Below are 72,089 nucleotides of genomic sequence, written 5' to 3'. Positions count from 1 at the left end.
TTTAACAGTCTCGGAAGAGAACAGCGATTTACAATAGGTAGCGAGGCACTGGACGTGGTAAGGGAATACATCTACTTAGGGCAGGTAGTGATGGCGGATCCGGATCCTGAGACGGAAATAATCAGAAGAATAAGAATGGTCTGGGGTGCGTTTGGCAGGCATTCTCAGATCATGAACAGCAGGTTGCCATTATCCCTAAAGAGAAAAGTGTATAATAGCTGTGTCTTACCAGTACTCACCTACGGGGCAGAAGCCTGGAGGCTTACGAAAAGGGTTCTACTGAAATTGAGGACGACGCAACGAGCTATGGAAAGAAGCATGATGGGCGTAACGTTAAGGGATAAGAAAAGAGCAGATTGAGTGAGGGAACAAACGCGAGTTGAGGACATCTTAGTTGAAATCAAGAAAAAGAAATGGGCATGGGCAGGACATGTAAAGAAGAGGGAAGATAACCGATGGTCATTAAGGGTTACGGACTGGTTCCAAGGGAAGGGAAGCGTAGCAGGGGACGGCAGAAAGTTAGGTGCGCGGATGAGATTAAGAAGTTTGCAAGGACGACATGGCCACAATTAGTACATGACCGGGGTTATTGGAGAAGTATGGGAGAGGCCTTTGCCCTACAGTGGGCGCAAGCAGGCTGATGATGATGATGATGATGATGATGATGATGATGATGATGATGAGTGCAGTTGACAGTTGTGAAGGTTGTAACATGACGATTGACACAAGTTCATTCACAAACATTTTGAACAAGAAAGGTGACGTGTATCTTTACTACAATTTTACTACAGCTTCGTTTAAACAATTGAAAGTGCGTTAAAGAACGCCTACTACATTATTGATGAAATTATCTAAATAACCATTTCTTGTACATGCTGACATGAATACCGAGAGGGTCCAGTGCAGCTTATGGATAAGCAACTCCACTTATTGATAGGCTGTACCTCAATATGATGCAGTGACAAATTATGTGATACGTGCTTATCAATTCCAATTACGTTTTCAGCCATGTTTTTTCATTAACTATTTTGCTAACTGCAAATATATGCCTTTTATTTAAACCTTCACGTCAAAATATCAACTTCTAAGCGGCAGTCAGTGCTGTGCAGAAGCTTATTTCAGTATACTGAACAAATCCCGTTTTGATGTTCAAAATGTATGAATTTTTGAGCTTCATATAAACTTCTGAAATTTGCTTACTCCATTGAAAAAGAAAAGGTCGTAATGCTCTATCATGACGAAGACACATGTCCGAGCCGGCCTACGATTCGGGCGCCGCCCAGACGGAGGCGTCCGTGAAGGCGTGGGGGGACAGCGCAGCAGAGACAGAAACCTCTGTAGAGGCGCGAGTTTCCAGGAAGAATGATCGTTGATTCGCATTGAACACACTACTTATGGAGCTCGCAGTGGGAACGCCCGGCCGCCACAGCGACGGGCCCGGCGTTCTATTGGGACAGAACGCGTAACATTCCAAAAGTATTCACCACATGTTCAACTCGTATACGATGCGGTGCCAACGCTATTCAAGTCGTGTTCACCTCATTTTTTTAATATTTGCGCCGGCGCTGGGCTACGATGTCAGACCACTCGATGAGTGTTCGCTTTCGTTTTGCGAACCTGAAGCCCATCTCTTTCAGTAGCCTCCATAGGGTATTTTTGCTCATATCAGGCAACTCGGCGTGGCCGTTCACTTCGTTCAGGACACTGTCCACAGTTGGGATCTCTCGCTCAGCATACGTATGATGCAACTTCAGTCGAATGGCGTTGAGCGTAAAGCTGTCATATTGCCCACTGCGAGAGCTCGATAATATTAACTTGCGAGGTCATCTTTATTTTTGGTGACTTGATGCCACCGGAGATACATTCTTTTTTATATCGCGCAACTGTGCGAGAGCACATGCCTTACATCTCGCCTACAAGAGCGAACACTTCACGCACAGATTTCTCATGACAGCGATCCCTTATGCTTGAGTACGCATTGATGATTGGTTTTTCTGGATCTCATTAAGTGTCTTTTCTTCCCTCCCTGACCTTTTTTTTTTCTCTGTCCCTCCTTACTTTTTCTCACTTCTCTCATATTATTTCTGCCTGTTTCTCATTCGCCAGCTGCACTGATCAAGCCAACTGTGGCGAGGCCAACTGTGCCGTGCCACGTGGCCTTAACTGCATGCTTCATCTCCGTTACCTCCCTTTCCTTTGCTTCCCCTCTTCCCTGCGCTCCTGTTTCTTCTTGCACTCACCGGCCATTCCTGTTACCGCTTTCCGGCCTTGTAGCGCACCTTAACAAGTCTTGCACCCTCTGTGAGTTTGCACTTGGTGCCCGTGCTTCATGCGTGCCCAGGCCTGTTGCCCGCGATACTCGTCTCCTGCTGGTTCAACTGATCCTGCTGCCTAGAGACTGACCACGGAACCAAAACAGAACCAAGCGCGTGCACCATCTCTTTCCTCTTCTGATGAAGCTGGATGTTCCTCATCCTCATTTTTCTTCAACTGCGAGGCTTTTCTTTCGAGGAACCCGTATGGATTTCCTTTGTAGCAAGTGCTACGAACGGGTGGATGTCTGATTTTTCCTTTATTAATTACTTCTCTCCACCTTGCGCGTTTCTGCAGGACTATTACGTCATCCTGATCGCGTTGCAAGAACCATGCGGAATCAAGATGAATGCGGATCCCTGTCGTTCAGTAGCATTCTGTTTACCTGCGGGAGCTTCAAACCAGGTTCCTGAGCGCTGTTGTCGTATGCGTTTTAATTACCTTCCAACTTTGTCTTGAAACATATGCTTCAGCTCCGACCAGTTTTCTTTTTCACACATTTGGGCTTATGTTACTAAATTTCGTTTTTGTCGTCGGTACTGACGACCCCTTTTTATTTAATTTTTTGATTGGCCTTTAATGCCCGCTATACATTCACGGTGGTGCGGACTTACCCTTACATTTCCTTTTGCTTTCATTTTGCACCGAGGAAAAATACTAAGCTATTCGCATGAATGTTTGGATTCATCGTGAGATGGCTTCTTCTCGAGATTTTGAAGACAATGTCTTCCTTGGCGACCTACCACATTTCCGTATCGTGTATGTATGTTTAGATATTGTGTTTAGCCACTTTCGCAGACCAATCCTGAAGAAAGTGCAGGCAAATATGAGGGCCTCTAGCGCCACTGTGTATTTGCCGAGGGCATCGGTCCCTATGGCATGTGCCCCATGCGTATATGGCCCTGGGTATCTGGCCTTGGCGCACGGAGTAAGACATTTAGGAGGTGAAACTCCCGTCAAGCGCGAGCGAGCGCGGGCGACCAGATAAGGTCACAATTGTTGTATGCGCCTACGGGGCCACATACAGTGGCGGCGCCATGCGGCGCGTTGTAGCAGCCACAGCGAAAAAAAAAAAAAAAATGCAGCGCCCGGGCAGGCGGCTCCAGCGCGCTCTCAACGGCGGTAATTTCTTTCCAGGCCGCCAGGCGCCGCCAGCACGATAACGGCTCCGCGGGCTTGTGACCTTTTCTGGTCGCCGCAAACAGTGGAGTTTCCGCTCCTAAATATTTCTTGCTCCGTGCCTTGGGGTTACTTGAGTATGCGCAACTGGGGTCACTAGGTTTGTTATGATTATGATGATGATCAATATTATGTTGATGATGAAGATGATGATGATGTCTGCACAACTTGAGCAGGTGTAACAGGTGTAAGTATCACTGGGTTAGTAAGACTGAATTTATTCACTATAGATGTGGCCGTGGGTTCCCCCCTGTCAGGATGCTGGGTACTGGAGACGAAATATTCACTCGGAGCAGCTGCTGCTTCTCTGCCTGTCAGCATGCCAGTGGCTGTCTTTATGTTTATCTCCGTGTTCTGTCTTCTCGTAGGTGTTAAGTCTCAAACTCTATTCCAAACTTTCCTAGGGTCATTCTTTATTTTAGCAAATAACCGTTTATAGTACCTAATTTTTGCTTGCTTTAGTTCACCATTGACCTTATTTCTGTATTTTTTGTAATTAGTCAACAATTGCGCACTCCTGCAGTTTACAAACAAGTGACACATTTTGTTTTTTTCTTGTTATCATTTTTAGCAAAGGAGCATTTATCAAGAGTTCTCGTATTTTCTTGTTCCTCTGATTGCACAATTTTAACGGAAACGCTAGGTCGTAGCACGTAGTCATTTTTATGAAAGAACAATTCGTAGGCTGCATTTGGATCTTGTTTTTCAAATACACATGACCAGTCTGTTGATAGGATCAGAGCACGAAAATTTACTAATGCGCTTGCGGGGAAACTGCGAATGTGCGCTTTTTTTCCTCCTCCCCTCGTTTTTGCGCGTAAGGAATGAAACAAGATACAGGCAGATGATCACTTATCTCAGCGAATAACAGTCCCGCAAAGCAGTCAGTTGGGGGTACATCGGTTATGCATATATCAAGCAAGGTAGCCGTTTGGGCCGTTAGCCTCGTGGGTTCAGAGATTACGTTTGTGCACATGAACGAATTGATTAGACCAGCAAACAGTCTAGATGATATGTGATCCGACAACATATCGATATTTACGTCACCGATTATGATAAAGGGGGAGGACGAATGGCTCAGGAAATGTTGTGCCTGCTCTAGGAAATTAAAACAACGTCACTTCGTTTTCCAACGGTGGGCGATACATAACCACAACTGTGACATATTCTAAGCGTACCGTTACACATTCTTCATTGTTCGTTACAAGTGAAAATTCTGAGATTACCTCATGTACAAGGCATTGTTTACCATAGACAGCCACGCAACCTCCTCTGCATTTTGTTGTTACTAGCCCATGGTATGTGTAATTTTCACAGTACTAGGGGTTATCATTCACAGTAAGCCATGTTTCGCAATGCAATCAGATGTCAAAATTGCGGGCGATTGACGCAAATAGGCAATTCAGTTTGTCCTCTTTGTTTTTTATGCTCCGCACCTTTAGCTGAAATATTTTTTAGCAATTTAGCGGTATTAGACACTAATTTATGGAATGACTGAACATCATAATATGTGCAGTTCATACGGTGAAACTAACTGTAAAAAAAAGAAAAATGAGACGCACGCCATGGCGCTGACGTTGCCATCTTATCAATGTCTTTCATACTGGCAATTCGAACAGCTGGCGAATTTTCGTCCTTGCGTACGAACACCTTGCCGCCAGCCGTCCATACGAACCACCATCTCAATCCTTTCTTTCTACTGCGGCAACAAGAAGTCGTTTTCCATACCGTGTGAGGTGTTTGTTTACGAACACTTTGAGGACGATTGAAAGCCCAGTGCCATTGTATCCATTCTGCTTTTTTTAGCTTTGCTAAGGAAGGCATTCCTCTTGGTTCTGCGGAAAACCCAACAATGATATTTGCTTCATCATGCCGAGCAGTAGAGTGCCTACTGCTCGACATGATGAAGCAAATGGTGGCAGATGTCGATATCAGCCTCTGAGACCCCTACCTTAATCAGCTCACCAATTTGCCTCACAACGACTAGTGGTTCACCTTCAAGTGGAATGCCCTTTATCTCAATGTTATTTGAACGTTAATATTTTTCCACTTCCTCAATTCTGTATGATAACTTGGCATTTTCAGCGCGAAGATGCTGCTTTAGTTTTAGAACCGGCTGTATTTCTGTTTTCAGCTCAGTAACCTCTTGAAACTTATCTTTTATGCTCCTCAAGTCTGCCCTGAGCTCCCGCCTGAAATCTTCAACGGCCTTAGCCTCTTTCGACATTGCACAACAAAAGTGCACGTCAATGCACCAACAACGCGAGTAACAAGAATTAAACAAGTACAAGAAAGCTGATAGGTTCGGCAGCAGTACACAGTTTCGATGACTTATTGGCTAAATGAGGATATTCCTCTCACCTCCAAAAGCAGAGGCAAAATTTTGATGTGGCTCCGTAGTGCACTGCTGCCGAACTGTAACAGGTGCTCGCTCCGTTGACGGTTTTATGCTGTGGTTTGGCACTGGTACGACCCTTGCGCAGTCGCAGAAGGGTAGCTCCGGCCACGTGATTCCGATCACGGTAGTGGTGCAGACACACACGGCACTGCAGACGTCAGGAGGGGTGATAGCACGTTGGTCGACTCCGGTTTCAGGCTGCAAAAGCAGAGGCAAAATTTAGATGTGGCTCCGTATGCACTGATGCTGTCTAAAGTAAAAAACGTCTCTGCTGGGTATGATGATGTGAAACCAGTACCAATGAAATATATTGCTGATATAATTGCACCTGTCATTGTTCATATCATAAACAGAATGTTTGAAAGTGGTATATTTCCTGATTGTCTAAAAATAGCACGTGTATGCCCTACTTACAAAGGAGGTGACAAACATTTAATGACAAAATTTCCGGCCGATATCGGTCTTACCTGTTTTATCAAAGGTGTTCGAGAGTGCCCTGAATGTTAGACTACAAACATTTTTCAGTACATTTATTGTAATCAGTGACATGCAGTATGGATTCCAAAAAATAAATCTTGTGGAGCAGCTCTTCTTAATATCAAACATAAAATAATAAAAGATATTCAAAATAGAATGTACACATTAGGTTTATTTGTAGACTTAAGGAAAGTCTTTGATTCAGTATGCCACAGTTTATTAATTAGCAAATCGGAACAGGGCGGTGTACGAGGTATCGTATTGCAAGTTTTACGACATTACATAACCAAACGCTATCAATATGTCAGTATAAATAATGTTGTTTCATCTTACGCGGAAATCACAACGGGTGTTCCACAAGGATCAATACTTGGACCACTTCTGTTTATAATATATATTCATGATCTTTGTGACATCCACGAGTCTCCTGAATTAGTTATGTATGCAGATGACACTAACATATTCTTTAAAGCTGCTACTATAACAGAGCTCGAATTGAAAGTTAACAACTACCTGAAGCAACTCTCTCGCTGGTTACAACAGAATAAGCTACAAGTGAATTCCTCCAAAACAAAATATATGATATTTGCTCCTACTAATGAACCACGTAACTGCAATGCGGCTATTCTTTTTGAAGATAGGATGATAGAGCAGGTAAAAGGTCGCAAATTTCTGACAGTGTGGTTCCATGAAGATTTGGCCTGGAACATGCACATCGACAAACTTGCTATGGAACTAAGCAGAACTATTGGTTGCTTATGCAGACTGAGTACTCTGGTTTCTCCATAGTTGAAAAGTTCTTTATACGCGCCGTGCACGCCGACGGACGCGCCACTGGTGGCGGCCTTGCGCAGAACACGCGGGAGAGAAGCCTGGCGCACGCCGTAGTTTGTTGTGTCGTTGATCGTGCTTCTCTGTCTCATTCATGTTTTCAGAGCAAGAAAGGCAACACCATTCGCACGTGTGGGGTGGCCAAAGCTTCAGGGAATGTCGAAGAAGAATTGTTGCAGGGTGGGGGGCTCAAATACCGGTGAAAACAGGCCGGCGATACGGTTCTAATCATTCCCGGCAAAACCTCATCAGCGGGAGCAACGGTAGCAAAAATGGATCGTCGCTTCGAAGGGAAATTTCTTGTTCTCATCCTTTCCTTTGCCTCGTCGGTGTTTTTTTTTCACTCGATCATAGTTAGACGCGTGAGCAACGAAGTTTGTCTGCAGTGCAGCATGAGGTTTAAAGGCATTTCGCTAAAGTTCGAAATGCTGCTTGCCGCTTATATTGTTTTCCGCTTCTTTACCGCATTCCGCTAGCTAGGCAGTACAACTGCACGAGCGCATTGCGTTGTATGTTAAAACTACTGAAGTTTGCAAGAACTGAAATTGTTGGTTTCATGTGGCGCGGTAAATCCTCGCACCAGCTGTCGCGCACTTCATGTTTTTACATCCATATTATGCGTGGATTCGCACATGTTTAACTGTTGCTAGTTGCTCCATGCATAACTCTTGTCGATTCTTTTGAGCTGCGAAGTTTTCAGCCTGCCTTGTTTGTAAAGGGTATAAATCACGCTGTGTCTTACCGAAATGATACCAAGGAAGTGCTTCTTTAACAGCTTTATTCTTTTCGCCCGAGGGCATCTTAGATATTGTTTGCGTTTTTGAAAATGTGTTTAGAAAATAGGTAGTTCAGGGCAAGAATTGCTAATACCTGCTGCATATGGTATTTTTGTTCCACCTCTCGCTGAAAAGTTCGCGTCCCGTTTGGGAAGTCATCACACCTCGATGCTGCCTGAGCAAACTTAACACGCCGAGTGATTTGTTTGTTTCACAACGTAGTCCCTGCTTGCATGTGAGTTTTGCACTCAACTGAATTCTTTCTTATACTTACGCTGCAGACGACTAAACCGGGCCTTGCCGCCAGCGCTCATCTACTTTGACTGGCACTGCTCTGCCTTTAAATATATCATGTGGCACCTCTCTCTAGTAATATAAAAAAGTACTGAAAAGTTAGTCAGTCTTTAGCTTTGTACGTTTACAAGCAGCTTCCTTGGGGAATCTAAAATTGCACAAACTGCAGTGGGGACGGTAGTTCATCGGCGTATGCAGCAGAATTGCATCGGCGGTACAGCACTAACACGCGCTTTAATGAAGCCATGTGTTTGGTGACTTTGTTCGCTAGTGTACGCGTTTCCATCAATAAATTGGCAATTACTCTTCTTGAGGTGACTTCGACTGCACTTATTCGGCGATGCCACATGTATACATCGGCAGAAAAATCACAATGGCATATGCAGAGATTGCACCATGCGGATTTGTTTGATATAAGTCTGCACTAACGACGGGTGCTTATTATTTAGGTACAGAAGCAGCATTGCGCAAGGGTAGAATAAAAAAACCATCGAGAGATCGCATCACTCAACAAAATTTATCGGCTAGTGAACATGAGCTCCACGTCATGTAAATGGTTCATGGCGTTTGTCTGCGGAACACACCTTGCACGTATGTGGACCATGTTGTCCCAAACACCGGTAACATCGTGTTCATACCCGCTCGCACAGAGGTCAGCATCTTCCCTACAGCTGTCACCGCAGAAGAAGCAGCCTGGCACCCGAACAATGGAGAAATCGCAGCCGCGAACTTCAGCCATCCTTGCTGCAAAAGGTTGTCGTCTGCTACTGCTCCCGCGTGTACTGTTGGAAGCGTCCGCTAGGTGGCTTTCAGTGGCGCCTCTATAGGCGGTGCACGAGGCGTGTACTACGCGTTCTTTTATTCTAGATTAACCTACTGCATATTAAGTTGGGCCACTACTTCGCAAAAAAATTATAATAAGTTGATAGTGCTACAAAAAAGAGTCTTACGAGCATTCGAGGGCTATTATGGCCCTGCACAAAACTTTAGAACCACACCATTTTTTATGAAAAATTCTATGTTAAAGGCAAACCAGGTGTATTATTACAAGTTGCTGCAATACATTAAACAAAACAAATCACAGAAAATCTTGAATGTACCCACCAATCCGCATTACAGCCTTCGGCAACATAACATGAGAAGACCAAAAATAAGAACCAACTACGGAAAACAACTATCCAGTTACCAGGCACTTTCACTACTAAATCGCCTTCATGATTTTGATGATGAAATTATAGAATGTTCGAATAAGTCATACAAAAGATTTCTCATTCTGAACAATATTGAGTTTGTCTGATTAGAACCACAGTATATATTGCCAGTCTTCTGTTTCTCTTGTTTTCTGGTTGTAGTTGGCCTGAAACAAAATGCATCCTACTTTGAGTATCCTGTTGGTTTCTCATATTTCTTGTAGACATGTACTGTTTCACAAAATAATATTCTGTCTCGGGACTCTCCAGTTGATTTCAGTATGTCTGCATGATACATGTTGCTGCGAACGACCTGCGTGCGAATTGTTGTGGGGGCAGAAGCCTTTTTCAGGCCACATGGCCTTTAGCTTCTGCTTCCATTCTGTTGTAAACAGGTGAAAAAAACTCAGACATTCATTCATTATGATAATGTGATGATGATGATTATTATTATGATGATGATACTCACGATGACGATCATTGTGGTAACAGAGGACAAAAATTTTGAAGGCCACTCAACCTCTTGTTGACGTCGATCAAACGTTGTCACTCCATCGTAGCTCTCACAATAAAGAATACGGTTCAGACTGCACCACATCCTCAGCCCCAACTAGCCCAGGAAGCACTCTTCTTCCTTGACTTCCAGACGTTTCATACTCTTGCAATGTGTTTTTAATTATGTGCCTTGAGATTTGTTGCTTGTTTTTTCCCCTCTACGTATCAAACAGTGTGTGACTGCGTGGTCGTCGCTGTATATTTCGGGCGGTACCCTTCCGTATGAGTGTAATTTAAATGAAGTTAGACATCTCACATATTATAACAGGTGCCATATTCAGAATTACTTCTTCGCGGACACTCCTTTCAACTTCACCATCTACAATTAGCACATTTCAAGATGCGCCAATAATAAATAATCGAGGTATCGATTACTAATGTTTTATTCAAATGTGATTATGCATTAGGCTTCTCGTGAAAGTAATGTCCACCTCTTTAGACTGTCCAATTTGTTGATCGGAGTCGCTCTGCCTGCCACGGGCAGCCTTTATTGAACACATTTTCTTTTAAAAAAGAAAGCACCTCTTTGTCAAGTATCAGGTAAGGAGCTCATCGCCATGCACAGACGCAGGCATGTCTTTCGCCTAAGGCGACCACTAAAAGAACAAGAAGTGCTTGCAGTAGTAGTAGTAGTAGTAGTAGTAGTAGTAAAATTAGTTCTAATAATACATGTCGTTATAAGCAGTGGGAAACAAAGGAACATTCAGCCCACCGCGAACTAAAGAGTCTTTACGGGCTTAGGTTTCTCTTGGGCTGCTGCCTGTCACTTCATTTTCTGCCTGTCCTTAAGCGTAACCCAGTTGAAGCGATTTTCTTTCGAAAAACTAGCGAACGGCCGCGCGCGGCGGCCGCCAAGCAGCCGGCGGCTTTTCGCCATCGTTCAAGGCGAGCTAGTTATGTTAGCAGGCGGTCATGCTCTCGCCGGAAGCGGCGAATGAAGGCTGTCAGCACGGACCAATCAGGGCGTCGTCACGTCTGACTCCCTGCCACCGCATTTCACTCGGCTAGCCAGCCAGGTGATTCTAGAACGGACACAGCGACAAAAGGTGCGCGCATGGCCTACAATGATCGACTGATCACATCGGCCCAGGCGCTACCAATATTATGGAATTGTAGCCACCCTGAATACAAGAACTCTCAGAAAAAGATCGTCGTGTGGCATGAAGTTGACTGGGAGATTGGTAGTGACCCTGAAGGTAAGCCAACAATAATCACTACTTCTTGTTGACAGGTGCTCTTTGTTTACATCAGCGCGGCCTTTTATGATTCCTTGTTTCATCGGTTATTCGAAACAAAAGGACGCAAACAAGCATTTTTATAGTTTATTTTAGTTTTCTTGAGGCTGTCTGTCTCTCCCCCGCCCTCCTTTTTTGTTGTTTCTGACTTTTTTTGCTCCATACTAGATGGACCCGAGACCTTTCTCTCTTTTTCGCTTCTTGTTTTCTCAAAAGCAGCAACTTCAGCAGAAGCAGACGCCGCACGCGCCCCGTGGCGATGTCCGGACCGGTTCACAGCGCAGCTGGGCGTTTTCTGCGACTACTGAAAGGATGTGTTCGGGACCTTCTTGAGTAATGACTTCGAGTGCGAACTCACAACGGAAGTTTGCAGAACGCAGAACACTTGCCACATTACCTCGGCCAACAGCGCGGATACCATGGCTGAACCCGATCACAATCCCGATTGTCACTGCAGAGCGTGGCCAGCCCTAGGGATTTCTCCGTGTCCTCCAGTCCATGTTGTGATGAAAAATTACAGAAATTGTCTAATCGACATTAAACTTACGTGATAAGTCGTCTTATTCGCCGCCATTGCATAAATAATGGTCCAGTTGCAGATAGAAAACTATTTTTTTTTTCTCAATGCATTTGACTGGGAATAGAATCAGGCTGTTTCTAGCAACACTGAAATCGTGGCGACGGGGCGGCCGCCTGTTTTTCGCGGCACGTAGGTGCAGCGCGGCGGCGGCGCGCTTCCGCTCCGCCGCAGTGGAGAGGGCCGCATGAAGTTCGCCGTGAAAGTTCGCTCCGTGCGGGCCGGCCTTTACACCATACGTAATTGGGCAGCATTAATTTGGGCGAGTGAGAGTAATGAATAAATGGACGCATCGACCATTTGCTGCACTTATGGCAGTTAACCATGTAATAGGATGCTGACAATTACCGACCGAGAACAATCCTGCACAGCGTTCGTGGTCTTGCGAGTACTCGTGCATTTTGCATGACAAGACGGACAACCGCTGCTTGGTTATAAGCGTAGCAAAATTTTATTGCCGTCTGCGCCGTTCTTCGTCTTCACGTCACCACTCTCGAGGTGTTCTTCCTGTCTCTGCTTCTGGGCTCCATCACCTCCAATAAACCTCCTGAAAACCAGCTTTTCCAGCACTCCGGTGGGCCCGTCGCACGCTATGAACACCAGGTATGACAGCAGGAAGCACCAGACGAGCACGGCAAAGGATAGCGTGATCTGCAGAAGAAATCGTGGGACGACGATCGACACATTCAGTACACTGAAAATGAGAAGTGTAGGTCACCTTACTCAGAAGAGATGACCTACACAGTTCACTGGCAGTTTGTACACACAAAGCTGTATGAGGGTCACTATAAGTAACGATAACTGAATAGGTCGATCACCAGACACCCAGCAAACTTCGCACAGTTGCAACAGAAAGCTGAAAAGGAACGTTCTGTGTCTTCTTTTTAATATCTGTCGTGCGCAAATCATATGTAACGAAGTCACTTAGCTAAAGTTGGAAAATTAGTGGTCCTTACTGCATCAGTCAGCGCAACGATTATCCGCTGACTGCTGAAAGCGGGTAAGCGAAACAAGAGAGAGCAAGAGAAAGTTGGTAAAATTATCAACAGCTACAACTTTAAGGTTACACTGAAAAAAGGCTGTTAATTTAAAGAAAATTTAAACAAATTTTCTCTACCGCGAAAGACGTTTTCTGTAAGTGTTTTGCGACACAAACCTTTTGAAAGAAAAAACACTAATTTTCAGTTCCCTATGTCCAGCTCATAAATCGAGTCAAAACTAAAATATCACCGTTCTAAATTTATTGTAACTGCATCAAAACTATAACATAAAAATTTATGATTTTTTTCTTTTCATACAAGCCATCTTTTGCATATATCCCGCACGACGCGCTGTTTGCGAGACTGCGTTGATGCCCCGTGCCCTAATCAAGATGGCGGCTATACGAGACCGCACATGTCGGCTCTGCTGCGTTTCTTCCGAAATTCGTAAGAGGTGCGTGATCATCCTTTAGAGTGCATTACAAACACTGCACGACTTACGCTCTTACCCAATGTTTTCCGCGTGTTCATGACATAGAACTGCACCACAATGTAGCCCGGAAAGAAAATTCACGCTGGCAGTGACAAAATTTAACGTGTTCCGACATTTCAGCACACGTTGAGCTTTCTGAGACAGCGTGGGACTTGGCTCTTAAATTTAGTTTTTCTTTAGCACACGTAAGCACTAGCCAGTGGGCTTGACACTTGTGTTGTCTATTCTTGCCTTTTCGGAATGAACGTGTTTTTGCTGTTACTGCGAGAAATAAGAAAATAAAGCATGCGTCCCAACAAAGCTCACTCAGCGACGTCAGCTCTTAGCTACAATCAAGTGCTTAGTTTACTGAAGTGAGTGGAAAGAGCGACTTTTTTCCTGTTGCGTAATACTTTTTGTTCTTATTCTGGCATATGAACCCGCCACATATGAGGGCGCATGGCATCCAGTATTGATTTTGTTGCTTCGTTAGCTGCCGTTCGACTGTATTAGTGCGTTGCCAGCGGGAAATGATTTTGCCTGGCCACCGTCTCACTTTGAAAATAGTTAGCGGGAACACTCGACTGCGTGGCTTGGTGTACTACCTGCGCACTTTAAGGGCACAGCGCAGAAGGTGCTGGTACCCGAGCCGTGAGGGTATGCTCTCGTCACGCTCCTGGCCACAAAGAATTGCTCCTATGTCGTCTGCTAGCCTCACTTTCTGATTTCGACAAAAAATGACTAAATGTATGAATGGTGGAGGACAAAAATTAGAAACAAATGTTCAAAATTTGAATAAACTGAACTGCAGCAAAACATTTAGTAAAAAAATGTAGTATATCAGCATGTGCCATCGTTTCACGTAACTAATACTATACAGGTAACATAACGTGTCCACCGCTTTAAATTATCACGGCCATTTTCTACCTTGTGCCATTCTGCTTCACATTCTTACAAAACTAGCTGACGTGTGATTTTCTTTTGCGAAGTACGTACGGTGAACTCGAAGGGCCGTGTCGGTGTTGTATATAATAAATGCTGTGAATATCTGGTACTGAAGTAAATTCCAATTTTTTCCGTTTCTGCTGTTCAACGTTACTGTAGACGAGACGTAGATCCGACAACACACGGGAGCTCCGATTACAAGGGGCTCGCGATGAATACAGATCTGTCGTTCATGCCCTGTGCTCCTGCGTGGAAATTCCAGCACTGATAGCACAGGCGGTACAGTAAACGTGCAGATAGCACAGGCGTACATAGAGAGAGAGAGAGAGAGAGAGAGAGAGAGAGAGAGAGATCTTGTGGTGGTCTCTATGGGCTCCTCCACCCAAAGAGTGAAGACGCTAGCATATTTACGCATTCTGCGGAACGCGTATGCAGCCAGCGTGACAGCGCATTGCGCCGACGCCATGACGCCGGGCAGCCCTTCAAGCCGGTCCTCTTTTCGACTGGTACATATTTTTACCCCACCTAGCCTGCATTGTGCGGAATCACACTTCCCTTTTAGTATTATACTTCCATTGCAAGAACGAGCCAGCTTCGCGTGTATGCAGAGGATATACCGTGTTCTCTGTATTGTTACATAATTGCGATATCGATTACATGGGCACTCGAGGCGCATTTTGCCGTCACCGTTATGTTCCGTATAAAGTGCAAGGGCGGCAACACAAGCAGCACGGCCTTGCGCCGAAAGTTGTATGCATAATCAGGTGTTTTCACGATTCAGTTTTATAGCAAAAGTCTTCAACAACGTAATACCGAGGTTACTTTTAGGTTTTTCGCAACCATTAGGCCTTCATATACAGGGTGTCCCACATAAGTCGAGCCCAGAATTTAAAAATGAAAGTTGCGTCGGAAGCGAATTGAACCGAACGCATACTATTCGCAATAGCATATATAGTAACTCCGACAACTTTTTCGTTTTCTGCATAGCTCAGTAATTATGTAGTTTAATTACCCGATTTGTTCATTATTGGCTTAGGAGCCAAAGTATGATATGCAGATTTGTAGGGCACCTTCAGAAACCACCGATCGTGACGTTTCCTTTACGATACGTCTCACGTTGTCCTTTTTTCCGGGTTGGCCATGTGCCAATGGGCCATGTGCCTATTATACACACAGATTGCGCATTTATTTACTTCTCTTGCCTTGCTTTGAAAGGGCATGCAATTTTTCCTGTTCTTCTTTCATTACGTATGCGTGCGATTCATGGTAAGCGGAAGCTTATCTGTGGCCTTGGAAATTGACTTTTGAAGTGTTATGACACCTGGAGGAAAACCGATGCTGCTTGTTTTCTGGACCTAGTGCGTATAAGCAGTTCGGTTAATATTCCTGTTTTAATATTCCTTGACAAATCTGTCCAATGTTCTTTTTGATGTAAAATGAAAAAGAAGTCACTTTCTTCTGCAATGTCCTAAATTACAAATTATTTCTTACAGCCGCTGAGAGAAAAAGTGCCCACCATATTTAACAGCAGCGCCACAAAGCTGAGCAAAGTAAAAACCGAAACCCACACGAGCGCTACGTGTTACTTTTGTCATTTTGCGCTACAGCTGAATGTTTTCGTCTTTGACCACACAGCCTAATTTTCGTATTGAGACCAGCTGCTATTTACATGACATTTGTTTATCTATAATGATTATGTGAAGCGCGATAGAAAACTCAAACATGGCAGAAGTTTAAAAGAGAATGGAGGTGCGAAGTGATAAACAGTGGGCAGACAAAAAAAAATGGGCTGCAGTCAACGTTTCTACAAAGAAAATTCCCGTCGTGAGGGCGGTAACTACAGTCACGAATCAAAATGTCCTTTCAGTGCGCTCACTACAGCGGCAATCTTGGTTCGCCCATTATTCATCCCGATGGGAAATTGTGTTTAAACATCACACTTCTGTACAGTGGAATCGAAAAAAAAAACCTTAAGTAACAGAAAAATATAAACAGAAAACAGATCTTTTTCTGTGCTTAAAAATGGATTATCGTTTCACACATACAGTTACTGAAAGAAAAACAGAAAATATTAAAATAACAGAAAAAATTTCAACGGAAATCTTTTCTGTAATACAAAACAGATAACTATCTTTAAACACAAAATTTTTGTTAATGTATGGTAATAGCAGAAAAATAAAAAATAAAAAAACGGAGCTTTACAGAGGTTTTAGGCAAGGCAGCTACCGTAAAATTTGTTTTTTGAAGAAAATGTTTATTACAGCGTACGAAAACAACGTGTGCTAGATCTTTGACTAGGGTTCGATGCTTTTGACACGTATACAAACTTCAGTGGTTCTTTTTCTGTTTTTATGCCACCATAAAATGCAGATATATATATATCCAGACTTACTTTCACCAAGTACTCTCAGTAGATAACTTTTTGTATATATATTGCGCGAGTACTTTTTGGGGGGAATATAGAGTTCACTAATTTTGTTGATGATGGAATTCCTTGCATGACTGCAGACTCCAGCACTGTAGAGTACTGTATTTTCAGTAGATCCTCGCTCAAAGCTTTTCTTGCATTCTACGAGAATGATGATTATCTTTGTTAGCGTCCCCTTTGAAAGGGGCAAGGACAAATGGTCAACTAGCATCATTGAGTTAATCATGTTTTACTACATCTATCGCCACATAGCCTTTTGGCTGTCTGATCTCAATCTTAATTGTCGTTTTCGAAGCCTCTATCACAGTATTGTACCCTTACCTACGCTTGCAATGTCTCCGCTTCTATCTATCTCTTCACTGCTTTTTTTTTCACCAACACTCTAAACGTATTTTAATTATCTCGACTACTGACTAGTTATATATCCATCTTCTTTAAATGACAACGCTCCTTGAAGGTGGACGGGTCTCGCTGGGTGAATATCTTGGCATTATTTTAGTATGTGCCGAGACGTTTCCGTGCTTTATTTGCAGCAACCACATGCTCTGCACAGCACAGCGTCACCCCTCGACTGATGAAGACGCAGCACTGCTCACGAATTGCCATGGATGATCATGAAAAGCAGGGACAACTTGTTTCGATGGATGGAGCTGCTAGGCACTTTAAGTGCATAGCAACGGGTGAGGGGAAATATGGGATTCACTCACATAAACCATTCACCAATACATCGGTAATATAAAAATTGGAAACGCAGATAACTAAATTAGAACTGCAAGTGTTGGTAGAGACTAATGGCGTACTGGAAGAACTGTAGATTGTATTCGGAATCGTTAGGCGTCTAGATGATAACTTGTTTATTCTTACTCAGTGTATTGAAATATCCAGATAAGAAAGGACACCTTTATATGTGCCTTTGCTGGACATTACCATAGCATATGACAACGTTACCTGCAATATTTTGGGGATATTCTGGAAGAAAAAGCCATAAGAAACGACTATATGCAGTATAAACGGGAGATTTACCTACACAATGCAATTTGCGTTCAATGCGAAGTGATGACGAGTGAGGAAAAAGTTGGTATCGTGAAAGGACTAAATTAGGGTGCGAATTGTGTCCACGTTGTTAATGAATTACATAGCAAGGACGGAAATGCTGCTAGAAGAAACGAGCAATGGGTTTAATCGGTCATAGAAACAGGCGGGCCCAATAATGGAGCAGCAGCTCTCGTTTTATTTTTTATCTTTTAATCCGGATGGCATTGTATTGTTGGTTGACGGGCAGTGTGATATGCAGCGGCTAGGTAATATTTGTGGATAGGAAGGTGAGATTTTAAGATAAATGCTTAGTTACAAAAATGCGATCTTATATGTTATTCAAGGATAACATTGAACGTACAGTGTCTGTAGAGACAGGGCCAGGAAATACCTCGGGTAAGAGAATACAAATAGCTGAGTGTATAGGTAGACGTGGGCAATAGATATGTGGAAACAGGTAAAAAGTAATAATAGCAAATGTGGAGAAAAATGCAGTCATATAGAAACACAGAGCGCTGTGCGCATACAATAGGTACGATAGCACAATAGTTACAAGATGATGGTATACCAAGAAAGAAGCATGCGCTAGCTATGATGGAACAAGTTTTATTTGGAACATGAAGATGTCCACCCAGTTGTCCGTTTATGCTTCGCTGGCTTCACTAAAGCCCTGGGGCACAGGTAGAGCAAGGGAAAAGTAAACGTATTCGCAATATTGGTTAGCAAGAAGGGGTTGGAGGTTTGCTGGCAGAGAAGTAGGGATACCACAAACAAAAGAAGGTTACAAAAAAAAAAGTTCCCAATAAGGGCTTAGGAAGCTAGATGATGAGCATTTCGTGTCTGTAAAAAATATATATATAGGTAAGACATTGAGCAAAATAAGAAAAATGGCAGTTGGTGGCGCACAAATCTGCCATCATGTTTCAAAAAGGCGCTCACATCATCCCTCCATATGGCGGAGGATCGTTCTAGAATAGGGGGTAACTGCAGTTCCATGTAGTAGAGAAAAAGAAATCTGCTTTCTGCAAGCTGCCTAGCAAAAACATAAAAGTGGGTGAATTCGATATACGAAGGTACAATAAAATTAAGCTTTATCTTTTAGCCTTTCAAGCCCCGCTACCTTTAGGCCGCATATGACGATACTCAGTCGTACTGACAAGAACAAGGAGTGTACAGCAATAACCCCAGGTGATCGCGGTCCTGCAGCTAATAGTAACAAATCGCCAGGACGGAGAGAACAACTGAAGTGCCCCATACGTGGCACTTGAAACCGCTGCAGATTTTAAGCGCATTTCGTGGCAGTGATGAGAATTAGTCGCTCAGAAACAGAACTCTTCCCATATAGTGTGTCGATGTGATGCAGGCGCCGAGGTCTATAAAAAATAGTGGCATATAGTAGCAGCAAAAAATAGGAGCAACCAACTTTATAAATACATTTAATGCTCCGGCCCTGAGGCTCACGAACAACTTCTCCATGTCACAAGAGAATGTTAAAGTCGCGCAGTTGAGAAAGGACATCACATCTTCTTTCAATGATTGCGAAACAATTTGGCACCTTTGGAAATGACCAAGCAGTTGCAGCCGCTCGATCTGTGCATGACAGTGTCGATTGCGTTGCGATCCCGATGTCACGAGCAGATGAAGGGGGAAAGTTCAGTGACGTCGCACTGCACGTAACATTGGCTCCATGGAATTCGGCTCAATTTACAAACCAGCGCCCCTGTTACATCGATCCCCATCAAGAGTTGTGCCTTCCAAGCAGCTTAGCATGAGATCACTCTCATTTGTCGGCAATGGCTTAGAGTAGCACCTACGAATGCTTACTTGTTGCTCAACGTAATGACCAGAATGGGAAGCTTGTGGGTACAATGAAACGGTTGCGAGCTTTCGATGACATTGTAGGGGTTTCCGCGCACGTAGAAAATTCCTTAGCAACATGCTCGACAAACGGGACGACCATCCCCGTACGGATACAAGAATTCGTGGACCCAGGTCCCAGCCGATGCCACCCCGAACTGCTGTGAAAGTACCGGCGTGCTTTTTATTGGAACATCGAGACGGATTCAAATACTATATTCACTGTCAGGCACATTCATTAGGCTTCTGTAGATCGATGTTCTTCATCCATTTTCTTCACTTCTCCTCGCCTTTTCTACCTTATTCCTATCTCCCAGTACAGTGTAGATAACCAGACAGTTAGTGTTGTGAACCTGTCTGCCTTTCGTATATTGTTTTGTCATTAAGTTTTCTTTTTCCTATTCAATTAGCTTAATATAAAGATGGTTCATTCCTCACTCACTCCTAATGTTAGACAGATACCAAGTTAAAAAAACATAACCCAGGGAAAAAACTATACTTGTGCGTGTTAGCAGAATCACAACCCAATTTCCACGGAAGCTGTTTTATTTGAAGCGTTCTTTATTGCCAGTAATTGCATCGCATACTTGAAAACTTTGCCAGTACATGACTTCTTTTGAAACCTTGCCCGTATATAACGCTTTCTGGCTCTAGCTAAGGCACATTTGTGACAGCCGTAATTTTTCCACGCAGAATTTACTTCACCTAAATGTCGGCCACATTCTTTTACCTCCTATACCCTTTCCCGCACTCCGATATTAGCTTAACCAACTTGAGCCGGCCTGCTTTCTTGGATACGGGAGCTCTATGAGCGGTGCCTTACAAACAAATGACTCCTTTGCAGGACAGTCTTCCGCGCTTCTTGTTTATATCTATAGTTTTGTTTTTATTATACCTATATATACTTTCACTTCTATTCAGGCGTCACATCTGCAGGCAGAGCTGCAGATTGTTCAACCGGCGTCTTCAAAGTTCTCCCCATAAGTTAACCATGGTGTACGCTGTATCACGCTGAACCCCGTCAGCGATAGGCAAGCTATGCCCGAAATGCGATAATGAGCAGTTAAGCTCATCTTGCCTAATGAACTTGGAGGAGATTTTGGGTTACTAATAGCCCCGCTGCCCACCGCCATGGCATGTGCACGTGCTGGTTATAGTAAGACACTAGGAATATCCGCCATTTCCTAGTTGCCTGGCGTGCCTGGCATGTACAATAAAGTCAGCCTACCATGAAAACTCGCCACGCCTAAACTTGACCCGTCACATAGAGAACACCCAAAAAATATTCATATCTGAGCAGTAATGCTGACAGACCGAACACTTTTAAAGTGGTCTATATAGTCGAGCATACTGGAACATTTTAAAGAATGTTTGCAAGTATTGCCTACATATTGTGGAACACTACATATATGATCAGCTAGAATGACAATTTATGTGAAGGCAAACATTACAGTTCCACTGCTGCTGGTATAGAGCAGCGCTGAGCTACAGTCGCGAGCAAAAGTTGGGAGGCCATGGCATCAGCAACAAATTAAAGTACATTCAAGCGCAGCTCCGCGGCCTGGAATCGGTTTAATCGATTGTTTTGTTCAGACGCACGCACGTAGGCGTGCGCTCTTGATTTCTGCCGGAATGCCCAGGCTGCGAAGAAACAAAAATTGTGGCACCTTTGTTCCCCAGACCTTTGCTCGCCACTGTACATTGAAGCACAATACTTAATGTGCAGAGTGAAACCCACCTGATTAAATGTCGACCAGTAGACTCGTTCTCTGGATGCATGCATCAGGAGTCCGAGGAACGGCCAATGGATCAGGTACACACCGTACGAAAGCTTGCTCAATGGAACAAATGCATTCCAGGACAAGAACTTGGCCAGAGATCCTAAGAAAAAGCAGGGCTTGTTGCAGTTTCTATCATGCGCATAAAACAGCAACAAAAAAAACTAGAAAGGTGCTCGCGACCTCAAAAGAGAGACGAGCTATACATGGTGCACGGCACTATCTACCTTAAACCTTATTCAGCCGATGCCAGCTTGCTCTAATAAAAAAAAATTGAAGATACGAGGGCATCCTCACCTCCTCGGCCTGTAGCACATGTCAGTACGATCCAGCCAAGAGAGAAGGACCACAGTATCCTATCGAAGAATGCCAGAAGCAGCTCCATGCTTTGTGACGTGGGATATTGGCTCAAGTACCAAGGAAACTTCACCAAAACACAGAATAGGCCGCAAATCACAGATGCACACCAGCCTACGAGCTGAACGGTCTGAAATGTTAAAAAAAAAAAACAAGATTTTGTGCGGTACTTCAGCAGCATATATAAGCAAATACAGGAACATAGACAAAACGACACCTGCAGGATACTATACGATGCGAAGACATTTTTATGCAACGTTTCGTGTTTGTGGGGAGGCATCATAAGTTAGCTCAAGAATGTTCAGCATATGCAGATAAAACAGTCAACATGAATAGCTGTGCAAAAAGCAAAAAAAAAAAACAAGTTTTTCGGTTATGATTATTTATTTGGGTAGAGAGTTTTCATTCTCCCGGCTGTCTGGGGTCAACATTCTTCCCATTGCAATACTCAACTGCGATCCAGCACCCGGTACCATGCCAGACTATGGGTCCGGTGACCGTGGGCTCATAATCCGGTATCCGCTTCAGTATCCACAGCTCCAGTATGGCGCTGAATATTGGAGCGCTGGAATGGCGCGGCATACTGGCAGGCGCTGTGTACTGGCGCGCAAGGCACCTTTGTAACGAGAAAAACACGATGCCTGCCTACCAAATAGTATTCTTACAAGAGAAATTGTGTGGACACTCCCAACGAAATTTCGCCGCCGGTGCAGGAAAACATCGAAGTGTGATAAGTCCAAGTGAGATGAGATTTCGTTCAGCGCGCCGTAGGCTTTGGGTGGGAGAGAAAGCGTGCAAGAGTAAGCCGAGAAGGATATTGGCTGGATGCGCGCCGTCCTGCTGGGCGCCCGATGTTGGTGGTCCTGTGATCAAGTGCGTGCAACAGAGGCAAGGGAAGTTGAGCGCACGGTAACGTGGTGAAGCGCGTTCTAATGGAACGGGGTGCATTGTAGCCCGCGTCTCCTTTCAGTCAGCCGCGGCTGCGCATGGTTGTTCGCACAGCTGAGCGCATGCGCAACCAACGTGCCATATCTTGGAGGTTATATGCAGTGGGTGTAAAGACTGCGATATTTTTTTTTTTTTCGTTCAGAAATATTCCGGCAGAACCTCTCAGGATGCATGTCGACGTTAATCGCGATTAAACACAAATCAAAGACTTGAATCTAGCCAAGCGCATCACTAAAACGCTCGTATGTCCTGCGTATTTCAAGTATTCGTTCCCGGAAGATGCTCATCGATACTCATGGCTGGTATGGAATTTCCGTCTATCACTCTAGCTCTCCAGAGACTATGCAAGCCGACAAGACAAATGAGATCATATGGTAAGGTTATGTCATTCGTCACGTCAATGTTCCTGATAGCCATTGCAATAATTTCCATGTTCTTATTCGATATCCGCTCTAAACCATCCCCCAAAAATAATGCACCACAACAACCAATCAAGCAATGGTGAATTGTTTCTGGCTTCTCACACAATCCGCAATTTGTCCCGCAGGGATAAAAAAAAAACTGAGTCGTCTTCCACGTCTTCGCAGGAAGCCTCGAGGTATGTACATAAAGAGGAAAGAGTTTGCTCCCGGAAAGAGACAAATTTCTTAACGCCATGCCAGAGGGGGCGGGATGCGGATAATTTGCCATGTCGACAGATAGATTTTCAATTGGTGTTGACCTGCCGCGCCCAGATACGGCTGATAAACAGGCACATAACTTTTACGGTCAATAGGATCTCGTTAGAGAAATACAGCGTGCAATAAGGGTCACTTCTTTTTAACTCAATGTTCACCATGCGGCATAAAACGCGTGATGCGTGCAGGTTAGTTACGTTGAAGTTGGTTATGGTTGGTTGCGTCAGATGAAATACTTACAGGGCCGCTGTACTGCAATCGCCGCTTCCGCGAGAGAACAGTGCAATAAAGGGTGACTTATTGTGCTGTTTACTTTCATTATCGCCGATGCGAGTGCAGCGGCCCTGCCAGCATACTAACACGCAGCTTTAGCGAAAGACCCACAAGTGTGTGTTTTCTTGGCAAAAGCCAAGTACGCACAGTGCAACAGAGAAATTCAACATTACGTTAAGTCAAAAATTTTATTACCAAAGGAAACGACTGTGTAGTCGCATCTCAGTGTGTGCATCATAATGCATCAAGTGCGTTGGAAGCAACAAGATTACACGCGTTCACGTGGCATTGCTGGCGCCTGCATATTATGCTCTCACGGAAGATATTTTCGGTCTTCTTCCCGCAGATACGGCTCTTCACATTTTTAGATGTCAGTCAGAAAAGTGTCACCCATCATGTCGACGTCATCGTTCTGCAGTCACCCACGTCTTGGCAACCCCGCGTCTGTTTGGCGTCGCATTGTCAATTTGTTGTAGCAATCACTTACGCTTCAAGGAGATTGCACAGAATCGCAGGACCTATGCTCAACGTTGCACGCGTTAAAGGGACATGGGTGAAACAGCCCTCGCAGCAACTAAGCTATAAGTCAGAAGGGATCACTAATTATGATGATGCATGCCACAAAACTGTTCACCGTTAGTTTGGGCGCTATTAGGATGCCGCCTAATAAAGTACATGTGAAACGCAGAAGTGCTCTTAAGATATAGTCACGGTGCCGATTTTATTTTTAACTTTTTTTGCATCTGAGAGTAAAATGTAAATTCTAGCGACTGTTCAAGAGGAATTTTGATTTTTGGCAGGAATGTTTTAAAAGGAATCTTCAAACGTTGGGAAGTCTAAGAAAGAGAAGCAAGAAGTTAAGAAATTTTTAGCTCTGCACCACGAACCGTTATAGCAGTTCTCAATACTGCATCCGTCACAGCATCCATAGCGGACAAATTTGATATATAATTTTACATCTTACATGAATTTGTTAAATTATTTAGAAGAGTTTTGCAAAAGGCTTACTCCCATATGAGTGTTGTTTTTATGAGCGGCGTAGGTCACATCAATTTTGTCCGCTTTAGATGTACTGTTATATGCAATTTACAGAATTGTTACATCGTTTTTTACCTGCTCAGTTACAGAGTTATAAACTTGATAGCTTGGTTTGCTGAATTTTTTTTATTTGAACCGATGTCGTCAGCCGAATAATACGAGCACAGCGTGTCCTGGGTAACCTGCAGGCATTCATTATAGCTTGTCAACGTAAGAATCGCGAACTGCAAAGCAAATTTCAAATTCAGAAACGTACCTTGGAAATCTTGCGCTGTCTGAAGTCAGCTACGATGAGAGACGTCATACAGCCGCTAAAGTAGCACACAGCATGATAAAAAGGACGAATGTAGTATTCGCTCATCATGCTCACCATTCGCCTGTAACAAACGTAAAAAAAAATGAGACGTATATATGGGGTGAGCAAAGTTCCAACTGTTAACACACAAACCCCCACTAAAAATTTTTTCGTGCGATGTGCGAAGTAAGATAAGCTTTGGCGAAAAAAAGAACAGCCCTGTAAAATGGGCATCGAGTTACAGAGGAATTCAGGGCGCTGTAACGTAGAGCTATTGCAAACTTTTCTATACTAATTCTGCAATACGCCCTCCGCGATTGGTCAAAAGCTATTTTGGACCGCCCCCAATTCGCATGTCTGTCAGGTGGCGTCACGAAAACCGCGACAGCTCCCCAACTATGACGTGTACAAACTATTTGAGCGCGATTCGACCGAACAAAACAAAAATTGTTCCTAATCCGGCATCTTTTCGAAATTAGGCCTCTGCTATTGGTCAAAAGGTTTCGGGCATCACCCACTTCACCTGTCTGTGACGCGACGACAGAAAAACACGAAAACTCAGGCGTCAAAGCGACGTGTGCGCGTTAGAGTTGCAGTAATATACCGAAGAAAATAGATTTTTTTTTCTGAATAGCCGGTGACTGCCCCGTTCAGAAAGGAATAGAAGATGGTTGCCGCCGATCACTCAGGCACTGGCTACTCGCTCCTGCCGGAGAGCATAGGTTTATTGCATATAATAAAACGTTCCCCGTGGCAGGATAACGGTATTGAGCCCTTTCGGCACGTATAAGACATAGCTCTGCCAACTCTTCTTTGCTGAGGATCCGGTTTAGCGGCATTTTTCACCTTCCGTTCCATGTCACCGCGATTTTCGACCAGTCACTGCAAGCTAAGCAAGGAAAAGCGGACCAATGGCAAACGCCGGTGGCACCCTCTTCATCCGGTTATCTATTTTCAGTGCGGCGGCTCGGCCCCCTCGGAACGCTCTCCATTTGAGCGTGCTCCTCGCCTCTTGTGAGCCAATCATATAAGAAAAACCACCCAATGTAATGTTATTCGTTTTGAAAGCAAACAAAAGGGATCTCCTATGAACGAGCGGAGCCTCTGGTTGCATTGTTCAGGCCACGCTGCGTGTCTCCGCCCGATGCTCGCGTCGGTGTTTACGTAACTTTGGTGTCAGGATATTGGAATAAACAACACCTTGGAATTGTTTTACGTTACAGGGCCCCAGTTACGCATTGCCTATTCAGTTAAGTATTGCTGAGTGAATACTCAACAAGACCGGGCGCCAGGCGCTTCGCGCGCCTCTTGTCCCGTAATGCTGGCCATGTATGTGCCAGCTTACTCTGAATACCGTGAACCCTGTTAACCACCGGCGAGTTTACACACGTGCGCACTGCTACGAGTGAGTGGCAACGCGTAAGTACAGCAAGAAAATGGCTATCACTCACAGTGTTTGTTGGCTTCTTATGATATGACTCATAAGCATCGGGGCCCTCGGCCTGATTTTGTTGCTGCACATAACCACCCTGAAGACGCGGTGCTTAAATTGCGCAAATATAACTTTTTCTTGCTTTTTCTCTCAGGTAACTTTATTATCGAACGCTAGGAACACTAAATAGGCGCACTAGAAAGTGTAGACACAAGAATATCATTTCAGAGCCTTTTAGTGTGCGCATGCTTTTACTCTGCAATATGATGGCGACGAAAGTGGTGCGACGTGACCACTGACGAATTTAGGACCCACGTGCAGAATATCTGGCATTCCGCAGTAGCGCGTCACGCTACTTCTATAGCCTTATTTGCGTGACAGCAATTTTTCCGGCCTTTCCGCATTGTAACACGACAGTGAAGCCAGAGGAATATAGTCTCAATAGTAAAATAGGTTTGATTTAACCTCTGAATCTCATGGGGAGATTATAAACATCTTGCTATTTCATTTCACTTATAGATTTGCAAAGGCGATATGTTTTTTAGCGTCCCTGAAAAAAGGTAAGAGGAGAAGTTCTATTTTTTATCGCACTTTCAGAAACTCGCATTCTTATGGAGTGCTGCCTGAAGAAAGAAAATTCGCACGTTCATTTTCTTGAACTATTAATCGGCCATGAGGAAAAACTTTTGTTTTTGCTCTGCTTATTTCTCTATTCGCTTACAGAAACGGATTAATTTGCATTTTAAACATGCGGTAAAAAGTCGCGCACTGTGATTCTGAGCGCTTCCCTTCCCTTAATTGACGCCACATCATTAATTTCTTTCTTCTAGACACATGCAATAGCGAACAAAGAAAGTGTCAATATGGCTTTTAAAATTGAGAATAATATTATTATTAATGATGGTAATAATAATTATTTTTATTAGAGCATTGCGTTACAAAGACAGCTGCGGCGACTATGCCTAAATCTCTCGTTGGCTTGTAAGAGCCCGCCAGGGAGCAGCAACAAATATAAAATTAGAGCAACAACTGGAAATAGCTTGAACATAGTTGCAAATTATCTCAAAATTATCGCCAGCACATATTCATGTGCCTTCTTTCGTGTGAGTGTGAGAGAGAGAGCGAATGTTTGCGTCGAAATACAAAACAGCCATCAACGCAGCCACCTAGGCGTCGACGTACTATTTAGGGTCAAGCAAACACATGAGATTGCCGTAGTTTGGCCTTGATTCTGTTCCAGCAGAAAACACATTGCATGTTTCTGCTGGCTTTCTTTTCTGCCACTCGATTAAGCACTTACTGATAATTCGGGGAGGGGAGAACAACGAAGGGCGGCAGATGGAATCTGGCCACGGTCCATGTTGCGATGGCACAGCCTAGGAGAGAAAGCACAGCTAATGCTGTCAGGGCCGCTGGCTTCCGTCTGCACAAACATAACACATGCCCACTTGTATGTCGCAGCGGATTCGCGGAATGAAATCGATCGCCAACTCTCAAGCAGCATGCAGAAGCACGACGTCAATGTTGAGCCCAGTATCGGTGCACGCAGCTGTTCTAAGTCCTCGACGGCTCGGTACCAACTTTATTGTATTCAACAGCTTTAAGGCAAAGCCTAATTGGCTAAAATAAATAAATTGTAAATGACAATCCTTTAGGAAAGGCTTAATTGGCTGATAAGGAAAGCAGAAAATCTGATACAGATGGCCGAGTAAAAAAAAAACACAGCGGCAACTAACTGGCTGGGAATACGCAGCCCCATCATGCTATGCTCACGTCAGCCTTGGCGCAGCGCATAACGAACTGAAAAACCGACCCTTTGGTGTCCTAAAAATCATCAAAGATCCTCTCTCAGTCTTGGCACTTATGCTCTGACAACTCTACCGGTTCCCCGAAGCATGACGCCGCATCTGTGTAACTCCTTCATTGTCTTTTCAAATGAAATAGCTTTTTCTGTCACCATGGAGAAAATTCAAAATAGCAGGAAACAGGCAAGATAGGGTAATAAAATAAGTTCAGCGTGATCAACAGAAATTCTGATAAAAATTAGGCAACCAACCAAAGCTATTAATTAACAAATATAGGCAGCCTATTAATAACTCTAAAACAAAATTATGAAAGTATAGAAATAATTTGGATTAGGCTTGCTCACCTTCCCAATATCAGCAATACCAGAAGCGAGACCAAGAAGAATTGGGAGTCCGCCGATAAATACCATGTATGCTCTAATTTGTCCTAAAAAATACAAAAATAAGCAATGTAAGTCTTTATCAAAGGCTATAGGCTAACGGCTGAACAGAAAGGATCACTGTAACCGACACACTGACCATATACGCCCTGGCGACGCGATTTATTCCGAACCATGTATTTTACAGCGAAGCTGTTTGTGGCTAGGATCTGGTGTATCGCGCTCGCGCGTAGACCAATAATTTTTTATGAATGGGCTGATCCCAAAGGTGGCGCAATGCCGGGCCGACCCTCGCAGGAGACGAAGCAGGCTTTAAACACTCCGCATACGTGGGCCCGCGCCGCAGATAGTGCAACACCGGGCCGAACCCCAGCGGAAATGCAGTTCGCCATTCAGGAGCCCACAAACAAAGCTTCGCTGGTCATCCTTCTTCAGAGATTGGAAGGGCACTGACTTTTTTGTTGCGGGGGTCCGAACTGTGACGAGACGGCAAAGTCCCGGCTTCCTACCTACATACTGGCTTCCCGAAGAGAGCCTCGCATGAGGCAAAGAATGTTTCACACTGAAAATTCGGGTAGCAACTATCTCCGCATGACGATCGACGGTAATACGATTGGCATTGAAGCAACGTAGAGACAGACCTTACTGCCATTGCCGCCGCGCATCAAGTATCAGGCGCATGCTTCAGTTGGGCTCATCTCTCACACTTTCTTCGGCACATGCTTCGCCGTCTAGCAATGCCAGCGCAATGAGAACGCGCGACGCTTGTCTGAACATACCGTAGGTTTTATGGTACCGTTAACGAAAAGTTTTAAAAATTATCTGTATCATTCCGCACGTGTTTTTATGGAGCAGGAACACTCGAATACGTATACGTTCCTTACATTGGAAATAAATGCGCACAATTTAATAATGAACAAAAGCTATTTAATTTACCTTTCAACTAATTACGTAAGCACACATTACACCACACACTATTTGAAGCCAGTATTTTTGCACTTGCTCATCCATTTGGAGCGAATTTCGAAACTAACACCTGTTTTGAAATAAGTGCACTCAAACATGCCATAAAATTGCGCCATTGTTCCAGTTACCTTGTTAACACAGCTCCTTTTTATCCATAGTTGCTCAAACGGTATTTTAACACGAAACCATTGCGTGGCAAATGTTGTGAACACATATCTCGAAACAGATGTCATCCTCGAAATTCTTTCCCAGCGGATATGACTTGCAATGTCATCGACTTCAATTCGTAAATTACAAAAATGTGGCGGAAGGTAATTAGTTTAAACGTTCATGAGCAAGAATATTTTATTTAGTCAAGCACTCACTTGCATTTTTTGATTACTGTCTGCCTCTGAGTGTAAGCTAGTTCAATGAAGTAGAATTCTGCTGCAGGTCACAGATGAGTTTTAAACATTTGGTTAACAATAAAATAAAACACCCTTTGTATTCAGACATGGTTGCCTGAATATATATGACGTAAGTGAGACTCCGGCCAGCGCCATATTGTTCGTAAACGATTTTGTTTTGCCATAGGAAGAGCGCCACTTACCCAGTGACCCAAGTTCGTGCCAAAAGGATTCATTAAAATACAGCACATACCCGCTGGCACGTACACAGTGCCTCAGGTTGACGTGAAAGTGGTTCACTGAAGGGGGGCACATACACTCTCCCATACACAGTGACGTAAGTTGGTCCGTCGGCCGGTTTCTGTAAGTTTCCTCCGCACAGCGTATGGTTGCTTTACCCACTAGACCATGGCATACCAATTCACATGTTCGGGAGAAAGAGGTTACGCACGGACATACACAGACAAACATACTGCAATCTGCTTCAAGTTCCCAAAAATACTAATAGCAACAATACGCGAACAGCAATTCAATAAAGAACCACATTACCGAACATTACAGGGAAACGCTCAGGCGATCAAGGTGAAGGTGCTTGGGATAACTCCCCATAATTTATAAAATCCTCTATTATTTCAATTGGACTGGATGGATAAATACAGACAGACAGACAGACAGACAGACAGACAGACAGACAGACAGACAGACAGACAGACAGACAGACAGACAGACAGACAGACAGACAGACAGACAGACAGACAGACAGACAGACAGACAGACAGACAGACAGACAGACAGACAGACAGACAGACAGACAGACAGACAGACAGACAGACAGACAGACAGACAGACAGACAGACAGACAGACAGACAGACAGACAGACAGACAGACAGACAGACAGACAGACAGACAGACAGACAGACAGACAGACAGACAGACAGACAGACAGACAGACAGACAGACAGACAGACAGACAGACAGACAGACAGACAGACAGACAGACAGACAGACAGACAGACAGACAGACAGACAGACAGACAGACAGACAGACAGACAGACAGACAGACAGACAGACAGACAGACAGACAGACAGACAGACAGACAGACAGACAGACAGACAGACAGACAGACAGACAGACAGACAGACAGACAGACAGACAGACAGACAGACAGACAGACAGACAGACAGACAGACAGACAGACAGACAGACAGACAGACAGACAGACAGACAGACAGACAGACAGACAGACAGACAGACAGACAGACAGACAGACAGACAGACAGACAGACAGACAGACAGACAGACAGACAGACAGACAGACAGACAGACAGACAGACAGACAGACAGACAGACAGACAGACAGACAGACAGACAGACAGACAGACAGACAGACAGACAGACAGACAGACAGACAGACAGACAGACAGACAGACAGACAGACAGACAGACAGACAGACAGACAGACAGACAGACAGACAGACAGACAGACAGACAGACAGACAGACAGACAGACAGACAGACAGACAGACAGACAGACAGACAGACAGACAGACAGACAGACAGACAGACAGACAGACAGACAGACAGACAGACAGACAGACAGACAGACAGACAGACAGACAGACAGACAGACAGACAGACAGACAGACAGACAGACAGACAGACAGACAGACAGACAGACAGACAGACAGACAGACAGACAGACAGACAGACAGACAGACAGACAGACAGACAGACAGACAGACAGACAGACAGACAGACAGACAGACAGACAGACAGACAGACAGACAGACAGACAGACAGACAGACAGACAGACAGACAGACAGACAGACAGACAGACAGACAGACAGACAGACAGACAGACAGACAGACAGACAGACAGACAGACAGACAGACAGACAGACAGACAGACAGACAGACAGACAGACAGACAGACAGACAGACAGACAGACAGACAGACAGACAGACAGACAGACAGACAGACAGACAGACAGACAGACAGACAGACAGACAGACAGACAGATAGATAGATAGATAGATAGATAGATAGATAGATAGATAGATAGATAGATAGATAGATAGATAGATAGATAGATAGATAGATAGATAGACAGACAGACAGACAGACAGACAAAGACAGATAGATAGATAGATAGATAGATAGATAGATAGATAGATAGATAGATAGATAGATAGATAGATAGATAGATAGATAGATAGATAGATAGATAGATACTTCTTTTCCGTGCAGAGGTAGCGACAAGCGCCCATCTGAATTAAAGAAAACGTACCGATATAGTTGCAAGCGACGCGTGACCTCTGTTTCTTAAAAACAGGGAATGTGGAAAATATTTAAAACTTAATGCGCATGTGTGAAAGATCAAAGTATTATAGCTGTCTTTTGCATAACCTCTTTCGTCACCACGGTGATATTCTTGAAGACGCAGTTTAAGATGTTTCGGATGACACCATAAATCCTCATTTTGCCAATCCTCAACAAATTCCTCATTTTGCCAATCCTCATTTTGCCAAATCCTCAACATTTGCCATTGCGCATTTAGATTCGAAGCATTCTTTGCCTCACTCTTCGCGCTCTGAAGCAGGTAGGTAGACTGATATCTAGGTAGGTTCCAGTGTCGCCTCACTTTATTTAAATAAAGGAAGTAATGCGTGGTAGGCATTGGAATCGAACATGTGTCATCCACCAGAGCGGCCTGTTGCCCTATCCATTATGCCACCATCGCGTTTTTTTTTTCTGTTTCTTTATTGCAGGTTTTGACATGGAGAAACGCACTACAACTATCAAAACAAGTCAGCCTATCTTTGCCAACGCAATTAAAGTTTTTTTCAATACATCAAGTCAACAAGCACTACGCGTAATTCCCTCGTTCCAAAGCCACCCAGCTCTTTGAAACGTTCGGGGCGTGTCCCTCGCGCCACTACCTCGTCTTCTTTTCTTTGTAAGCTCGCGCTCTGAGGCGCCGCGTTAGACTGCACCAAGGCGGCTTAAAAAATAGTTCATCCTCGTTGTACTGCATATATGCGAGATCATCCTACGTTCCTCAGTACTTTCCTCGTAACAGCCTACGCAGAAATTGTTCAATGTTATACCGACTCAGGATCGACCAAGTTATAATCATGATTTAACATTTCTTCACTGGAGTAGGAATGTCGTCATCGTTTCAACATAAACCACATGGCATAGCCATAGGCACGTACGATACTATAACACATAGTCGCTATTGGCGACGCCATCCATGTCTCGTTCGCTTACGCTCGTCTCCTACCTATGTAGAAACCAAGTGCCATGTCGAAAGCTGGCGTCAAGTGGCCGGCGTAGAACTCATGCAGATGCCGCTATGCGATCGTCTTCAACGAGATCGTTGTCATGCTGCTGACGCCACAGGCACTTAGGCTCGCGACCAACACACACAACTATTCAACTTACACAAACACGTTGGTTCACCAGGTGCTGCTTTTCGAAACCCCAAAGAACGCTAGATAGCCAGGTACCTGCGGAATTCTTCACGTGGCATTAATTACTATTGTGCTTTGGATCTGCACATTTCTTTTTTCTTTTTTTTCACACCTTCACAAGTGAAAGCGTCCTGTGTAATAACGCTACGTTTTCAAGACTGTGTCTGGTTCAAACTCACACTGAGAAACACCAAGTCCGAAGCTCACCTCAATGTTCAGTGCGTATAAGTTTCTGATCTGGATCAGGAGATGCCACCAGTGTTGGGCCATGTCAACATAAAAATCATGAAAGAAGGCCTCTGTGCTTGGTCCGGTGACGAAACGAGGCAGCAGGTAGAACCACATGATGATGAAAAAAAGAGGGACGCACATCCTGCGATGCACAGCAGCAGTAACTGTAGTAAGACACGTATCCGTTCCTAAGATGCCACAGCATCGACGTCTTTGAGAACATTGGGTAAATAATTGTTGAGGCAAGCTCGCACGAAAACTTTGATAAAAGGTAGGCTTTGCACACGACGCCTAAAAGAAACAATGGGTAGAAGCAACAGTGGTTTCTCAGCGTATGTAAAGTTAAAGAGCCTGTACAGCTGTGATCTCAAGTACTGATATCGCATTCTTCACCGTTAATTTCTTTCTTTTTTGCGTTATATGAAATTCGTACACCTCTAAGCCCTCGAAAATATACTTGAAAGTCTCAGTGTACCCGAAATGTTTTACTGTGATTGCTTATTTACGAACAAGTTTCGGCTTCGTTTCGTAGCAGTTGTGCATATCATGATGCTAAATGACGCTATCATGACGGAATGACGCTAAATGTCGTCATGGGCGAACAGATCACCGGGATGTTCTAGCCTTCGCGATTTGGCGCACTCAGTCCTCTGCTACGTTGCTGCTAGATGAGGGGTCCGACGTAGCCGCTTAGTGGACGACCAAGTGAGCCGTAGCGAGTGACAAAACGTCACGATGTCCTGCTCCAACATCACCAACTTCCGCGTCATGACGACTTGACACAAACTCCTCCTACGAAACTATGCCGAATCTGCTTCATAGGAAATATCATATAATTAATTATTGAAGGCACTCCCAGGCTTCGCAGTATATTGTTTTTTTCTATAGTTTCTAGGGATAGAACCTTCCTTGAACACAAAAAAAGATGAATTAAGTGCTGTAGTTATCGTGTTACGGTTCTTTCAAGACATCTGCGCATCTACATTGGTGTGATTCCCAAGTTAAAGAGAATTGTGCAAAACGAACAGCTTTTAGGCATGTGTGCCAGTTGTTTCAATATCAACTATGTCAATTCGCTGAAGTATAGCAAAAACTTTTGCCATCTTTATTTCATTTGTGCACCTACCTACTATTAAACAGAGGACACGTTTCTCACCTGATAAGCCTCCTAAGTATAGCAATGATGAACACGGCAGGCAGGTTTCTCTCGTACTTGCTCATAATGTGCCATAGAAGAAATCCACTGGAAAGTAGTTCATACGTTTGACCAAAGTCACAGTCTTGGCCAAAATCGAGTTGCTCAATATCCGACACTTCGTCTACTCGCTGATCTATTAAGAATTCAGTAAACTCATCAGCTTTCCAGTAAAGTATCCGGTCGATAAGAAAGTCCGTATTCTGGCGTTCCGTCCTACTGTCGATCAAGCGGCGGCTCCACCGACGGCTAACCCGCAAGGTCAATTTTTATATAGCCAGACCCATCAGAGAGATGATCAAGCGCCCTGCTTTGTGCGACATTTGTCAATAATGGCAATCCAATAGTAATTCTTGCTGATATGGAAAAGCCTTATTACAGACATTCATTGATATACGACGAAGACGTAAATGCATCGGAATACTTGTCGACAGTGCCAGAGTGCTGTGACCAGCAGATCCGTTCGCGCCGTCTACCATGCGTCAATATTTCGTTACGGCTTTCTAGACTGAACTGCTGGCATTGGCTTTTTTTTTTTTGCGCACAGGCACACAACCCCTGATGACGATAGTAAAGAGGTGAGGAGAATGGGCTTTAATAAATACGTTTCAACAACAACACTAGCTTTCTATTCGAGTAGCTGTGTTGAATGCAACACTCTAGCACCTGCTGTGGTCCGAGCGGAACTGATGTACTTCGAGCTACAACTGCGGTCTCATATATTTCTTTCTGACAGTGCACCTGTGCGTTGCCACACCTGGAACGCTGGTGGCGACGGCGCTCCTTATCATACCAGCGTTGTGAGACGCCTAATGGCTACGAAGGCACTGTTGCGCCTCGCGTTCGGCATATCAGTACACATGCTGCCCACGCATATTCTTAGAACACCATCTGAGGAGCCTCAGCGCGACTCTAAATCTCTCTATCGCTTTAGCTGATTTACGCTTCGGGCGAAACGGCCCAATTTTATAGCGACGTATTCTTTTCCCCGTATACGCAGCGCTTGCAGCGTATCTGGTCGTTTTCGTGGGCCGATTCCAAAGGCATTGCCGTGTAATTAAAGCAGCCAGCAAAAAAATATTGTTTGGATACTATTTGTGAATATCTTCAGTTAGAATTAGACTGAAAGCTTTCTGCTCCGAAATAAAGTGTGTAGGAGGGCATAATTAACCGTGACCCAGTTGCCCATCTTGAGGAGCGGCTTTTCATCAAAGGGCGGGCACCCGTTCAACTAGATTTGCGGCCATACTTGCACTAGTGCAAGGTCCCTGCACTGCTCGAGTTGCTCTCGGAAAGTTTCGCAAGACGGACGCTGCACTCGCTCCACCCTATGCACGCGTCAATATCTGCCGACGTGACTACCCATTGCCACTGGGTATTTGGCCATACATGTATACATATACGTAGTGTTTCGACGAAAATGTTAAGTGATATTTAAAAATGGCCGTTTCGAAAGAAAACGATGCTTCCTTGAGAGGCACGCTGCGACAGCGAAAGAGCCCGGAACCGCAACGTGCTGGCTGCCTGCTGCTGCATGACGTAAGCAAAACGTCGCTTCGAGGGGGGCAGCTTTGCGCTTGCTGCAGCCTCCCAGTTTCGGTTTCGCCCGCTCTGATACGCAAAATTCGTCGTGCCACAGTTCCGCGGGTTTTACACCAAGAATTTGATATGGTTTGTATGGAGAGCTCGCTTAAATTTCGCAATTGCGGTGAGCTCGCTGCAATTTTTCGTTTGAAGGTGAATAGGTTTTTGTTAATCAGCGAGTATACCACGTATTACCCCGTGTTCTCCGTTACTGATGGCATATCTCCGAAGGAACCGCATTTTATTTCAATACAGCTCTGTTTATACATTTTTTGGTGTCTTCGTAAAACTTCGTAGCCTTCGTAATGTCGTAATTTTCTGCACACAGGGTTTAGTTCGCGGCAGTCCCAGCAAGAGGCGTAGTGACCTTAACCTTTTCAAACTTCCGGCGGTGACGTCTTCATGACGTCAACGAAGCAAAATAAAATAATTAAAAGCCACTATTAAACCCAACTAGCACAACTATCTACTCTGATAATTAAAAGCTATCCCTGCGCATTGAACTTCACCACAAAGCTTGTCCCGCCGGCGTTATCAGTGTTCTTGACAAAGAGCGGCTGCTCATGGCTGGAAATTATTTGTCATCCTAAAAACGGTTAGTCGCGACGAGGCAAACCCAGCGGTGATGGATTCCGGGCTTTTCAGAGGCTTCTCAAAGGGCAGCCACGGTTTTTCTTTTCCTGTCTTTTTTCTTTTAATGCTGCGGAATCAACGGGATAAGATAATTACCGGAAGCATTCCGCGGGAGCTTTAGCTCGGGCCTCACTCTGATGTCGCCTATTCAAATACGTGTAAGACGCAGAAATGCTTTTTTGAGATACTCACCAGCCCGATTTCAACGAAATTTCTTGTATTTGAAAGACGACGTTAAATTCTACTAAATTCTGGAAGTAGAATTTCGAATTCATTGTGAAAGCTTTAAAATAAATTTTCAAAAATTGGTAACCTTGAAAAAAATATAAGCACGAAGCTTACAAATTCGCAATGATCGAGTGCAATGTAAATAATGTGATTGAGACTGTGTCTCAAATTTCAGACCCTTGCCTCACACTGTAAGGACTCACCCTGTAAGACTGACGACTAAGCATCTCACTTATATGTGTAGTCATCCGCTAGTTGCCGGGCGCTGGCGTCGGCCATACGACCTACTGGACTTCTCTTCAACGCTTGCCGACATTCTCGCCTTATTTCGTACCACCAGGTCTCAGAACTCTTTCAACAGCCAATTTATTTCTCCCAAAATATGGCCACCCTGCCAAAGTACGTTAGGGGTTTTTCATTGTTAAGTTATCTTTATATTTAAGTTAGTGCTGTCCTGAGATTTGCATCGGTTTACCTTTCCCAACATGACCTCATTTTTGTTGGCCTCTGTTGATACTTTGGGGGATTTCTCATAGAGGTTGAAACCATAGCAAGGCGCCCTGACCAAGCTGCTCAAAAAGTCATTTTATTTTCCTGAGGCCTTCTGCAAGCTCCTGCCTTCTTTCCGTTCATCAACTTCCCGAATTTACTATCGATTGTAGCCTATTTCGGCGACTACATTCCCATGGAAGACGGCAATCACGAAAAGGCCATTGGAGTGAAGCCGTTTAAGTCAAGTTTACCGTGCACACGGCATCTGCTTTTTCCTACTTCGAATATAGCTATTCCATTAATGAGCGTGATCCTTAAGCATATAAATTTACAGTCTGAAACATTATGCGGATCTCACGCACTGTGGGAATCAATCTAAGCGAATCCCTCTGTGATGTTTGTTTTTACTGACGATATTTAGAGGCAATGGTGACTACGAATGGTTCCTTTCCTCAGCGTTTGCTGCCACACGAGAGTAGCGAGTTAACGGTAAATGTTACGTTGGGTGTACCACTGCTATTTGTCTGCGTAGTGCGCAGAACATACAGGAAGACGTGTTTGCTTGAGGCTTTCTTGTGCGCCATTTTGTGTAACCTATGAGAAAGTTCAGCATTGTCATAACCTCACATGGCACATCGCACCGCGGCAGAAGTGTTCGCAAAATTACGGGGCTGTACGTCCAAAAACTACAATCAGACTCTGAAGCATGGCGTAGTGGTGGACTTCGGAAATTTGGACCACCTAGGGTTCTTTAATGGGCGGGCACGTAAATCTAGGTGCACGGGCGTTTTCGCATTTCGTCTCCGTTAAAGCGAGGCCACCGTTGCCGGGATTCGATCCCGCGACCTCGTGCTAACCACGTTCTTTACGCAGCACTTTCGTGTTAGGCGTAATTGTGAACAGGAATGAAGGGCAGGAGAATAACATGCCTTCCCGAAATGAAACATTGGGAATAACTCTTTATTCTATGGTTGGACATGTGTGAAGGGCCCACGATATGAACCACGGTATCAGCTACGAAGCTATATACGAAGTCGGTATCAGCTTGCAAAGTGGGAACTCAGATTAAACGTTGTCAAACGGATATCCTTTTAATTATCATAAGGATGATTTTATTGAAATTTCCTTCGCTGCCACAAGGTGAAAGCTTACTAATAAGCATTTAAATTTTCTTTATTCTTAAGACCTTCAGTTAATACAAGGTAGATGTCTTTTACAACCTCCTACATTTAAAAGTATGTTATGAATCATAAATTATTGCATAAAATGTGTAAAAACACACGCAAAAAAAGTTCTAGTCTATTTCCCAGTATTCACTCAACAAAAATGTAGCACGTCTATGCTGTCGCGTTGTAGTAATGGGAAGAACAAGGCAGTTCCAAACGACTGAGTCCCGACTTTAACTCAGCATAAGGCAATCTTGCGCTGAAAGAAAAGAACCTCAAAGCAGCACGATGGCTGCGCGCAAAGAAGTGCTTCCTCTGAATCTGATCTAGGGATCAAGGCATCGGTTCATCATATTGGAATGCTCGTACATTGCAGTGCAAACTAGGCGGTCAAATGTGATCGAGAATATACGCCAGTATTCGCTTCACGCGCTCAATCTCATTAGATAATTGTCTCTCGTTATTGAATCCGTGGCAACATTCTGGATATTAGAAATACATTTAGGCGCTTCTTGAGGTGACCGATAACTTTGGAACAGTGGTTAGACGCTAAAGAAAGCTCACCCAGAAAAAAGAATGTACAGTTACTTTAAATATTTGCTGAAACATAGTGCGTTTGGAAAAAAGGGGCCGCAAGACTGCACAGCGGCGCCGACATACCAAAAAATTCAAGAGTTAGACACTTTCCAATTACTGGTATTTATCAAACCAGCATTTCGTGGTTCAATGTCGCCCTGTAGTCCAGGGGCCAGTTCCACCACGGGTAGTGTATCGGAGCTCAAATTTGACGCGACTGTCCCTGTCCGCTTTGATTGTCACAAAATCACAGTATTTTCTTCTTTAGGTTTTAACATTAGATAGCCAGAATACATGCAGCAGAACCCTCATCCAAATACTTCAGTACTTTTCGTTCTAACATACATATCTGTGCTGCTCCATGTGTTATAAAGTACTGAAAATGTTTCCAATTCCTCAACCCAGGAAACTGTTTTTATTTCTGATGATGCCAGGAAAGTGAGCCTGATGCCAGCAACGCTCAGAAATTTAATCGGGAGCGCGCACAATGTTCTCGCACACCTTATGTGATATACGGCGGCACTGAGGTGCTTCTTGTATAATGCGGGAGAATCGATTGCAAAGGCAGAAGTGCACGGTTGTGCACATTTAGTTCACGAACTTGATTTATGCCAAGAAAACCTGTCCAAGCTTTCACACTTGCTTAATAAGAAGCCAGCTCCATTATCAACATGCCGGCTTCTTTTAACTGCACCAAATAAAGCTATTAAACCTATACAAACATTGCTGACATTATTTTATCATACGATTGTTGAGATTGGTAGCCTTTAGATACGGTGTAAGTTGAGAAGTTGTGAGTGTAATTAATGAAGCTAGGTTAATTACCTTTTCAATAATAGATCTGACGTCACTTAAGCAAATGAGCAGTTTGGAGCCCGTTCTCGAAATTATCTAGCCAAGCGAAGAAATTTCCAAAAAAGCTTCTTCTGTAAAAGCTATCCGAACAAATAGTTTGCACTTAAATGCCCTCTAAAAGCTTAACTGACGTAAAGAAAGCACGTCTGTAAGGTCAACCTGACCGCATTTAGCCTTTCGTGATATTGCCATCGATGGTGTGGCAGTGAGCACGTTCCTTGCAACCAGTCCGCCTAGTTTTATTCACTATATTTTTTCGAAGGCAAGCAGTTTAAAGTTTCGATGTCAATATACCAGTTAAGGTATGCCACCGAAAGTTTGCTTGGTCACGAAAGCGATAAATGACGCAACGATGATGCAGATTTAGCGCGTCGCTCGCATTAAGACGATGCGCTGCCACGGAGGCAAGGAAGACAACGAAGACAGCTCAGTAGCTGCTCACGGAGCCGCGTCTATGGTGACGGTGCCATCGTGACGAAATCTGAGGCGGCATATTGACGGCTGAGGCGCTCTTTTTCTTTGCGTTGGTTTCGCTTTCAGAAAAGAATGATGCCACAAATGCAATGTCATTCGTCCTTGTCTCGTAATATACATATGGGTTTAAATAAACTCTATCCCATTCGTCCCCCACAGTAGGTGTAAGCGGGAGAACACTCGCTCACTCACACACACATACGCACACACAAACACAAACACACAAATACGACGCCTGTTCACCCGCATACATATCTACACGCGCCCTCGCATGCCCACACGCAGAAAAACGTACCTCAGGCACGCTCACGGAAATGCACGCACACACAAATACGCGTATGCTCGCACGCGCATACACGCACACGCAGATTCAGATACAGAGACACGAACACATGCACAAATGCAAGTACACACGCACGCACGCTAAAGGTGCGCAAACTCGTATAGACACCCTTCACTGCGGCCTCACAAAAACATGTGCGTGCAAGCAGACTGAGCGACACTCGCTCTGGAGTTACCTTTCAAACTCCAGCTGTAAGAAATCGCTTTACGGTTTAAATTTTGTTCTTCTTCAAGTCAGTGTGCCCTCTGCTGAGAGGGTGCAAAACTATTTGTTCCAGTCGTGTGACATAACCATCAATCACTAACCAAAACAGTGCTTTAATGCACCACCAATATTTTGACTAGGTACCATAAATGCATATGGTTTAAGAAGGAACTACCCTCTCGGCGCAGTCAGTTGAAACTTGATGATACTCGGCCAATATATTGAAATCATGTTTTCTGAAAAATTGCCCATTCGGTTACGCATGTGCATTGCCGTGAAGTTCCACAGAATGGTGAAAGTGCAATCTTCAGATTTCCTGGGCATGTCTATGCCACAAGGCATGATAGTTATATTTTTTTTCTTTTTTCAACGTAACACAAAGACATGCGCATGCTTGTTGTTGTGTTGTCCAAGGAATAAAATCGGATTATAAATGAGATGACTTGACAAATGAGCAACACATTGCTACCTTTCAGGAAGAAAAAATTGAAAATGCAATCTTTGAAAAGCACCACTACACAACCAACACCGAAACCAAATCTTGAGTTAAGTGTTACTACCAACTAGTGGAAGAATGTACAACTAAATCCTCTGCGGCTTAAAAGATGCCACTGAGCACTGTATTGGATCGCTGCCAGCATGACTCGGCACGATAGGTGCATGAAATTATACCAGTCGGCAACGGCGTCCGACGTTTCCGCAATGATACGCTTGGGTTTATCAAGATACCACGACATGTGCACGACTGCGTTTCAAAAATCACTTTTGGGAACCGTGTTACGCCATGCGAAGAGTCGAGATAGGCATCAATCAAACGCCTATTCTCCGGACTGCATACGCTGTAGCGGCTATTACGATAGCAGCCGTAGTTTTATCACAGCTACCGTTTTTGTCCCGAAAATCACGTACAAGTTTGCGTCGTCTCTATAGGCTCCCGTTGCTGAATCTTTAACCGCTCTGCCAACAAAATTCTACCTTTCCACAGCATGACCACTTCATTTGTCTCCTGTGGGTGGTCCTCTAGAACATGTCCATCACCTGCCTTTTTCAGTAATCGACCTGCACTTTTAATTATTCGCGAGAAACCCTGTCGTTCCATTGCAAACATGCTAGGTTCTTGCCGCGGCCGCTTCGGGTGCTACTTTCTACGTGTCCAAGAAAGCTGGATATCTAACCACTGCAGGTTCTTCAATGTGCTCTTAATGCACGCCACATGAGCGTCTTTGCATTGTACCCCCATCGGAATGCAGCCATGGCGGCCCAGAATTGAGCTTGTGACCTCGCGCTTAGCAGCTAAGCCACCCTGGGGCGAATTACGTAGATGTCAGGTGAAAGTGAGTATGCTTAACGTTTTTTTTTTTTTTTTAATTGCCGATCTCTTCGTTATCAAGATTGGAAGCCCTGGTTTTCTGCTACTGCACAAGTCGGTTTTTTTTTTAATTTTTGGTGCGCACCAATACAGGGGGAAGCATAGGTCCGGAAATTCTGTCCGTCCGTCTGTGGGTACAAATATTGATCGATTCTGGAGGTAGTGCAATACCGCGCCAACGGTGGCCCGGTATTGAATTCTTCCCCAATACAGGGGGAGAATCCTCAGTTTAAGCCAATTTTGTGCGCGCTTGACGGCGGCCAGCAGGTGTGACGTGATCGCGACACATTGTCCGAGAAAAGAATATGCGCATTCGGGGACGAGTCTATACGTAAGTCTAACGCCCAATAAGGATTACTGCGAGCCTAACGCAAGACAAGGAGAACTCAATGATGGCATAATACGTGCGTGGTATCCACAACATGAAAACACTAAAGTACGTGTCATAGTTCAGCACCGATAGAATCGTACTTAGTATACTGGGACCAAACACGCACAAAAGGAAACACGATGAAGAAGTACAAGACGCAAACAAGAGATGACCAGCATTTTCTTTTTATATCTTTCATGTCATTCAGATGAGCGCACAAACCAATGTGCGCGCATTCCGTTCCATGTGCTCCGAACTACGTGCTCATGACGTTGGCCCACAAAATACGCGGGTATGGGGCAATGCTTAATACGACGGCTGAGATTCTCGCACGTCATAGCCATCGACCACCGCTGACCAAAGCTCTACGCATAGCTTAGGCGCTATTTGAACACAGTGCGACACCGGAACGAAAACGGACATTAAACGACCAGATCTTTCTATAAACTGCAAGAGTTGTAGTGGTACGAACGCATTTTGAACACGGTAGCGGCTCATCAGAACCCGCACAGTTGTAAAGTTGCACACCTACATAAAAAACAAACCAGATTCACACAAAGAAACTCGGGCGGGACACATCCTCGATGCCTGTACAAGCAAATGGCGGTTTTAGTGTTTCAGAACGGCGCATTGAAAGGCATCACTTGGCATATGCAACGTGCTCTTTATTTACAGATTACGATGCGCGCATAGTTTCGTATTCTTGCTCAATTGTGCACAATGTCGGTCTGCAAACTGTAAAGTAAGGCACGAAGTTAATGACTTCCACCTGGACAGTTCTTCCGGTGAACACACGGTCAATATGTTGACATATATATCGCATAGACTAATACCGTCGAGCAGTTTCGAATCCCGTAAAGACACCATGCTGATGCTCTCGCACTTTAACATTGCTGCTACTATGCGCATGTGTCAAAATCATGTGAGTGAAGTAAGGTCGCATGTAGCGCACAAGCTGTAGGAAAACGCATAATTTCATTGCGGATGATTAAATAGTCATAAGAGTTAAGGGCGCAGGAAACGTCCAGGGCTTGTGATACAAACAGAGTGCGCTCGCAGGTTAGAAATGATTGGAAACGGACACCAAAATAAGGGAATGAAGCCAAGAAAGTTTGGCTTTAAAAACTCAGAAACTGCATCACGGAAAGCGCTTATATATATATATATATATATATATATATATATTGCATATGCTCTCTTTTTGTCAGAACCCGCTGCGATGGCTTAGCGGCTAAGGTGTTGCGCACCAAAGCACGAGGTCGCGGGATCAAAGGCCGGCCGCATTTCAGCGGGGGCGAAATGCAAAAGCGGCCATGCCCTGTGCATTGGGGGACCCGTTAAAGATTACCTGGTGGTCAAAATTAATCCGGAGTTATCCACTACGGCGTGCCTCACAATGAAATCGTGGTTTCGGCACGTGAAACCTCAGAAATAATTATTGTCAGAAATTGCGAACGATGGGCTTCCGAACACGGCTGCTGCTTCCGTTCTGACTTGTGTGCAATGCCTCAGTTATTGTTTCCCCGCATGCGCGTCTTTATTGCTGGCCGTGGGAGCCGTGACTAACGTGCCAGCTTATATCGCGTTTATTATTTAGTAAGGCTTCGTAGCTTGCGAGACAGCGTTTCTCACATTAGGGCTCATTCTTGTATCAAGCTGTATTCAAGTAACAATGCATCTACGCGAACAAGTCAACGGTGTTTTACCCCACTATGCCATTAAAAGTAGTGGACATGTGTGCACACGAGGTAGATCTGGCAAATAAATGGTATAGTCTGAGGGTAGCCCTACCACGAAAAAACACAGTGAGGAAAGGGGGACGTAAGGCAAAGTAAACGATAAGTCTACACGAGAATGTGAAAGAAAGCCAGTAGATCGCAAACGCTGTAGAAGTCGATGTCACACAAAGCAGTGTGCAGGGTGCCTACCAAGTTAACAAAACGACGATGAGAGCACCATGGCGGAGGCAGCTGCTCATGACCTACATCACACGCTGTCATGACATTCACATCATGGCCTATCATTTATGTTCATCATACACTCTTGTCATACTACGCCACTTTTGGTACAGACCCAGTTAAAGAAACAGCCATGGGAGTACCAAGACGTAGGCGGTTAGATAGATAAACTCCAAGTGGCAAATGTTCGCCAAGAAATGCTTCGCAATTCAAGCTCGGCAGTAGGACAAGCTTCCTTACCTCAGAAAGAAGAAAGTGTCAACGCTGTTGAATGCTGCGGCAGCGAACACCACTCGCCACTCGGATGTGACAGTGAACAGGTTGAGCAATCCTGCTGCAGAAAGCATCATCAAAAGGAAATTTTCAAACACCCAGCACTTTATATGCACGCACTCAACGTACCAATGAAAGCCAATAATTTCTGGCGGGCAGTCGTTCTTTCGTGGGCGAAGAGCGACGCTTTGATGCTTTCAGCAATGTATTGAGGCGAAGCTTTCTTTTCGAATTCGACCCCTCTCACCATCCCCCCCCCCCCCCCCGGGTTTTCCTTACCGTGGCTTCTTCGTCCTGCTGCTATATTGCTGAAAAGCTCGCAGTTAAAGAAAGAACTGAACCACGAGCTCGATGGTGGGTTGGAACATCGGTCGCCATCACAGCATTACAGTGCTATAACTAGTATGATACGATGGCACGAATACTTCAGTCGTGCCAATTCCAAGTAGTTCTCTGAGATGATGTGTCTAATTGCTTTACGCCAAATATGCAGGGAGAAAATGAGCAAATTTATAACATTTGATTAGCCGCTTCCCGAAAGTTTCGCTCCACATAGATACCAGAATATGCTTTGGGTTTGCGTAATTCTATTGTATCATAGCGGAGGCAGCTAGGAGAGCAAGGGCTTCATGCACTTCCTCTCCAGGTAATTCATGAAAACGATTTTATGCTATGAATATCTGTAAGTACCCGAGCAATTTTAGAAGAACATTGCTACATTCTCGCAATCGAGCAACATTTTTCGGCCACGGTTACTGCTGCCTCTATTCGGAATAATCGACGCCAAAGGCAACACAATACACAGAGTCTAAAATCACAAATGTCTGGGACACTCACAAAAGCTATCCGTCGAAATCAGGTAGGTGTGTGCGGCCACGATATGCACAATGGCGAGGAGCCGAATGCCGTGCAAGAATTGCAGAGAGTGCCGCTCGATTTCACCTTTGCCGGCGACACTGCCCAACGTCCGTGTGTTGGATTCTGCCGAGAATGCCACGGCGATTTGGAACAGGACACCTGGAAAGCAGTACAACGTCGTTTGTAGTATAGGACTCGGTGGCCAAATTCACGGAACCATTTCGTTCGTGGCTGCTGTCTGAAATTGGCTGGTACTTTTGAGAATGCCAAGAAACACGATTGCTGGAATTTGCCGTTGCAAACCATGCTAGCGTCAAATTTTAATGGGAATACCAGCCAAGGAACACTGCCACCGCGTTCGCTTTCTGAGCGCACTCACCAGAAAAATGATGCGAACAAATTTGCATTATCTGAAGACCGACAGACATGCACAAAGGCAGATAGGTAAATTAGACATGCATGATTGATACATACATACATACATACATACATACATACATACATACATACATACATGCATGCATGCATGCATGCATGCATGCATACATACATACATACATACATACATACATACATACATACATACATACATACATACATACATACATACATACATACATACATACATACATACGTACGTACATACATACATACATACATGCATGCATGGATGCATACATACATACATACATACATACATACATACATACATACATACATACATACATACATACATACATACATACATACATACATACATACATACATACATACATACATACATACATACATACGTACATTACGCGTATGAATATGGGCACCCGTTCTTGTAGGACTAGCTATGCTCAGAGAGCCGCACAATTTTTACGGTCCGCTCATTCAGCTCCAAACGAATCGGTATACCTGTCATTTGCCATCTCGGCCGGAAGGTAGCGGAGTGAAGAAATTTTCATTCTCAACCAGGAATCTTCCAGACGGAGATTAAACTTCATCTATTGTATTCGAGTAAGGGTAACAGATACTAATTTTGCATGTTTTTTAAAACAGTAAAAGCTTGTCATTAAAATATTTGTAGGCTACTTCAATTTGCTATGAAAAGAAAGCTTATGTGCATTTCTTGTTATTGATTCTTTCATGTACCCAAGGTAAGTGCCCATATCTCATGGGGTAAAGTTTTAAAGATATTTGCATTTCTGCTTTTTTTTTTGCAAGGCCGTAATTTTTGTTGATAATAAATTGGACGGGAGGTAGAGTGCTTAGGTGGCGGCGGCAACACCCCGACACAGGGTAAACGAAAAAGTAGACGATAGAGTCTTGAAAACCACTGAAGACGGCGTAAAGCACGAGGACCAGCGTAGCTATGCGCAGCAGTCGAGCCAGCTACAAAAAGTAGTGCAATAACAGGGATAAGTATGCAGAATTCCTAAAACAACTGAAAGTACCGATAACAGTCTGATAACATCCGCACAAAACAGCGCATAGAGCGAAGCTGTCTATGGCTAGGATCTGCAAAAATATGTTTCCGTAATGTTGACAAAAAGAAATCATCATGTGTGCCGATCCTGGTGATAGTGCAGAAAGGGTCCATGCTCAATGGCACATGCCCCTGCGGGCCTAGCGACCATAGCGCGCCCTTGAACTACCCTTGTGTCAAAAAAAAAGCGGTATGGTAAGTAAGAAAGGTAACAAAATTACAATAAGATGAAACAAACACCGACGTTATGACGTTGACAAAAACAATGCGCCCGAGCGATGAACGCTGTTGCCCATACGCTAGCCTATATGTGTGTCGAAACGTCAATGTATATGGTTACGTAAAAAAAAATAATAAGAAGACTAATTTCAAATAAAAGAAGAAAAAACAATTAAGTAATGTGTTTATGCCTGTATTCAACCAATATACACCCTTAGGCAAAGTTACACCCTTTGGCTTGCCCCTTCTGCCACACAACAATAATCGTTATCTGCCTTCATGCGTTTCCTTTCTTTAACGCTGCGAGCCCGGTACTTTCCAGTAACGAACGGCACGCGCGTTATCAGCATAGAACAGTTTACACCCTTTGGAGTGCCGCTTCTGATAACGCGCGTGCCGTTCGTTACTGGAAAGTCCCTGGCTCGCAGCGTTAAAGAAAGGAAACGCATCAAGGCAGATAACGATTATTGTTGTGTGGCAGAAGGGGCAAGCCAAAGGGTGTAACTTTGCCTAAGAGTAATAGCATAACCACCACATAGAACGTTATATGGCTACTGAGCAATGCTGCCTCGCTGGTCCTCCATCTTCACAAAGTGGAATGGCTCGGAATTTTTCTGATGTACTTGCTTGCCCGTTGATGCGCACAACATACAGGGTCATTGCTTTGTGTGTAAAGGCGAATAAGACTGAGCGGAACCTTCCTGAAGGTAGTTGTAAACCCACTTCAACGCCAGGTTGCCCACACGCACATAGATGCATGTAGCCTTGAATAGGGAATGGGCCAAAGCACCTTGACCTAAAGGGACATGTACATGGAGGATGTTTCAGGTAACTTGTGCCAAGGATTTAAAAAAAGGTTGTTAGCCGCAGCTGAATGAAACCAACGGCATATAGTTGGCCGTCATGTGGCGCTTCTTGCAGTATATTTATATCCCCCTTAATTAGTTTAATAGGTAAGATGAATTATGCAAAACTGTATTACTCACATTAGGGCCACATTAGGGCGTTTCGTTGCGTTGTAGAGGGGATTCAGGAACGACCGATCCAATTTTTTTCTCGCAATGAACACGCTGCGTAGTGATATTTCCCGGCGTTTAAGGAATTCCCGCAAAATATGAAATAAAACCACGGTACTGCGCTCATGCGCTGTCGTATTGCAGCGCTCTCAACCGCGCCTAGTGCGAAGTAACCGTCCGGGCGGACCGTGGCGAAGTGAGCGGCCACAGCTCTGCGCATCGGCTTCACAGTGAGTCAGCATCTTTGGTGGGGGGCGCGCGGAAAGGAAGCGCCGTCGTCCCTGATAAGTGATAAGCTTGACGCATGGTTGGTAGCGCCGCGGTACGTTAGCGCTCGAGCGCCAGTAACGTGGCTTTATCTCATATTTCGTGGGCTCTCTTTAATCCAGCAAAAGATCGCCACGTTGCCACAAAATAATTGGATCGGTCGTTTCTGTACCCCCTCTACGACGTAACGAAACGAATTTGGCTCTCGAGTGAATATTCAACATTTTGCATAATTGACCTTGGTTAGTTAACTAATTAAGCGTGACATAAGAATACTCTAAAGAGCGGCCCATGACGGCAAGCCATATATCTTTGGTTTCATTCTGCTGCGGGTAACCACTTCTTTAAAGTCCTTGGTTCAAGCAACGTGAAACACCCTGTATAAAAAAACTTAAGCAGACACCAGTTGGTGGTTTTGATTGATACATAATTAATAGAAGTCTCCCCTGGCATAAGTGAAAGTGTATCTTACCACTTGGACTACCAGTCGCACGTTATGTGCTGGAGAACTCACAGCGCTTTTATTCTTTGTTAGCTGAGAGTGTTGCTCTAAATAGCATTGTAGTTATGAATATTAATAATGTATCCGATATGCGGAACTGAAGCTAACAGGTAATGAAGCGGTATGAATTGAGCTCAATTCATGCTTTCATTCATTCATTCATTTTAGTTCCAGTTCCGAGAACAGTACGTGTCCGCAAATATGAAGCCAACTGCATTGATGTTCCCGTTAACCGTTTATCATACTACTAGGCCGTTATTCCGAAAGGTAAACATGTGCTGTACCACGTGCGTAGCCAAGGGGAGTGTCCTGAGGTCCGAACAGTGTGTGAAAGTTTTTGCATCCCCCCCTCCAACTATGCACGGGTTTATAATAAAGGAGCGAAACCTGCCAACAAGGCCCAAGGCCCCCCTCCCCCTCCCCTAAAAAGAAAAAAAAGAAAAACGTTTCTAGCCACGTCATGTGCCATACCGATAAAAATGATAAATTTCCTTGGGGAAGCTATATTGTTTAGCTCACGTTACACTACTAAGGACTGCGTAAAGAGTGACGGGACGAAATATGTTGGGCGTAATGTTAGGAGACAGGAAGAGAGTGCCATCTGAGAGCGAGCGTTGATAGCCGATATTCTAGGTCACATTTTAAAGAATGGATCTGGGCAGGCCATCTTATGCGCAGGTCCGACAACCGGTGAACCATATGAGTTACAGAATGGGTGCCAAGGCAAGGAAAGCGCAGTCTAGGATGCGAGGAAATTAAGCGAGGCGACCAAATTAGTAAATTTCCAGGTGCAAATTGAAATCAGCTAGCGTAGGACAGGGCTAACTGGAGGTCATTGCGAGGTGCCTTCGTCCTCCAGCATACTTGAAAAATAGGCTGATGATGACGACGATGATCATGGATTTGTCGGGAAAGAAATTTCCTCCTCTTCAAGCAATAGGTGATCTCCAAGTGCACGCCCCAATGGTAGTTGCCTCGGAGTAGCAGAAAGACATCGCTGAGGCTGTGATTTTGCATCCTGGATCACTGGGGGTGGTTCCAGAGCCGAAGGCACGTCATTTCCGCCATTGTTTAATATCACCTACACTGGCTAACCTGCCTGACCTTCCTTTTCATCCATATCAATTTACATCTTCCACGTTGATTTGACCGAACCACAGTATAAAATACAGGAAACTTTAATAAGCCTCATTACGCTAAAATTTATTTGCGTACTGTTACTGTGGGCTGTTAGTTTCGTGCCGCTACGTTTCTCGATTTTTTTTGTAATACACGTTTTATTACAATAGATTCCTAGGAAATTTTGAAGATAGCATTCATAAATTTGAAATCCATCGAAGTATATATATTCCGAATAACGCTCCGGGCAATTTATGGCACAAGGCGCAGATCAGTGGCGAAAATGAATGGTACTGTAGAAGTGGTGCTCTTCGCTCGGCACCAATAAATGTCAAGTAGATAATTATCAGATTCACCTACCCCGTATTTTTCTGCATTCCGGTTGTTCCACGAAATGGTCGACGAGTGTACCGGTAATAATGGCAACAAGTATGATCGCTGCAAATATTCTGCAACAGAAAATCACACTATATTAGAGATAAAAACTTTAGTCTTGGTTGTGGATTTGAAAAAATAGCGCTTCATTTCTTTTTCTCTCAAGTACCTCTCCGGCATTTACATGAAGCGCTCATATGGAGTACGCTTTTGCTTCAAGTACTGTAGGGATGCAAAATTAAATTACGGGGTTTTACGCGCCAAAACCGCGGTCTGATTATGGGGCACGCCGCAGGACTTTGGACTAATTTGGACCACCAGGGGTTCTTTAACGTGCATCTAAATCTTAGTACCTGGGCGCATTTGCATTTCGCCCCCATGATTATGCTGCCACCATGGCAGGGGTTTGTTCCCGCAACCTCGTGCTTAACAGCCCAACACCACAGCCACTAAGCAACCACGGTGGGTTGTAGGGATGCAGGTTGTCTGAATGCAACTATTAACAAAATTTACACTTTATTCAGTCATCGATTGATAGTGCTCCGTTGGGCAAAATATTCAGGATTCAGATACTGTTATGGACTGATAGTTTTCTTTTTTGCTTCTTTATTTGCTTTTTGTAGCAATTTCCAATTGTAAAACACAGTTGTCAAAGCATGCCCTTGGCCCTGAATTATTGTTAAGACTGCCCATTCATTGCTGTATATGTTCCTCAAGTATGGTCTCAAGTATTCTCAGATATGGTCAAATAACAACGAGAGCTATAGGATGTAGAGTTTGCCGTTCGCTTTACTTAAATACCCGCGCTAACAGCTAGTAACTTCATAAATAACTAATCAACCTGATTTCTATGTTAGGCTGCAATGTTAATAATTCTCATTGACTTTTATGTTTACGTGTTCAAGAAATCTCGACAGACACTTGTCAAAAATCTGCGCTCAATAAAACGCTGCAAGAAATCGTGTCACCGTAATTTAGATCATGTAAAGTAACAAATAGCTTCTCTTACACATATAATCAATGTGCGCTAATCTTAGAAAACAGTCGATAAGAACAACAGCGTTTCTTCAGAGAAACGCAATACTAAGTTGAAACGAAGCGCCGGTAAGCTTTTCGAGCAACTTACACAATTCCTATTTGTAAATTACTCCATGGCTTTGGTTCTGCTGTCACGCAGTTCGACATTTCCAGACGGATGTGTGGAATCCTTACTGGAAGAAGACAAATAGAGTAAGGGCATTATTGACAATACAACAGCATGTGTTCCCTGTGCATTACTGGGAAGCGTGAACATCACTTACGTTAGATCAGCAGTCATACTTTCCAGCATTTCCTTGTTTTTTTACCGCAGAAACGGTTCCACGCGAAGTCTCCTGCTGACTTCCGTTTCACGGAAATACGTTATCGCCTGACATGGCTCAACACAGGGCACTACGCATATATTAAGTAAGGGTACACGTGCCTGTGGTATCACTGCAGGCACATTGGCTACGAGGATGGCGCCAAAGTTGGTTGGTCCTTCAAACCAGGGGCTTGTAGTGATCGCGTCCTTTGCGTCATCATGACCAACAGACTCTTGTGGTCACAAGCTTGGGACTCTGCTTCGGACGCATCCCTGTAGCAGCTTCACGCACTCAAATGCATTGTAGGCACGTCTGAGTGAAACCACCAGAGCTCGATGCTCAAAATATACAGCCCTTTAGGGACCAAACTAAAGAACGCAAACTAAAGAACGAGTCCGCGCAGTACGCTGTCATATTCTCGGATTCGAAATCAGCTATTGAAAAACTATCTCGTGGAAAGCATAAAACAACTTCTGTCGTAAGTCGATGACTTGACTAAAGAAATGCGCAAAAAAAGGGTATTAAGTTAACGTTGCAGTGGACATCGTCACATGTTGGTGTCAGTGGAGACGAAGGAGCAGATGTCCTCGCAAATAAATCCCTTTAAGACAGCCATCAGTGAGCGCCTCAGTGAATCACCAACTCGCTAAACAGACGATTCATCGCCAATATGAATGCAATATACAAGGTGATCGTTTTTATGTGTCACATATTTTGTTTTATTCGCCTATGGCAGCTGGCATAATTGTAGTCCTTGAGCTGGATCGCCGAATTGTTCACAGCTGAAAGCAGAAACTATAGTTCTGCATTTCCGGCTGAATAACAGTTGATGACGTGCGAGGTGATGGAGCCCCAGCAGAATATTCAACATACTGAAGGCAACCCCATCTTTACGCAACGTACAATTTTGTCGCTGCAGAAACGCTGAGGAGCAGGCCGGGAGAGCTAAATAAATACAGCATTAGGGGGTGCTATCATACGAGCAATGACAAAGGCGCCTTACCACGCAAACAACACTGTTCTTTGTAGGAAGAACAAACTTCTTTCGGCCACTGAACCGGTCACGGTTCCCTTGTGGTATCATAAAGCAAATGCAGAAACTCCACTGGATTTGTTTGAGTATGCTTAACCATACCCCCAAATTTAGGTTGGCCCATTCCCAAATCTAAGTTGGCCCACCCCCAAATTTAACTTGACCCAACCCCAGATTTCAAGTTGGCCCACCGCCAAATTCCAGTTGCTCAATGTCCAAATCTCAAGTTGGCCCAACCACAAATTTCAGTCAGCCCGACCCAATATTTAAGTTGGACCACCCCCAAACTTAAGTTGGCCCAGCACAAATTTAAGTAAGCCCCTCCACAAAGTTTAGTTCGCGGACCCGTAAATTTTAAGTGCCTCCCCAAAAGTTTCGTTGGCCCACGCTCAAATTTCCAGTGGCCTACCCCCAAATTTAATTTGGGCCATGCCCAAATTTCAAATTCGCCCAATCCACACTTCAAGTTGACCCACCTCCAATTTTCAGTTGGCCCACCTCCAAAACCAAAATTCAAGTTGACCCAACCCCAAATTTCAGTTGGCGCACCCATGATATAAGCTTCCTCATGCACTTTATAAAGATCCCTATGGGTATTCTCTTTATATATTTGGTAGTTTAATCTCTTCCTTATCGCGTTCAAAGCTACTAGTTATCTACATTTGCACTCCTATAACGATTAAATCTCTTAGATTTGCATATTACGCTCTTTTTTGCAGATAAAATACATTACACTTCTTGTGTGTCGGGGCTGGGGTAGTCGCCAAAGAATGCTTGCGCATTAAAACTGCGCAACCATTTTGAGGCTCGTTGCTGAAGTTACTTGTGCTACACCGCGGCATGCAGTAGCATAACGTTGCAAGAAATACAGCGTGCAAGGTTTGGTGCGCCGAGCCAGCACAGCTAAAGAGAAAAATGGCGCCGACCAAAAAGAACAACACAAGCAAAACGCAAAATCCGCGTGTTTCCAAGGGCAACGCCATTTTCGTCGTGAACGAAAACGGACGCGAAACTGGTTCCCGCGGAGGGAACGCGCAAAGGGCGACAAGGCGAGGAGGTCGCGCGGCGCCGGCAGACTTCAAGGATTGGCGGTACTTTCAAATTGTCAAGGTACTTTAGAGGCACGGACATTGAACATTTTATGACTGTAGACATATACAGCTCAGCTGTAAAAGGGTTTCGTTCGCTTACAGTAGACCGTACCTAACCATGCCTGGCAGCTTATCACTATCCTTGAAAGTAAACGTGTGCGGGCATACGATCAAGTTCCTGCCGGTATTGATATTGTCACGTGGTAGTGACGTTAAAGAACACAGTAGCAATACTGTGAAAGACAAAACTAGCTTTTATTGGGCGAACCTGTGCCCAGAAAGACAGGCTACACTTAAAGCACAACGATAGCGGCGAACACAGTCCGCCATCGCCGAAAACCTGATCAGCGGGTCAAGCGCATCGACTTTTACACAGCAGTCTTCGAATGTTCCAGACTAATCGCTGGGACCCGCGTGTCTTCCACAAAGTTCTACACCATTCGCGTCACGCGATGCAATCAAATACCACAAGGTTCAGCGGCAACACGCAGGGGATAGAAGCATCGATAACATTCCAGAAACTTCCTATACATGCAGGCGCGTCCTGCGCTGAGCGATAACATTTGTTAGGTGGTGAGAAGTGTTCGCCCGATAAAGGTAAAGAAGTACACATGTCAATACCCCCCTCTTAAAAAACATCGTCTCGATGCTACAAATATAAGAGAGCGAAACACAAAAGGACGCTTATTAAACAAAAGCGACAAAACAACGAAAAGAAAGTCCAAAGGTCAGTTACGCGAAGTCCCAAAGTTCATTAACGCACAACGAGGACTATTTCAGTCGTGAGCGGCGCCGCTGTGATAGCGAAATGCCATCTGGCACGACCTCACAGTCCAGTGCGCCAATACGTCGGATGATCTTGTACGGTAGGAAATAGCGACGCAAAAGCTTCTCGCTCAGTCCTCGTCGGCGTATAGGGGTCCAAACCCAAACACGGTCACCAGGCTGGTACTCGACGAAGCGCCGTTGGAGGTTGTAGCGTCGGCTATCGGTACGCTGCTGGTTCTTGATCCATAGGCGGGCGAGCTGTCGAGCTTCTTCGGCACGCTGGAGATAGGTCGCGACGTCAAGATTCTCTTCGTCGGTGACGTGCGGCAGCATGGCGTCGAGGGTCGTCGTCGGGGTCCTGCCGTAAACCAGCTTAAACGGCGTGATCTGTGCTGTTTCTTGCACCGCCGTGTTGTAAGCAAACGTTACTTGCGGCAGGACCGTGTCTCACGTCTTGTGCTCGACGTCGACGTACATTGCTAGTATGTCGGCGCGGGTCTTGTTCAGGCGCTCCATGAGACCAGTCGTCTGCGGGTCGTAGGTCCTCCTACGGCTTGTGTGGCGGTACTGCAGAACGGCTTGGCTGAGCTCTGCTGTAAACGCTGTTCCTCTGTCGGTAATGAGGACTTCTGGGTCGCCATGTCGCAGCAGAATGTTCCCGACGAAAAATTTTGCCACTTCGGCTGCGCTGCCTTTCGGTAGAGCTTTAGTTTGAGCGAAGCGGGTGAGATAGTCCGTCGCCACGACGATCCACTTATTTCCGGATGTTGACGCCGGAAACGGCCCCAATAAATCCATCGCGATCTGCTGAAATGGTTGTCAAGGAGGTTTGATCGGCTGTCGTAATCCTGCTGGCCTTGTCGGTGCTGTCTTACGTCGCTGACAGTCTCGGCATGTCTTGACGTAACGGGCGACGTCGGCGGTCAAACGCGCCCAGGAGTACCTTACCTGTATCCTCCAGAGCGTTCGGGAGAATCCGAGGTGCCCAGCGGTTGGATCGTCATGTAGGGCGTACAGTACTTCTGGACGCAGCGCTGACAGAACAACAAGAAGGTAGCTGGCGCGGACTGGTGAGAAGATCTTCTTTACGAGCAGGTCATTTGGTTATGTGAATGAAGGCAATCCGCGCTTAAATGCCCTAGGTACTACGTCGGTGTTCCTTTCCAAATACTCGACGAGGACTTTTAGCTCCGTGTCTGCTCGTTGCTGTTTAGTCAAGTCTTCTGCGCTTATTATTCCGAGGAAGGCGTCGTCATCCTCGTCGCCTTCCGGCGGGGGATCGATGGGGGCGCGTGATAGACAGTCGGCGTCTGAGTGTTTTCGTCCGGACTTGTAGATTACCGTGACGTCATATTCGTGCAGTTTGAGACTCCACCTCGCCAGCCGCCCTGAACGTTCCGTTAAGTTAGCTAGCCAACACAACACATGATGGTCGCTGACAACTCTCAATGGCCTCCCATATAGGTAAGGGCGGAATTTTGCTGTAGCCCAAATGATGGCGAGGCATTCCTTTTAGTCGTAGAATAATTGCCTTCCGTTTTTGACAGCGACCGGCTAGCACGAGATATCACCCGTTCATGTCCGTCTTTCTTCTGGACTAGGATGGCACCGAGGCCTAGGCTACTGGCGTCAGTGTGGATTTCGGTATCGGCGCCTTCGTAGAAATGTGCAAGTACCGGCGGTGACTGCATGCGCCCTTTTAGTTCTTGAAATGCGTCGGCCTGCGGCGTTTGCCACTTGAACTCGATATCAGATTTGGTTAGATGGGTTAGCGGCTCACAGATGCGTGAAAAGTCCATGACAAAGCGACTGTAGTAGGCACACATGCCAAGGAATCTACGCACTGCCTTCTTGTCGATGGGCTGCGGGAACTTTGCAATGGCAGCGGTTTTCTGCGGGTCGGGGCGTACTCCGGATTTGCTGATGACGTGGCCTACGAACAGAAGCTGATCGTAAGCGAAGCGGCATTTTTCTGGCTTCAGAGTGAGCCCTGATGATTTGATGGCCTCTAGCACTGTCGCAAGCCGCCTAAGGTGATCGTCGAAATTTCTGGCGAAGGTGACGACGTTATCCAAGAAAACAAAACAGGTCTGCCACTTTTAATCCTACTAACACCGTGTCCATGACGCGTTGAAACGTTGCAGGCGCCGAGCACAGTCCGAATGGGATGACCTTGAACTCGTAGAGGCCGTCTGGCGTGATGAAGGGCGTCTTTTCGCGATCTCTCTCGTCGACTTCTATTTGCCAGTAGCCCGACTTGAGGTCCATCGACGAGAACTATTTAGCGTTGCAGGGCCGATCCAATGCGTCATCTATCCGTGGAAGGGGTACACGTCTTTCTTCGTGATCTTATTCAGTCGACGATAATCGACGCATAAACGTAGGGTTCCGTCCTTTTTCTTCGCCAGGACAACAGGAGATGCCTACGAGCTTTTCGACGGCTCGATGATGTCGTCGCGGAGCATTACGTCGACTTGTTTCCTAATAGCTTCACGTTCTCGTGTCGGAACTCGGTAAGGGCTCTGACGGAATAGATGAGCGCACTCTTCGGTTATTATGCGATGCTTTGCAACTAGTGTTTGTCGAATCCTCAATGACATCGAAAAGCAGTCCTTGTATCGTCGGAGAAGACTTCTGAGCTGTTGCTGCTTGCTCATGGGGAGACTTGGATTTACGTCGAAGTCTGGTTCGGGAACTATGGTCGTCAGGGTAGATGCGGCAGAACCGGAGAGGACAAACGCATTACTGGTTTCCAGAATTTCCTCGATGTACGCGATCGTAGTGCCCTTGTTCATGTGTATGAACTCCTGGCTGAAATTTGTCAGCAACACTTCAGTTTTTCCTTCGTTCAGTCAACCGATCCCTCCTGCGCCCCAAATTTCACGGTCGAGCAGTAGATGCTGGTCACCCTGGATGACGCCTTCTACGTCGGCAGGTGTTTTGGTACCGACGGAAATGACAATGCATGAGCGAAACGGGATGCTGACTTGAGTTGCGAGCACGCTTAAGGCATGGTGACTACGACAGCTCTTCAGCGGTATCGCTCGATCTTCCGACAGCGTTATCGACTTCGACTTCAGGTCGATGATTGCGCCGTGTTGGTTCAGGAAGTCCATGCCGAGAATGACTTCTCGTGAACACTGTTGGAGGATAATGAAGGTGGCAGGGTAAGTCTGGTCATGAACGGTAATTCTTGCCGTGCAGATTCCAGTCGGCGTGATGAGGTGTCCTCCAGCGGTCCGACTTTGAGCGTCTTCCCAGGCAGTTTTAACTTTCTTCAACTGGGCGGCGATGTGTCCACTCATTACGGAGTAATCGGCCCCTGTGTCCACTAAGGCGGTAACTACGTGGCCGTCGAGAAGCACGGCGAGGTCAGTGGTTCTTTGTCTTGCGTTACAGTTAGGTCTTGGCGTCAGATCACGGCTGCATCGCGTTGACCTGTGGCTTGTATGGGACGTCGTCAGGTCGTCATTCGTCGTCGTATTCGTTGCTTCCACTCTTCGTCGGGACGGCGGCGTTTCTTCGGCGTCTTCATCGGCAGCGGAGGATCTTCGTCAGTTCGACGAACAGCAGCCGCCCCTCCATCGGTTACTGCTTTTAGTTTTCCGGATATGGGCTCGCTGACCGGCCCCGGGCTGGGCCAGTGTATGGACGGCGCTGCGGCGACAAGTAGCGGCGTGGTGACGACGAACGGGACGGTCGTCGAGGGCTCCACTGAGTAGTGGCGAGGTAGTCGGCGATGTCACGTGGGCGTTCATTTTCCCTCGGGCGCTGTGCGTTGACGGCGAAGCCTCGCAATCCCAGGTCGCGGTATGGGCATCGGTGGTAGACATGGCCGGCTTCGCCGCAGTGGTAGCAGAGCGGGCAGTGGTCGGGGGCGCGCTAAATGTCCGTCTTCCTCGCGCTGGGCGACGGGCAGCGTTAGAGGGCCCTGGTGCGGTCGCGGAGGGGGACCTTGACGGCGTACGACGGCGGCGTAGGTCATCGCTTCTGGCTGGGGATGCGGTAATTGAGGTTGCACCTCAGCAACTCTCAGCGATCGCTGAAACTCATCCTTCACGATGTCAGTGATTCAAGCTACTTGAGGTTGCGACGAAGGCAAGACCTTGCGCAGTTCTTCGCGCACAATGGCCCTGATGGTCTCTTGGAGATCAATGGAGCCCAGCACTTGGATGGCGCACTGAAGCGTGAGCACTTGGCGGTTATATTGCCCAGTGCGCATTTCTAAACTTTTCTCAATCGCCGTAGCCTCTGTCAGGAACTCAGTTACGATCCTGGGTGGGTGTCGGATTAGTCCGGCGGAAAGCCTTGCTTTACGCCTCGCGTCACGAAACGTACTTTTTCTCTTCGGACGTTTCCGAGTCGGCGTGCCGGAAAAGACGGATTATCTCTTTTGTGAAGATGGAGATGGTCTCATTGGGTAGTTGGCCTCGGGTTTCCAGCAGAACTTCGGCCCTTTCTTTTCGCACAATGCTCGTGAACGTCCTGAGGAAGTTACTGCAGAACAGGTCCCATGTTGCAAGGGTGGACTCCCGGTTCTCGAACCAAGTCCTCGCGGCATCTTCCAAGGAGAAGTACACATGTCGTAGCTTATCCTCAGATGTCCAGTTGTTAAAGGTCGAGATCCTCTCGAAGGTTTCGAGCCAATTTCCGGATCCTCCGACGTAGCTCCACGGAAGGTAGGGGGCTCTCTGGGTTGTTGAAGTACGACGGGTGACACTGGGGCTGCCATCGTGGTTGTCTTGGCCACAATCTTTTTGGTCTTCTCAGGTAGAAGTCCGCGTTCCGGGGGCAGCTGTTGTAGACGACGGCTTGCTCGATGGTCCGGGACTGCGTTGGTGCTCTCTTTGCAGTCCGGGCTTGGATCACGGCTTGTCGGGGGCGTCCAGTACATGGACGAAAAGCACCTCCACCAGATGTCACGTGGTAGTGACGTTAAAGAACACAGTAGCAATACTGTGAAAGACAAAACGAGCTTTTATTGGGCGAACCTGTGCCCTCAAAAACAGGCTACACTTAAAGCACAATGATAGCGGCGAACACAGTCGGCGATCGTCGAAAATCTGATCGGCGGGTCAAGCGCGCCGGCTTTTATACAGCAGTCTTCGAGTGTTCCAGACTAATCGCTGGGACCCGCGTGTCTTCCACAAAGTTCTACACCATTTGCGTCACGCGATGAAATCAGATACGACAAGGTTCGGCGACAACAGACAGCGGATAGAAGCATCAGTAACTTTCCAGAAACATCCTATACATGCAGGCGCGTCCTGCGCTGTGCTATAACATTTGTTAGGTGGTTAGAAGTGGTCGCCCGATAAAGCTAAAGAAGTACACGTGTCAATATATGGGGCAGAAACTTCAATGTTATCAAAAAAGCTTCAAAGGAAGTAAATGACCGCATAAAGAACTATGGAGCGTAAGATGGCTGGTGTAAAGTTAAGAGATCGGAAAAGTGCGGTGTGGATTAGAGACCAAATAACGGTAGCCGATATTCTAGTTGACATTAACAGGAAAATAGAGCATGGAATGACATGCAATGCATAAGACATAGCCAGTGTTCTACTACGTTATTAGAAAGGAGTCGCTATAAAGGAAGGCAGAGAATTAGGTGGTATGACGAAATTAGTAAACTTGCAGGCATAACTTCAAATTAGCTAGCGCAAGACCAGGGTAATTGAAGATCGCTGGGAGAAGCCTACATCCTTCAGCGGATTGAAAAATAGGCTGCTGCTGCTGCTGCTGCTGATAATGATGATATATGTACAGATGACACCTCCCTTTGCTTATCTGGGAATCAGCAAAAGCGCATGGCAATAACGGCTCCATGATCGCCTATGTCTGCACAAACCTACTTCTCACTGGTAGGTTTAACCTCGTCAACCGACAAGTCCAGCTTTATGCTGTTTCTTGGGCTGCGGGGACGTGAAAAATGTATGCATAGTAGCATTGGAAGCACATCAATTCAGCAAGCTAATTACGTATGATTTCCTAACTTAGTACTTGACTCCAGGATGTACTAGCGGCGGTCTGTAGACGCCATCATTTCGTTTCTCGCATTGTGCCTTAATGGATGGGTGGTGACTCATGCACGCTTGGGTAGTCACTCTTCCTCGATGCTAAAGTTATACTTGGCACTCGTTGGGAATCGCATATTTTTCTAGTTGCCGTAAATATCACCGTCGGAGCTCACGCACGACCGACTGGAGTGGCTACATCGGAAAAACATCAGGAGCACTCTTAGTGTGCCCCAGGCAGCTACCAGCAACAGCGTTTTGCATGAGTAGTGTTATCTCCGCCTGCTTTCATCTCAGCGTTTGCACTCAGTGATAGTCAAGTAAGGAGAGCTCTTCTGCAGAGACTCCAGAGGCAGACTGAACATCACTACCGTGTGGCAGTCAACACACTTCGTGTACTTGGCCTGCAATTATATAAAAAAACTACAGCGTCAGGAGCCATTGTGGTCGTACAAGGGCGTGGAATGTCAAATAAACATCTCACATATTTGTATCAAGCACCCACCGTCTGCTGCAAAAGCAAAATCTCAGGTGCTCGAAAACATCGATGTTCTCAATAATCAGCAACCTATTTTATGTGCACTGCAGGACCAAAGCTGCGATCTCTAATTACCCGAGTCTTGCACTAGGTGATTGCAACTTGCACCTGCAAATTTCCTACTTTCACAACCCTACCTAATTTCCCGCCGTCCTCGACTGCACTTCACTTCCCTTGACACCCATTCTACAACTCTAATTGTCCACCAGTTATTTATCCTACGCATTACATGGCATGCCCGGCTCCATCGTTTTCCGTTAATGTCCACTAGAATCTCACCTATCCGCGTTTTCTCTCTGAGTCCCACCGCTCTCTTCATATCTCTTAACGTGAGCCCGCTGTGCCGTAGGCCGTGCGGGCTGGGCAATATTAATTTTATTTGCTTTTGTTCTGCACTCACACTAACTTATGTCTCTTAATGTTACATCTAACATGTTTCGTTCCATCGTTCCTTGTGCGGTCCTTACCTTGTTCTTGAGCTTATTGGCTAGCCTCCAAGTTTCTGCTCCATAATTTAGCACCAGTACAATGGAATTATTTTACACTTTTCTTTTAAACGGCAGAGGTAAGCTCCTAGTCGGAATTTGATAATGCCTCGTGTATGCATTTCAGATAATTTTCGCTCTTCTGTAAATTTCCTTCTCATGATAAGGGTCCTCTGTGAGATATTGACCTAGTTGAATAGACTCTAGAGGCTAACTGGTGATCCTGAAGTCTTCCTTCTTCGCGAGGCTATTTTACACTATATTCTTCATATTACCCTTCAATCCTACACTTACAATTTCTTGGTTAATTTCCTCAATCATTTGCTGTGATTCTTTCCAAGTACTGTTAAACAGGACAATGTCATCTGGGAACCAAAGGTCGCTGCGATACCCGATGTTGATTCTCGCTCTTAAGCCTTCCCATTCTAATAACTTGAATACTTCTGAGCATGCATCTGATAGCATTGGAGAGATTTCGTCTCCTTCTCTGACCCCTTTCTTCATGGGTAATTTGCTACTTTTCTTGTCGAGAACCAAGGCAGTGGTAGAATCTTTGTGGGCATTTCCCAGGATCCAGGATATTCACGTACGCCTCCTGTACTCCCTGATTACGCAACGCCTCTATGAGTACTGGTATCTCTACTGAATCAAATGCATTTTAATAATCTATCAAAGCCATATAGAGAGGGTCATTGTGCTTCGCAGATTTCTCGATTTGCTGTTTGAACACATGGGCATGATTCATTGAAATATGACCCTTCCTGAAGCCAGCTTGTTCCCTTAGTTCATTTAAGTCAAGTGTTGCCCTGATTGTATTGAATATTATCTTGATGAATATGTTATACAATACTGAAAGTAAGCTAACAGGCCGATTATTTCTCAGTATTTTTAATATCTAACTTCTTACGCATTAGTATAATGATGGCATTCTTCCAGCTCTCTCGTACACTTGAAGTCATGTGGCGTTGCGTATATATGGCTGCAAGCATTTTAAGCATATCGCCTCCATCATTGATTAAATTGACTGTTATTGCACCTTCTCCGGCCGCTTTTCCCCGTGTCACGTCTTACAAGGCTCTTCTTCTAACTTCATCGCAAGTTATAGAAGGAGCCTCTGTATCCTGTTCATCACTCCTTCAAATGAAGGTAGCGTGGCGGCTCTCGGCACTGTAGAGGTTAGTATAGAATTATTCTGCGGCTTTTCTTATATCTTCGTAGTTGCTTTTAATATTGCTCAGCTTATCTTTCAGTGCACACATCTTAGCTTGTATACTCACTGATTTCATACTACGTTCATTTTTTGCTGCTTCTTCCTTCTACCCCATGTTATAATTCCGAATATCCCCTACTTTCTCCTTGTTCGTCAGTTTTAACAGCTCAGCGAATTCTATTTGATCTCTTGAGTTAGATACTTTAACGCTTTGTCGTTTCTTTATTAAGTAATTTGTTACTGGGAGAGCCTACCTACTGTCTGCCTAGGTGCCTTACCTCCCACTTCAATGGCTGCTTCTGAAAGCAGCCTAGCTATGCTTTCATTCATTACAACTATGTTATCTTCATGCTCCTGTTTTAAAGCTGGATATTTGTTTCCCAGCACCCGCCCGAATTCATATGCTTTTAGTATGTCTAGGTTGGCCTGTTTCTACATCCTGTAGTATACTCGGATTGACAGAACGTATGAAATCTATTTCATTTCTTCTTTCTGCATGAGGGCTTTTGCAGGTCTAATTCTTTTTACTGTACATCCCAAAAAAGGTGTTCATTATTCGGAGCTTATTCCTTTCCGCGAATTCTACCAACATCTGTCTTCTAGCTTTCCTGGAATCTATGCCGTAGTTTGCAGTTGCTCACTTCCCAGCCTGATTTTCCCTCGATAATCTCAGTAATACATTATCCTAGTCATTTCGTCCTGAGTAACATTAAAGAACAGAATGGGAAATCGGGCGAGTTAGTGCTGCTTCAAGGTTGCAACAGCGCGACTCGGCACGGACGAAGTAAACGGGGGGGAGGGGGGGGGGGCAACACAGGACGCTGACAAACGACCGAAGTTTAATACCAAAAAAAGCACGCAATATTTTTATGAAAGTGCCAGGCGCGTCAAAAAGGGAGAAAATGACAAAAGATTTGGAAAAGCAAAGGTTAAAAGAAATCCCAAATTTTTTTTCTTCCCATGTTGACATGAGTGGCGCTTTCTTGAGTCGCGGATGTATAACATGAGCGTTCTGCTTTGGGTAGTTATCCTTTGCTATGCCTAGGGGCTGGGTGCACATTATGTAAATGCTATGCTTTATATCTTAGATTTTTCTTAAAATAAACTTTAAGTGATAGTCAGCGCCGTGTGGTCTCCCCTTCCTTTACTCAGTCTGTTTCCAGCCCCTCTTTTATAACCATGAATAATAAAAAAACGTGGGGTAAGCTCTATCAGGTACGCAGCCGCACAGCGGCATGTGAAATGTCTTGTGCGTGCTGCAGAGGGTGTATGGACACTAGGGTGAAGACATTACGTGGTCAAATACACAAGTTACGTTTATTCTCAAAATAGAACACTAGCCTGCTTAACTTATTTAAAGCTACTGAGGGTCCCGTAGTTTGGTTTTGCTATCGTGCTCGCTCCTTGTGGACCCGCTTGTTTGCAGAGGTAGTTTGGACCCTAGAGTGCTGCAATGACCCCCATAGCCGTGTTGCCCGAGACTGCCCTGCACCTCTCGCACCCGTCACTCGTGGATGGTTGAGGCTCCCCACGATTGCCTCAGTCTGCTAGACTTGCGCTTCCTTAGAGACGCATACGCTCCACCGCGGTCAAAGGGGTTGGGCAGGACATCCCTCAGTCTTGCTTCCCAAGTCCCTTCACGCCATTTATGAACCCTATACGTGTCGAACGAAGGGTCGCCTTCATAGACGCCGACTAAGGGGGGGCTCCGGGGCCCGAGCCCCCTCCGGAGTTTTCCGGGAGGGGGCTGAGCCTCCCCCCCCCCACCCGCGGGCGATGCCGAAGCCCCTCTGCCCCCCACACGCACACATATAAAGTTTCATTGCCAGAGGTTTGTCACCCAAATCATTTGAGGTTTCTTTAGGCCTTCCTTGACCTTTTTACTGAAAATATTACTCGGGCTAATAGGTTACTGCATCAGTGTTGGCGCGGACGTGCACGGCTTTTAATTCATACTCTCGCTTTATTTCTGCAAATCCTAATAATAGGAGGACACGCGAATGAGAAGTAATAGGGGCGCCTGCCTCATCCGTATTTTCTCACTAAACATTGTTTTAAATTACCACTGTAAGCACCGTGCACACATGCAATATATTTAAATATACACAAAGGACAAAGTTTATTATATTTTTGAAAGAGATGGAGGTAGCCAATTAAAAATTATTTCTAAAGGTGTGGATATTGTATGCCTAGAGAATGAATATATTCCTGTATGTTAACCTCGCTTCAGATTGCTTTGCGTGCTTTTTTGACCATGAAAAGATTCTATAGACTTCAGTGACCCCTTCGCCAGAGTCTTTTATCAATGCGTCGTAAATGCACGTCAATGTTGTGTGTCTCAGTATTGCTTCTCCTTCCAGTAAGCAATGCTAACGACCCTTGGGAAAAGAACATTTCTAATGAATAACAACATTTATTAGGGATGCAAACATCGTCACTTTCATGCAAAGGTCATAAATATATACATGGTGTCCTATCATGCTCCAAAATTTCAAAAAGGCAATCCGTTACTCGAAGAAAACCTAGTGCATATTGTTTACAGTATAGTGGAGTAGCTACCAGTAATGTTTTCGTTAGCGATATTTAATTAGGTAATTGTTATTCATTATCTAACTCGAGATGTACATGCTAATTATCAAAGCCTCAATGAGTCATTTGAAGGCACAGCCAAGGGACATCTAACTGCGGTATATTCAGCGAAATACTACTTGCGTACCAATCTTTTTCGGGCTGATAGACTCCGCGAAATAAGAAAAATAACACGTGACTGCGCTCCCATCCGTACCATAAAGCAGCACCTTCCAACAGGCTCCCTCTGAGTCATCCAGAATGAAATAAAGGAAATAAAGAAAAACATCGTGATCGTGCAAGTACCTCATCTGCCGCACCCCGGCCGAAGTAACACGTCGTGTTTGGAGTTAGTTAGAAACAAGCTGTGGTAACTGTTGTCTTTGCGTATATAGAGTGCACGGATGTTTTTTTTTTTTTTTTTTTTTTTGTAAAAGTATGGGAACACTAATTCATTCAATAACCGAAATGAGGCCAAGCCGGGTCTACTCGAAATCAGAATCAACAGCAGTCATGCACAGCCGCGCTAATATAAAAAGGAAGCGCTTATAAATAAGAAAAAAAAAAGAGAGCGAGAGGCTGCAGTTTTGCCGGAAAGGCGAAGCAGTATGTGACAAGAATGTCACATTACACGAAAGAAGATTACACCACCGAGAGGACTCGAGCTGTGAAATTGACCTGTCTCCTACTATGAGGTTATGTATATACTCATATAAGTACGTCACTTCAGTGCTCAATTATTCGAGGTCACACGAAGTTTCTTGAAGTGCAAGAAATATATAAAGACATATCAGAAAAAACCAACAAACACTGACACCAAGGACAACATAGGGGAAATTACTTGTGCTTAATAAACGAAAATAAAGAAACGAAAAGTAATCAAAATGAAAGTGGATGAAAACACGAAATGCGAAGGTTGTGGAATTGTTCCCCACCTGCGGCATAGTATTTTTCCATCCGGTTTCATTTCCATTAATTTCTTGTTTCGTTATTTTCATCTATTAAGCAGAAGTAATTTCCCCTATGTTGTCCTTGGTGTCAGTGTTTGTTGGCTTCTTGTGATATGACTAATAAAAACCCCTTTTTCTACATATATATCAGACAAAATAATAACTCTCCGCCTATGGTCGCCTGACCCAAGCAAGTGGGGAAATTTCCGCAACAAATTTCGCACTCGTAGGGCACTGTACCTTGGGATTAGCAGCGGTTTGAGTACAATGAATTCTCCACTACAGCATAGCGAGCTCTTGCAAAAGCGACAAAGTACCGTCGAGCTATTCCTCTGTAAACGCCGAGCGAGAAGCCGAATTCAGTTCCGATTGCGTCATGTGTGGCACCACAACGGTAGCCATCAGAGCACGTGACACGTGCACGATCGAGTAACGTCTTTTTTCATCTAAACAATGTCTACCAACGCGCGCGGGTTATACGGTTCCAAAGCTATAACCGATACTTATATGACATGTTTAAGTTGGATGCGGTTTTAGCAAGCAACCCCCCGTGATGACGGAACTGAGAGATGCTTGCCGTACGGAGTTGAACGCAACTTGTAGATCATTATTGCTACAGTCATCAATATACCATACTGCCAGGTGAGCAACAATGTAATCAGATCGCCGGCATTTTCATTCAAATGTCGAAGGAAAAACACTTTTTTTTTTTTTGCTCACCTGAGTTGGCCAAAACTTGTAAGTCATGTTGGGTACAGTCATCGACGTAGCATACTGCCAGGCGAACAATGGGATATCCCGGAACAACAAGCTGATCAAGGAAGTAGCGGAGCTATATAAAAATAGAGGTAAGACCCAGCATGTCAATAATGTTCGGAGGATGGGAGGCATAGCAAGAGACATGGACAGGCATGATCTATGTATACAAACAGACAATGAGAGAGCCCCGCCATCTGAGTTCCTTCAGGCACTTGTGTACTCGATGGGGTTGACGTAACGATTTGACCTTAACGTGCACAGCTCTTCCTAAACAACACCCTATAAAACCAAAACAACTTACAATTTCAACGTTGAAATTGACATTGAGACAAAAGATGGTCGTATTTATTTTTGCTCGAACGTGGCGACATCGGTAGGCTCCAATTATAAATTAGAATATGTGCTGCAATAATTCGTCTAATTGAACTTGCGCGCAAATTGAGAGACACGTCTAAGACAGGAGTGTTTGTTACCAGCATTGTTTATGTCTGCGTGGGAAAAAAACCTGCGTCACCCTCAAAGACTACAAACACGACAAGGCAAGGTCGTAATATAATGGCGTTATAACATAAAAAGAGCAAAGCATTTAAGTAGTCTTTGACCGTACGCAGACGTACACTTATTAGAGTGTAATACTGCCCTTCAAAAATAACTGTCACTTCTAATACCACCAGTACTCATCACTAAAACTGTGCACTAAGTAATTTATTGATAAGAAAGCCCTGCTCTGACAATGTATAAGTTTACTTGAACGAACCACAATAGAAAGAGCAAACACACATGTATGATAACTTTTTATGTTGCAAGAAAATATTGCACCACAATGAAGTCAATATCAAAATGTGCGTTACCACTTCACAAACTGTTTGACTGTTTGTCCACACATACTGAGATTCCACATGGCGACGCTTGAATCAGAGTCTGTACAATTACTCGTGTTCTACATGTGTCATATGAGCAACACTATTATGACATTTCATTTCGCTTACCCTCGGATGCAGGACGTCCGAGATGGAGCTGGTCAGCTCCTTTGCTGTGGTATTTTCAATGTGGACAAGCAAGTTGCAGTACTGGCCATGGGACAACACGTTGCCGTAACGGTCCCGCACAACGGTGTCGAGGCATTCGTCGAACGCACCCATGTCGACGTGTGAGGCCTCCAACATGCCCGTGGGGTACTTTCCGGTCGCGTCGAAAACTGCGATAGCGCATCGGTTTGCGCAAAATGTTCGCTGGAACAGCATTTCCAGCGGCGCTTGACGCTGTTTCACGTTCAAACAGCGTTTACACAGACCCTGAGTTGTAACGCACCACTGACGTCAAATTTGTATAAACACTGCTAGGAGTGCATTGACAGGAATGTGAAAGTGCAACGAGTACAGCCACCCTCTGTATAAACACATGATCGCCAGGTGCACGCATGACTTTCAACTCTGTAAGCGCCCTTGTAAACATCCTATTAGGTGATACGCCCATTTACGCAGCGCGACGTGTTTGACCGAACGTCAAAAGTGCTGAAGCTTCAGCTTTCACAACTTAGTCGAAACTGTGGCGTGGGTGAGACTCCTACACTGCGATCAAATGCAAGGCCCGTATTCACTAAGCAGTTCGTACACTAAAACGCTCCTAAGACTCTGACGCCGGCTAAATTTGACAGCAAATATATTGAAGAACGCGGTCGCCCATTAAAAGAAAAAATGTGTTTTAGTAGCTAAGAAAATGAAACCGTTCCGTGTATGTTCCCATTGGGCAACAACGAAGTTGTAATTTCATAAAGCCCTCACGTGTGTAGCTTTATTAGTTCTGGACTGCTTTAGTGACGTTTGTCCGATACGAACAGGTTGGTGCTTTCCGAATAACGGTCTTCCGAATTCCGCCTCGGCGTTCTCTATTTTCGGGCAAGTAGGGTTGAGAAAGGAGATGGGATGGAGGGAGGGGAAATCGTATAGGCCGTACTCTTTTGTTTGCTCCCGCATGCTCGCGTTATTTCTTTCACCCGTCTTCGGAATAAATTCGCTGGCATGTTTATGTACACTGAGCAACAAACGAAGCTGTACTCACGTCTCAGAACCCACGGTTCGAGGTTCTGGAAGGCTCTCAAGGTCCGTAGCAGCGCCGTGCTGCACTCTGACCGCACTTCGGCTTGCAGCAGTTTTCGCATCAAAGAGCGCGGCACTTTGGACAGGCCCGCGGCCATCACGTCTCGAGCAACCTGCGCGTAGTCGATCTCCTCTACTTCGTCCACAGTGTTATCCGGGCTTCTCGCAGTCGCTGCTACTGACGCACTCCGGCCGGTAGCCACGGTCGCGTTCTGAGCTAGGGAGCATTCGGCTAAGAAAGGAAGCAGCACACACGACGATACGAGTACCCACAGCACTGCCTGAGCCTTGCGACCGTTTGTCCTCGCCGACTCCTGGGACACCATGATGCTAAATACCTTGCAGAGCACGGCACTGAGGTGATGCACGTCTCCAAGCTTCGCCGCTAAGAAATTTCTCGCATTAAAACAGAATCGTACGCTACAGGACGACAACGACGGCTGCGTGAGAGAGAATAAAAAACAATTTAAAGAGTAGGCAAAGCCTGTTTGCGTTTTTCTCAAGTAAAAGAAAAGTTAAGGCACCAGCAATTTCACTCTACGCGAAGACGTTCAGCAGTCGATTCTCGACAAAGATACTTTTTAAAGTTTTCTTTTGCTCACAGCGGGAGCTTCCTCATCGACATACACCCAATACAGGCAGGGATGGGCAGCATTCAGATATGCACTCCATGGTTTTCCTGCTCCGAATAGTACGGGAAATCTCAGAGACACTAGAGTGTTCTCTAACGTTGCGGCTAAAATTTAGGGGCGCTTGGAAGCACGACGCGCATTTTTCTGTTACAATGAAGTCAATTAATGGTAAATTGAGCGATCTGACAAAGGAAAAAGTTTGCTGCGTACACCAACAAATCAGCGCGGCCACCACGGCACTACTATGGATATTTCAACCAATCTGCGCCAGACGCACATTTCCAAAGTTGTGGCGCGCCTGAATATGCATGAGATCAAAATGAGCTGCTGGACACGCTCCGCCTAAGGGAGAAACCGGCATTTCAACATACACCTGCCAAACCGATCGTAACTGCGCTGCGCATTACACCCTCACTCTGCTTCCCCCTTTCCGCGGTCAAGTGACTCCGTCCACGCTCGAAATAGGCAGGATCAGTCGTTCGCGTGGGTTTCTACTCTTATTTTGCGTTTGCTCTCTCTGCGAGTGGGGAAAAAAAGCAAAAAGTGAATAACTCCATGTATTTATGCACGCCAACAAAGTAGTGGTGGAAAAGCTGCCACAGATGATAACGAATGCTGACGATATGCCTCTTCTTCTTTTTTTTTTTGATCTTATGCTCTTATTTGCGGTTTGACTGCGAAACACTGGTGCGATTATTGGCATCACTTTGTGACGCCAAGGGCCCTGTTATACATACGGTTGTACTGGGATGATGTTTTTCTCGCCCCTAGTTCCTGATGTCTACTACGAGAGATTCACCAAGATTCAGTTGGAAAAACCTAGTCAATACAGAAGTTACTTGCAATTTTCCAAGAAACGGCGAATAAATTGAATGTTATAGATGTAAACATATATGCAGGCCCTATAGCATTCATAGAACTGCACTGAAAAAGGCAGCAAATCTGTGTGACTTTGAAGGATCCCAGCCCAATTTCCAGTGAAGCTGCATCTTTTCAATAGTTACATTAAGAATTTCAGTTGCCTGAAATTAAGCTGCGTACTTTGAGAAATTGTCTGCTTATGAGTCGCCAATGTTAAATGTTGGTCACACAACGTGTTAGATCACTTTTAAGACATAAATATTTTAGAGAAGCTGTATTTCATCCAAGCGCATTTACTTTCACATGCAGATCTGCAATAGGGGTTCCCTGGTTTTCGTTAAATTTAATTTCAATGGCGTTCACAGTCCTCTCGGTCCAGTGGGCTCAGTTCTGCGTCATTCGTAAGACACGCTTCTTGCGCTCCAGACCACTTGCATGCGTGATTTACTACTAAGGCCGGAATTAGTACAGACCCTTTGAACTTCGTCTACACATTAGACATAACCTTTGCCGACTTTCACCCAAATATAAACAAAGTGGGTTGTTTCGTTCACAAAGGACCCCGGGGAAACCTACTATGAACCTGGCATAAGACATGGAAA

At 45.0% G+C, this 72,089-nt stretch overlaps 1 protein-coding gene across 1 annotated transcript; it reads right to left on the bottom strand.

Annotated features, from left to right (window-relative positions):
• Positions 1 to 12,253: 12,253 nt before the first annotated feature.
• Positions 12,254 to 70,978, bottom strand: LOC126541538 (nose resistant to fluoxetine protein 6-like). Its single transcript, XM_050188343.2, has 15 exons — positions 69,957 to 70,978; positions 68,885 to 69,093; positions 67,857 to 67,968; positions 52,263 to 52,347; positions 51,122 to 51,210; positions 46,144 to 46,323; positions 45,274 to 45,367; positions 34,743 to 34,829; positions 33,563 to 33,728; positions 28,490 to 28,572; positions 27,641 to 27,763; positions 24,870 to 24,990; positions 21,618 to 21,807; positions 21,281 to 21,423; positions 12,254 to 12,476 (listed from the first exon to the last, which is right to left on the bottom strand). The coding sequence occupies exons 1-15, from the start codon at positions 70,318 to 70,320 to the stop codon at positions 12,258 to 12,260; spliced, it is 2,265 nt and encodes a 754-aa protein (XP_050044300.1). The 5' UTR covers positions 70,321 to 70,978; the 3' UTR covers positions 12,254 to 12,257.
• Positions 70,979 to 72,089: the final 1,111 nt, after the last annotated feature.

This window comes from Dermacentor andersoni, chromosome 3 (genome assembly GCF_023375885.2).
Source record: "Dermacentor andersoni chromosome 3, qqDerAnde1_hic_scaffold, whole genome shotgun sequence".
Classification (NCBI taxonomy): domain Eukaryota; kingdom Metazoa; phylum Arthropoda; class Arachnida; order Ixodida; family Ixodidae; genus Dermacentor; species Dermacentor andersoni.
Note: the sequence above shows the minus strand (reverse complement) of the source record. Positions and strands in the feature narration are given on the sequence as shown.

Bases quoted from the DNA above. Each gene is read 5' to 3' on its own strand.
- LOC126541538 (XM_050188343.2), bottom strand. From the start codon at position 70,320: ATGGTGTCCCAGGAGTCGGCGAGGACAAACGGTCGCAAGGCTCAGGCA. The intron at 52,348-67,856 runs GTGAGCAAAAAA...GTCTTCTTCCAG, and splicing joins ACAAGTTTTGGCCAACTCAG to TAAGGATTCCACACATCCGT. The intron at 12,477-21,280 runs GTGGGTTTCACT...TTTCTTCTGCAG, and splicing joins ACTGGTCGACATTTAATCAG to ATCACGCTATCCTTTGCCGT.